We start from the raw sequence: 64,045 nt of genomic DNA, 5'->3' as shown, positions 1-64,045 counted from the left end.
ATAAAATCACCATATTAAAAACTATAATAAGGTGCACCTGGGTGGCTCAGTAGCAGAAAATGAAATTACGGTGTGCCTGGGTGGCTCTATTGGTTAAATGCCTGCCTTCAGCTCAGATCATCATCCCAGGGTCCTGGGATCAAGCCCCCTGCTCAATGGGGAGTCTGCTTGTCTCCCTCCCTCTGCCCCTCCCCCTGCTATGTGTACTCTCTCTCTCTCAAATAAATAAATAAAATATTTTTTTAAAAAAAAGAAAAAAAAAACTAAATTGCCATCTTTAAAAAGCCCTCCTTATCAGAAGGAAAAAAAAAAAAAACATTCTCAGCACCAGAGATTTGAGACTCTAAGCCAAAAGAAACCTATACAAACAGAGCTTATTAAAATAACTCATCTGTCTTTAGTTTCACCAAATATTTTAGTTACTTTTCTACAATTGTCACTCTTTCTTCAACCTAGTATATAAACACTTAGGCCTAGCCAATTCTTTGGGTCCATGTTCTTGGGAGGACTTCCACGTATGTGTAAAAAATGACAAAATAAAATCTATATGCTTTTGTCCTGTTAATCTCTTGTGTCAGTTTAAATCGCAGGCCTAAGTGGAAACATTAAGACATAAATGAGAATTTTTTTTCTTCCCTTCAATTTTATTGAAGTTTTATTTGTGATGGCCCCAAACCGGAAACAAATAAAATATTCATCCAATTGAGAATGGACTGTAGGGTATCCAAGGAAGTGAATGCCACTGGCAATGAAAAGTAATGACTTATTGGTACATCCCAAAATGGGGATAATCTCAAAATAATTCTGCTGAGTAAAGGACGTCAGAATAACAACAACAACAAAAGACTAAATAATTTATGATTACATTACAAAAAAATCTAAAAATTAAACATCACCTATAGTTAAACAAAGCCAACCAAATAGGACTTCCCAGAAAGTGCAAGAAAAGGACATAAGATATGTACAACTTGGGAAGAAAATAATGACACCACTCCTATATGCAAGTGATATGTCATCTAATAGAAAATTTCCACAAATCTGAAAAACGAAAGTGTAAATCAAAAATGTGAGTTTCACAAGGTAACATGATACATGATTAACAAAGAAATATCGTTCTATATGTACATATAGAAATGAAATTTTAAAAATTCATAATCCCCTACATATACTGAAATATGTAGGTAGAAGCAAGCAAATAATGTACAGGAACTGTAGGCAGAAAAGTAAAAAATAGTGATTGAAGAAATCAGAAAGGATCTGAACAAATTAATAAACATATTGAGTTCATTGAAAGATTCAATAACTCAGAATATCAATTCTTTACGAACTGATCCATAGATTTAGTGCAAACCCAGCAAATTTTTGTAAAGGCAACTTTATACTGAAATTTACATGAAAGTTCAAGAAACTAGTAGAGATAAAACACATTTTAAAGTGTAGCATAATGAGGAATGAAATGAAAAGTGATAGTAACTAACTTACTGAAGGAAAAGTAAAAACAATTTGAGCAACAAATCAAGGAAGTAGCACCTTGAATTTGCATAATGTAGTGTTATAATTCCCAAAAAAGTTTAAAATACTGTAATAGGACAGTGTTTAAACACTTCTACACTACACCATGCCTTTGAGAAGACCACTCTGGAAATGCAGATTCTTGATGAGTGTCCTATAGATAGGATATTTTAATCAAGAGCCCCTTGTGCTACAAGAGGAAAGTTAACCAAGAGAAAAAAAATAAGAAAAAAGGAAGGAAGGAAGGAAGGAAGGAAGGAAGGAAGGAAGGAAGAAAGGAAGGAAGAGAGGGGGTAAGGAAGAGAGGGAGAAAGAACAGAGGGAGGGAGAGGGGCAAGGAAGGAGGGAAGGAGGAATAGAGGAGGAGAGTAAGGATGGAAGTCAGGAAGGAATTCAGGAAGTCAAAAAGAAAAATGAAAGAAAAGACAGTAAATGCAATTTTCTCGGGCAATTATAGCACAACCTCCAGACATTTTGTTATGCTCCGAAATACTTTAGGGATAATCAGCAAATTGCTTGGAATCTCCTCAGGGAGAGTCTCAAAAGGTGAAAAGAAATCCATAAATTGTTCTCACTATGCCATGTAAGAAACACATGAGGGAGTCAAGACAGGCTTCATTACAGGTAAAATGATAGAATATTTCATGGGTGATCTTATGTTACAACACCAACAATGATCAAGTGACATAAGCAAAGTTCTGCTTTAATTCAATTGCAAACCTCTAGCAAAAAGTTGCCATTTATGATTTAGTTTTGGGGTATTTTTTTGTGTTTAGTGTTTGGTTTTGTTCCTTTTTATTACTCCATAATGTCTCAGCAGGAATAGAACACCTAACCTTTCCTATTCACATTATCCTTTGTTTTCTATTATTTTCATCTGGATCGACAGACTAAATATTCAAAAACATCTTTGAAGTATCATCATGTTATTGCTTGCAAGCTACTCATTTTATATAAATAATTTTATCTCTAATGCAGGCCAAAACTGAGAGCAAATGAAGCATAACTAAACAGATATTCATTTTTTAAAAATTGGCAAAATTAAGAAGCAGCCAGTATTCAGTCTTGCATTTTGATGTCCTTCCAAATTCTTAGTTATTTATTGGCTCCATGCTCTTTTTGTGTGACCTTCTCAATATAATTTAAGATTTAATGATTATTTAAATAAAAATATAGGTATGATTCTTTCCAGATCACTTGTTGAGACAAAAGGGGAATTCTACTTCACACTAGGATGTGAAAAGCATTATTTGGATATTAGCAGAATTTTAAGTACCCAGTTTTATGGTAATGGTACTATGTTCAGTATGTTCTTCAATTTTAGTTAGGATCTGATAAGAAGCAGATATAATTATCTAAAAGAATGTAGCTTTAAAAAATAACAATTGATTTTCAACAAAGATGTTAAACAGTGAAAAAGCAATTTGGTTCTTCCCTAGAACTCTAAAGCTCAGAGGAAAAAAGAAATAGATGTTTGCTTTTCCTTATCTAACGGGAAAAATTGGAACTTATCAGTATGATTTTTCGCAGCTTTTCATATTTGCAAAAAAAAAAACCCAAAAAACAGAAAACAAGGTTTATATACCACTTCTTGTTGCATTTGCTAAAGACAAGCTTTAAAAATATTTTATTTATTTATTCATGAGAGACACACAGAGAGAGAGAGAGGCAGAGACATAGGCAGAGGGAGAAGCAGGCTCCTCACAGGAAGCCTGGTGTGGGACTTGATCCCCTACCTGGGATCACATCCTGAGCTAAAGGCAGACGTTCAACGTGCTGAGCCACCCAGGCATCCCTGAAGATACTTTTCTAAAATTACTATCTACTGATACACTTTTCCATCTTTCTAATATAAGAAAGTTGCACGCATCAAGGCAGGGTAGGTGATCAGGAGGTCACAACATTAGAAGCAGTATTTTAAGTGAGTTAAATGAAAATTTTATGTAATCACTCTTATATTTAATATATTAAATTGTATATTTCTATTTTTTTGTGGCACGGAGACTGCTGTGACTATGTAATGTAAGTATATTATAATGTCCCTATTATCTCCTAACATAACCATGAGTTTTCATTGTAACCAGTATCACTTCTATTTCTTTTTTTCTTAAGGAAGGCTTCATGCTTGGATATTTTATATTTAATAATTCTCTTGCCTTAATCTGCCATCCACTTCTTAGTGGTATAATCTGTATATTATTAGGGATAGTCAGATATATTTTTATTTGATCATAATCTATATCTGCATTCTGTATTATATTATAATTTGGAGAAGTTCCTGTGGCCCTTAAGTATAGAAGAATTTAAAGTAATATCAAGAATCCATGAATATCTCATCTTTAGTGTATTTTATTTCACCTCTATGGTATTGTCTAATATAGTGACTTTAAATGGTTTTTAAAGTACAGTATCTCTTTACCCAAAGGAATTTTTAAATGAATCTTTATCATATTCATATACATACGAAAGCAATGCCAGTGACTGCTCATTCTCCCAATTTCTTAAAATATTTTATTTATTTATTTGAGAGAGAGAGAGAGCAGGAGCTAGGGGAGGTGCAGGGGGAAAAGGACAACCAGACTCCACATTAAGCCAGGAGCTGGACGGGGGGCTTGATCTCGGAACCCTCTAATCAAAACACTTAACCACTGGAGCCACCCTCATTCTCCCAATTTGTGTAGACTTCCTCATTCTCTCCTGGGTTATTGCATGATGAAGTATATTAGATTTGTCACGTACACATTAGTACATGTCAATTATAATGAAAATACCCCTAGGGAAAATTAATGTTCTAAGAAAAGTTATATACAAATAAACTTATAGTATTTTTTTAAAAAAATAGTTAAGAATATTAAAAGATAAATAATTAAAAGAATAGCACATTGATGGTTCAAGTTAGTTATGGAAAAGGGGTCAGGGGTAGCACCTGCATTAAGTTGCATTCCATCTTACTTGACCTATTCCTTACCTGTTCATCATCATAGCCTGAATAAAGAAGTTATGTCACAGTCCATAAGAATTTACATACAAATATGTAAATAAATCTGCATTGAGATAGATTACTATCATCATTAAAACAAAAAACAAAAACAAAAAACCCACTATATACATGATTTCCAGGCATGCTGAATCATTTGACCTTCATTCATCTCTCTTAATTGCCCTATGTGAGGAAGTATTGTTTTGTATATGAGAATAAAGAGATTCAGATAAGTAAATTATTGGCCCAAAGTGACCCTCATATATGCCATAAATAAAGGTATAACAAAGACTATATCTATATAAATATATCTTATATATTTACGCAATAAAGATGAATGATTCTCAACTGCAATCTGTGATAGTTTTCTTATTAATTCACTTGTGCAATATCTGTCAGGTGTGTCAACTGTTTCAGTCTATATCACCTGTGGGTGTAAAAGATTTTATAGGACTATGTGCTGAAGTAGTGTATATTTTTGGACTCTGTAGCTTTAATTTTTTTGTAATCATTACATAATTGTATAATATAATTTATTATATATTGAAATATGTATTAAGTCATATTATTAAATGCAATTTATAAGTGTCACTGTGTAATTGCAATTACACAAATGACTAATAGAAAACTTTAAGATATGACACAGTATAGTTTGTGTATTATACCCGAATTTTTAAGTGTTTTGATTTTTTAAAATTTTTCCTATATATATATTTATGTCTATATCTGTATCTTTATTTACATACATAGATGTGTCTACCTATGTATTCATTTCTCTCTCTTTCTCTTCATCTAGATTATTGATCTATCAATACCATCTTGGTTTCTCAAACTTGGCACGATTGATATTTTGGACTGAATATATTGGGTCTTGTAGGATGTTTAGAAACATAACTGACCTCTAACCATCATAAACCAGTAGAACCCGGCCTTCTGGTTGTAACAACTAAAATGTCTTCTAGACATTGATAAAGTGTTATTTGGTTAGTAAAATCACTTCCAGTTGAGAACCACTGACTATTTTTGTTTATGTATATTAGTCTTTGTGGGAGATGGGTTTATGTTCAAATATCTGAAATTGGAAAGTTTGGATGTATTTTACTTATACTAGGTTTGCATACTAAAAATCATTCAGGTGATAATACATGAAATCTGTTGACCATGTGGATGTCTTTATCCAGAATAGGTGTCCTGATAAACTTGCATGGAAACTCAAAATCTAACAGTGCTCAATGAGTTCATTCTCATGGGAATCACAGACAAACCTGAGCTGCAGGCTCCACTATTTGGGCTCTTCCTCATCATCTATTTGATCTCTGTGGTGGGCAACCTGGGCATGATCATCCTCACCAAGGTGGACACCAGACTACAAACACCCATGTACTTCTTCCTCAGACACCTGGCCTTCACTGATCTTGGTTATTCAACAACTGTGGGACCCAAAATGTTAGTAAATTTTATTGTGGATCAAAATACAATCTCCTATTATTTTTGTGCTGTACAACTAGCCTTCTTTCTTGTATTCATTGTTAGTGAACTTTTTATTCTAACAGCTATGTCCTATGACCGCTATGTGGCCATCTGCAACCCTCTGCTCTACCCCATCATCATGTCACAAAGGGTGTGTCAGGTGCTGGTGGCAATCCCCTATCTCTACAGCACATTTGTGTCTCTTATAGTCACCATAAAGATTTTTAATTTATCCTTCTGTGGCTACAATGTCATCAGTCATTTCTACTGTGACAGTCTCCCCTTATTGTCTTTGCTCTGCTCAAATACACATGAAACTGAAATGATTATTCTTATCTTAGCTGGTTTTGATTTGATTTCATCCCTTCTGGTAGTTCTTGTGTCTTACCTACTGATCCTAGTAGCCATCATCAAGATGAACTCAGCTGAGGGTAGGCTCAAGGCTTTTTCCACCTGTGGGTCCCACCTGACAGTGGCCACAGCGTTCTATGGGACTTTGATATTTATGTATGTGCAACCTGAGTCCAGTCATTCCTTTGACACTGATAAAGTGGCGTCCATATTTTACACCCTCGTTATCCCCATGCTGAATCCCTTGATCTATAGCTTGAGGAACAAAGATGTAAAATATGCAAGACAAAGAATGTGGAAAAAAATATGTAATATCTTTTCTTAAAATTCACTGTCTGAATATGATTCCTATAAACTAGGTTATGGACTTGAATAAACTAGGTTATGGCACTTGTTCCATGTGCCTTCAAGGAAAATAGCAAACACAAATGAGTTCAACACATATTTTATATTATAGATTGTCTTATGTATGCTAAGTACTTCTAACTGCTGTATATTGTTTTGTCAACAAAATAGCAAAAAGATGCCTTTCTATAAGAATTGCCTTTCTTCAGAGAGAAATATACATATATCAAGTGGAATACATAAATCAAGTAAATATTGTAATACAGTGGACTGTGTTAGATGGCTGTACACACACACACACACACACACACACACACACACACAAATCTGTCAAGGATTCTGGTGTTTTTCCTTACCTATTGGAATAAAATTGCAGTCTCCTTTTATGAGTGTGTGTGAATGTGTAAATCCTTTCCTTCTGTTTTAGCCTTCATACTCTTCCTGGTATGTCTTAGAAGTATAGTTCATACTGGTTGTTTCTGTGATACCTAATGATTAAAGTCATACTAGCTTGTTCAAACACCCTTATTATAAGCATTGAGATCATATTTTTTCCTCATCAATGTATGAGTCTACTGGCTGAACATACTTTGTAATCCAGCAATCTGACTGGCATCTGGTTTATCTCCAGAAAGTCCATTTTGTTGATATCAGATGATATTCAAATTAGGGTAATATTCTAAGGACTCCCCAGTTTGTGCTTTTTCCTCAACTAGTTGTTCTTTCTTTTTTTTAAAAAAAAAATATTTATTTATTTATTTGAAGGGCAGAGGAACAGAGGGAGAGAATCTTCAAGCAGACTCCCCACTAAGCATGGAAGCAGATGTGGGGCTTGATCTCATGACCCATGAGATCATGACATGAGCCAAAACAAAAAGTCATATGCTTAACCCATTGAGCCATCCAGGTAATCTCGTTCTTTTTTAATAACTGGCTCTTTGGTTTGGGATATTATAATATTTCCCTAGCTTTTTATTTTTTTTAATTTTTTTTTATTTATGACAGTCACAGAGAGAGAGAGAGAGAGAGAGAGAGAGGCAGAGACACAGGCAGAGGGAGAAGCAGGCTCCATGCACCAGGAGCCTGACGTGGGATTCGATCCCGGGTCTCCAGGATCACGCCCTGGGCCAAAGACCAGCGCTAAACCACTGCGCCACCCAGGGATCCCCCCTAGCTTTTTAAAATTGAGTAATTATCTGTGTTTAAAAATTATGTCCCAGTTTTTTTTTTGTATCCTTGGGTAAGAGGACTATTTTACAATGCATTAATTGCATTGCCTCTCTTTCCTCAGATTGATGTTTCCAAATATTTATCAATATTGATTGTATACTACATTTTAATTGACTGTCATCTTTTAATTGCATCAGTTGATTGTCCTTCTTATGAGAAGCCAAGGAAAATAATCCTGTTGTCTGCACTATGCCACATTTCTAAGGCAAATGAGGACTGATACGTGGTAAAGACATACTGATCTTGCCTTTTGTGCATAGGTGCTCTATGTCACTCCACATTTTCCCATGTACTTATTTTTATTTTTTGTTTCCCCTTTGCTTATTTTTATTCTTGATAGTTCTGGGATTTTACCAACATTATTTATAATTCATAATATTTGCTTTGTTGACCATCATGCAATAAAATTCTCTGTTTAGCCAATGAACATTTAGTAAAGGAAATCATTTGAATATAATTTTAAAAGTGCATGATGCAAAATAACCAAGATGCCCTCAGTTGGTGTATGGGTCAGTAAACTAGGAGACATCCAGACAATGAAATAGTATTCAGCAGTAAAAAGAAAGGAGCTACCAAGCCATGAAAAGATATGGTGCATACAGTATAATTCCAACTATGCTACACTCTGAAAAAGGAAAAACTATGGAGATAGTACAAAGACCAGTGGTTGGCAGCAGTTAGAGCAGAAGAGGGGATGAATGGAGGAATGAAGAAAATTTTTAGGGTATTAAAATGCTTTGTGTGAAATGAAAATGGTGGACACAAGTGATTATATATTTGTCCAAAGCAATAGGAAGTACAACCCCAAGGAGGAACACTGATGTAAATGATGGAGTTTCAGTGAAAATGATGTAACAGTGTAGGTTCATCGATTGTAACAAATCTACCACTCTAGTGGGGAATGTGAATAATGAAATGTGGGGACTATGCATTTGTTGGGGCAGAGAACACATGGAAAATCTCTGTACCTTCTTCTTAAATTTGCAGTGAACCTAAAACTTCCTAAAAAAATAAACTCTCAAAATAAGAAAAAATGATATAGTGTTGTGTAAGTATAAATATTATCAAACTGTTGATGTATTAAAAAGAATCTTTGTGATGGTCATAAAGACCACTAGGTAATAATATCTCATTTTTGGGTACCATATGACAGGCATCCTTCATGTCTGGATTAATCTTCCTCACAACAGCTATCTGAGATTTTAAAAATTTAAATTTAAATTTTAAAAAATTAAAAAATTTAATTTTTAATATAAAATGGTGATTCAGAAAGGTTAACTTGTCAGAGCACACACCAATGAATTAGGTATTAGAACTAGGTTTCAAAACCAGGTGATCTAGTTCATACTCGGGACCTCATGCCTTTAAGAAATACCCTATATTGTCTCTTAATGTCACTTTTATGCTGCACTGATGTCATCCCGGAGATGACAGAGAGTCAAATTTCACTTTGGCAGACGTCAGATTAGAAGAGGAGGAACAACAGATTCATAAAATAGTGAAAGCCGTGTATGTCTGCACCAAAAAAGAATTTGAGGAAGATAAAATTAGTTAATTAAAAATAAATAAATTGACTCACAGTAATGAACTAATCAGGCACTTTATATGAGTGATTTCACTCAAACAGAACACCATAACAAAGAGAATGCAGGACAAAGCCTGAATAAATCTGTAATAAATTGGAGGAGGGACAAGAAATATCATTAAGTTGTCAGAAACATCCAAAAAATAAACAAACAAGGTGGTTTCTATTTTAAGAAATGATTTCTGTTCTAAGATGTTTGGCTACCTTTGAGAAATGAAGGGTAAGGAGAAGCAGAATTCCCAAAAAATGCCAAAAATCTATTGCTAATGATTTGTAGTAAGAATTCTGCTGGGAACACCATAAGAGATAGATATTCTTTCCTCCCATCCCCAAAAACATAGACCTGTAAGGGGAATATTTATTCCCATCACCTTCTGCTCCTTAAACTTTGCAGAAATTTCTTCTGAGCTTCAGCAATTTGGGAAATTAACTTAAGAACGTAAGAATATATTTACTCTGATACTGTTGTGCTGTGGAGCTGGTGAAAGCCATGAAGCTCAACAGTCCATAACTTTAAAAAAAAAAAAAAAAACGAAGCCCTATTTGTTGAGCCAATATTTATTGAGTGACCCATTACATGCATGACACAGTGGCAAAAGGCAGAGCATCACATGCCATTATGAAGGTTGGCCACCATGTTATTTTAGAGTGTACAATTTATTTAGGCTAAGATGTGAAAAGCACCTCCCCAAAGAAGTGCAATATATTGAATATTGCCCTGATTCATGTAAGCCTCCAAAGGCTGCCCACCAGAGTGATTACACAACTAAAAAGAACAAGTTATAATTCTATCAACCTCATAAAAAACTTTATTAATCAACCTATAGGTTGTCATTGAAAGAAAGAGCTCCTGAAAATATGAGAGAGAATACAGATTGATAAGGTTAAGTATCAAAGTTAAGGTATTTATTTAGATAAATATTTATATATTTAGAGTAAGGAATGATCTGTGATTCATCAAATATTTAATAACCCACAATAATCGTAATATTCCCAGATGTCAAATTGCATCTGCTTATGATTTCTTAATTAGAGAAGGGCACCATTGGGAAAGAAGAAGGCTATGGGAAATGCTGGTACCACATGCATCTCAAAATTCCCTGGAGAAAAAGGAACTATTGGAGAGCTGAATAGAAATGCTGTGAGGTAGAGAAGTCCCAGAAGTCATGTTACAGGAGGAAGTCTATTCAAATTTCTAGGATGTGTGAGTGATACATCCTAGAACTATTAAGGCACGCCTTCCCATTCCTTACTGTGTCATATTTGAGCAGAAGTTATTGTTATATTTATAGTCTTTATTGTCTCCTTGATGATAAGGATTAAAATATTTTGTATGATCATCTCTAAATCCCCACAAACTTACATGACATAATTCATGAAAGAATAGCAAGACATATGGTCAGAGGGATCTGCCTATTTATATAATTCATAGCTCAATATATTGCTCTATAACTCAGAATAATAGAAATCAATTAACCATAGAGTAGAAAAAGGAAAAATTCAGTTTTTATTCTGCATAGAGAATATTGGTATTTTAAAAACTTACTTCTTCATAGAATTTTCCCTTGGCCGTCACAGTGCATGCACATTGATTCCATAGAAATTATAGACTTATTTCCAAAACAGTGATTTAGAAATAGAATAATACAAAGGCATCTTTCAGGGCTTTATTTTTTTCAGTCATTAAACTTCACATATTTTTGTCTAGCCATAAAGAACTTAATACCTATTAAATAAATGTGGTTTCTCTCTCTTGGAGGGTGAATTATATAGATTAACCTCCTGATTTCAGATCTACTAATAGTCACATAAGTTGACTTTTTTTTCCCGTTGCTGTTTATTTTTATAGCAGTTTTATTGAGATATAGTTTACAAGTGATATCATTCACCCATTATGAGTGTACAATTCAATGATTACAATATATTCATAGAATTGTACAACCAACACCACAATCAATTTTAGGAAATTTTCATTACCCCAAAAAGAGATCTTTTGTCTCCTAGTAGTTAGTCCTCACTTCCTGTCAACACCTCCAAACCCCAGCCTCATGCAACAACAATTTCTTTCCTACCTCTATGATTTCATCCATTGGGACATTTCATGGAAATGTACTTATACAATATTTGGACCTTCGTGTCTGGTGTCTTTTACAGATCTGAAACATGAACATTTTTATATTATAAGACATTGGATTTTATTTTATTTTTTAGAGAGACAGAAAGAGTGTGTGGAGGGAGAGAAGCAGAGGGAGAGAGAGAGAATCTTGAACATGGAGCCCGATGCAGGACCCTGAGATCAAGACCTGAGCCAAAACCAAGAGTCCAAGACAAATAAAAGGAACAAGGTATGACTCAGGAATGTCTACTAACCAAATGAAAAGACACTTCATGAATCAACCATTGAAAGAGCTACTGAAAACCAGAGGTGTCAACAGAAACCAAGTCGGGAATCTGGACTGCTTTCTCCATGTGGCAGTCATGAGGCAGTTCCCTCGTCCCCCCTGCTGGTACATTGTCAGAGAAAGCCAGTTAAACAGACAATATAAAATATAATCCAAGGGCTCCTGGATGGTTTAGTCAGTTAAGCCTTGAGCAAATGCTATTGGAATATTGGTGCTAATACACTTGCTTGATGCAGAGTTGCCACAAACTTTCCATTTGTAAAAAAACAACAAAAAACAAAAAACAACATCTGTGAAGTGCAATAAAGTAAAGCACAATAAAATGAGTTATGCATGTATTCTGTATATATATTGACATGCATTATTAATAATATAATTATGATAACTTATTTTATTGTTGGAAGTCATTTTATGGCATTAGCCATAAATATTTTAAATTGATTCCTATCCATATCATATATATTCCAAATCTATTTGTAAATACAGTCATTTTACAACTGTATTTTTATCACAAGAATGTCTAAAACTGCCTTTTCCTTTTCACATAGAGAAATTTTTGATCAATTGAATATGCTTGGCCTGTGCATTATAAACCAGCTACGGTAAAATCTTGAATATTTCTTCAACTGACTCACAGGATTTGAGAATCCCAGATTGTGTCTACTGACCTTAACAGTTCAAATATACAGAAAAAAATGTATTTAATTCAATTTAGTTTAATGTTAATGCAAATATGTTTCCCTCAAATTTATTTCTGTTTGCTAATGGTAAAGGTTGGCATTACTAAAAAAAGGAAAACTAATGAGTCACTGAGTACTTACAGAATTAAGGCAATAAGTTTGTGTTAGTTTACATAGTCTGATTTTTAAATGTATTCAATGGAATTTTTGTAAATGATAAGTTTTCAGTGTATGTTCTTGGCATTTTTTGTTTTAGATCTTGAACAAGAGGGACGCCTGAGTGGCTCAGTGGTTGAGTGTCTGCCTTTGGTTCAGGTTATGATCCTGATGTCCTGGGATCAAATTCTGCATCAAGCTCTCCATAAGGAGTCTGCTTTCCCTCTGCCTATGTCTCTGCCTCTCTTTCTGTGTCTCTCATGAAGAAATAAATAAATCCTTAAATAATAATAATAATAAATCTTGAACAGGAGACTTAAAAGGAAAGAAGGTCTTAAATTTTACTGCAAAATTACTCTTTAAGAAATTACTCTTTAAAACTAGAACTGAAACATTTGAAGTAGAAATCTTGAAGCTCCTGTTATAATCTCAAAAGTACTCAGAGGGCAACCATGCTCCCTCTTCAGAGATTAAGACCTAGAAAAGCAGGAAATACGGATCAAATAACAAGTGTTTGAAAAAGCTGAGGTGGAATGATTCTATATCCAAACTCCAGTGTGTGTGTGTGTGTGTGTGTGTGTGTGTGTGTGGTTTTCCCACATTTTTATCCACAGTTAAATCTTTATGTAATTTTCAGCCAGAACATTACATCTTAGTGGTCAGAACTGAAGGCTTCTGACATTGCCCAGGCAGCCTGAGAGATCTCCCTCTTCAGTCCAATTCTGTTGATGTTAGTGGTAAGAAATGTCCACTTACAATTCAACTCAACCCAAGACCAGGTTGTTATTTGTGCTTCTGACCAACTGAGTCCAAACTAGAGGTTTCAGTGACCCAATTCCTTGCCTTGATACATTTGCTATAGCAACTATCAGAACTCAGGTAACCAGTTTACTCACTAGATTACTGGTATATTACAAAGAATGTCAAAGGATACAAATCAACAGCGTGATAAAGAGCTACAAAGAGTAAGATCCAGAAGAATGGAGCTTCTGTCTTCATTGAATTTGAGGCCTGGCTGGGACAGTCACTTTGGAAGTGTTCTGGTTCACCAATCTTGAAGGTTTCTAAACCCATTCCTTTTGAGTATTTATGGAGGCTTCATTGCACAGCAAGATTACTTAAATCGCTGGCCATTGTTAATTGATTTGATCTCCAGCCCCTCTTCCATCCCCAGAAATCAGGTGGTAGAACTGAAATCTTCATCCATGTATTCAAGGTCAGTTCCTCGGGCAACAGCCCCCAACCTGAGGTACTTTCCAAAAGTTACCTCATCGACATCTTTTTTTCTCTTTACCACTTGCCAAATTCCAAGAATTTTTGAAGCTCTGTGCCAGATGTTGGATAAAGACCAAATATATATTTCTTATTACAAGTCAGAATATCACAATCCCTCTTTAGATTAAAATATAAGCCAACAAAGGCAAGATTCAGCTATACAATTATATCTATATTCTGGGAATTTTGAGAAAAAATTATTTTTAGTAACTACCCCATTTTTATGTTCTTAATTGCAAGTGTTATTATATAATTATTTTCTCTAAACCATGGAAAAATAGAAATATAATACTGTATTTTGCATTGATTCAATGATTTACATCCTAGAATAGAGGATTTATATGATAGGTTACTGTTTTTGTGATGCAACTATATGAATTAAATAACTTGCCTTTTCTGCTTACCTCCATATATGACAAATAAGTGTGTAGAATGAAAAGATCTGTACAATCTTTAAAAGCTTTAACATTCATGAAATTGTCAGAAGTAAGAACTGACTGGCAGACACTGTTGTAGGGTTATCAGGGACTTGAAATTAACAAGGGAAATGTGTCATTTCGATGGCCGTTTTCACAGCAGCCTTTACCTCTTTGTTCCTCAGACTGTAAATAAGTGGGTTTAACATGGGAATCACTAGTGTATAGAACATAGACACCACCTTCTCCTGCTCCACAGAATACTGGGAACTTGGCTGGATGTAGCTAAAGCTTAAAGTACCATAGAATATGGTCACAGCAGTCAGGTGGGAGGCACAGGTGGAGAAGGCTTCCTGTCTGCCTGCTGCTGAACGAATCCTCAGAGTAGCAACAGTAATAAACACGTAGGAAATGATCACAATCAAGAAGGTGGTCATGGCAATGACTCCAGAGAAAGTTAAGAGCAACAATTCATTCATGGTAGTATCAGAACATGATAGCTTTAGGAGTGAGGGAATCTCACAGAAGAAGTGGTTAACAACATTGGACCCACGGAAGGACAGTCTGCCTAAGCTTATTGTGTGTATTAATGAGTTAATTATTCCACATATCCAAGATCCAGTGACCAACCCTACACATGTTCTCTTAGACATGGCTACACTGTAAAGCAAAGGGTTGACAATGGCCACATAACGGTCGTATGCCATCACTGACAACAAGAAGCCTTCTGTGGTGACAAACACCCCAAAACACAAATGTTGTACCATACAAGCAGAGAAAGTAATGGTTCCCTTCACAACTAGGTTGACCAACATTTTTGGTGCAATTGCAGATGAATAGCAGGTATCTACAAATGAAAGGCAGCTGAGGAAAAGGTACATGGGTATGTGGAGCTTGGGAGTTATTTGGATTATGAAGATCATACCAATATTTGCCAATAAGGTAATGGTATAAATCACCAAGAATAACACAAAAAGTATAATTTTCAGGTCAGTGAGGTCCGTCAGTCCCAAAAGAATAAATTCAGTAACAGTTGTATAATTCTCTTCAGCCATTTGTTTGTTTCTTCTCATAAAAGCTACTGTAAAAAAGATACAGGAAGGGATCCCTGGGGGGCGCAGTGGTTTAGCGCCTGCCTTTGGCCCAGGGCGCGATCCTGGAGACCCGGGATCGAATCCCACATCAGGCTCCCGGTGCATGGAGCCTGCTTCTCCCTCTGTCTGTGTCTCTGCCTCTCTCTCTCTCTCTCTCTCTCTCTCTCTCTCTCTCTCTATCATAAATAAATAAAAAATTAAAAAAAATAAAAAAAAGATACAGGAATTACAGTTTATTAGGGAAATATAGATATAGCTATATATAAAGATCAAATTTGGACAATTAATTTGGATAAAATGTTTGGATAAATAATATCCCTTCCTTGAATCTGAACTTCCTCATCAATAAAATTAACAAGTGAACTAGACTGCCTTTAATTTTCTTTCCAGTGGTGTTGTTTCACATGCCTATATTTTAAAAATGGTTTAGCTGTCACAGCTTCAATCTGTCTCTAAAACATCTACCTCAGTAGCAAAGTTGTATTAGCACTAAGAAAACACTAACAGCACCTGAAATCAATAGTGTGCATAAGACAGACCATGAGTACAAGTATTATTCAATGAAATCCTCTTCTGATCTTTAGTGTGTTTTTGAGCAACATATTTATTTTGAAGTTATATATAGAATTGATCTATAGGTATAGACAGCAAAGTGGCTACTTTCATAAAGTAAGATGGCTCAATTATCTATAATAATGCCATTTAAAAATACCAAGAATTCTGGCTTCAGTGACCATGGGAGACATTCAGTGGCAACACTTAACTCTGAAATTCATGAAACTCATGAAATAAAAGCCTGTCACTTTCATGATACCTATTAAAAATAGCCAGGGTTCCTGCTTTGGAACGGTCTTCCTCATGACCATGGTAGAAGAGCAACTCAGGAAGGTCACTAACTTGAGATTGAGGACACTTGCATATGTGGACCAAATGGAGGCTTCCTCCTTTTTCTGAGATCTCAAATAGAAATTTCAAAACACTAATTCAGAATATGAACATATATAATAATATACATGTGAATATATATATTCATATATATATATTATACATATATATACCTCTCCATACTCTGGTGAGTATCACCAAATGCTCTGCGATACCTCTCCATGTCCTTCATTCTGTTATAAATAATTTAAACTATTTAAAGCTTTCTAAAAATACAAATTTCATTGGATGATTGAACATACACAATGATGTACATTTAGTATACAATATCTTTTGGTTCCTGGTGATCTCTGTTAAACTTTGTGACTTTGTAAACATTATTAAACTTCATAAACACTGTAATTCTATAGTTCTATTTTGAAACATGTCTGCAATGCTTAAGTGGTAATGATATTTATTTATTTTATAATAATAAGTGAACTCGGGTTATTGTTTATAAACTAGTCTTGTTAAGTGTGAGATTTTTTTAAACTATATTTTTTCATGATCTCTGACATGCTTTTTAAAGATTACCATCACATTTGACAGTATGGAAGAGCAGGTACAACAAATGATGTTTGAGTATTTCAAAACTGCATTTTCATAGATCTTATACCTCTCCTTTCTCCTGCTACTCTTAGAGTATTAACTGAAATTATTTTGCTAATAAAGGAAGATCACTTACAAATATGAATTTTATTATAAACTATAATTTGGGAAAAGCATATTTAAAAGGAATCAGAAATTAAATTAATGACCCAAATATAAAACTATATCTTTAATAGCAAAAGGTGATAGATATCAAATCTGTAAATTGAGTTATATAAAATGATATACATGTTGACGTACATGAACATTAAGAATCAAAACATTGATAATATTCTGTCACAATTAAAATTTTGAATGATCTGCAGAAATAATGGTAAATAGTAAAAAATGTTTAAAAAGAAAGATATTAAAATAATTGAATTTATCTTACCAAGATGAGAAAAGGTTTAGGATATTAGTTTATTTAGAATGTTCAGATATATCTCCATTGATTCTTACTCTCTTCTTAGAAATCAAATCAGTTAACATTTTCTCTGTGATTCAGAATGATCAATATTATAATGATAGATAACTGAAGATAATTCTAGGTTAAAAAAATATATCAAGTAATGCATTACAAAACAAACATAATAGAAAAAAGAAATTGGTCTTTATCTTTAATTCCCTCATAGAGGACATATTTGAAAGAAGGGACAAGTATATGTGCAAATAAATAGTATTTTCTTGTCCTAATTAGGACAGAATCCCTATAGTTCAGATACTGATTACACTGAAACAACAATAACAAATTATACTTTTGATTGCATTCTTGTTTCTCAGGGGATTCTCTCAAGATATCCCAATGGGATTAGTTTCTCTAAGATGTCTAAAGTGAAAAATGTTACAAAGAGTGGAAAGGAACAGAGAACCAAGGACAAGAAAATAGAAATATTGATTATAAATAATTTGCATCTGCTGGATAACATTTCATTAAGATATGGACTGGGCCAATCCTTAGCAAGGAAAAATTGCATCAGTAGAATCCAGCTGACTGGCTATTGTATCTAAAACGTTAAGAAGCAGTATCGACACACTTCTGTTCAGAGTTTAATTCTTCATTTTATATAATGACTGGTAGATGGCCATGTCTTACTCCTATAATACGTTATATTCAGCTTCAACAATATTTTCATTCATTTAACAAATATTTCTTTTTAAATATATTTTTTATTTTTTTATTTTGAGACAGAGGCAGCAAGAGAGCAGGAAGGGAGGGTAGAGGAAGAAGGAGAAAGAGAATCCCAAGCAGACACCCTGCTGAGCATGGAGTCCAATGTGATGCTAGATCTTAGGACTCTGAGATCAAGACCTGAGCCATAATCAAGAGTTGGACTTAACCAACTGAGCCACCCAGCCACCCAATTTAACAAGTATCTCCTGAAGACCAAAGAAAGCTAGACATTGTGTTAGTCACCAGAAAGATAGAAATTGCCAAAAACAAATAAGCAAACATGGTTGGACTTCTGCTTCTAGCAAATGGAAAACTAGATATAACTCTACTTTTCTCAAAAAATACTTTCAAAGAGAATATATTGAAATGCTGCATAAAAAGTAAAACATACCATAACATTTGTAGATAACACATAAATAAATAAATGGAATTGTTATAGGCTCAAAAGGAAGAAAAAGAAAAAAAATCAAAAGTAAACATAAACACCAATACCATGCCTCTTTTGGGGACATTTGCAAAACTTTAAAACTTTATAAGTGAGATTCAATCTGTTTAAAAAGATTCTAAGCCTTTGGGTCCATGAACAATAGAGGACTCCACTAAAACCCAAATATATACCCACCATCCTTGAAAGATCGGCATTTCATTCAAATCCTAAGTAAATCAATCTGCTTATCAGCACAAATTATAAATAAACTTGCCCATCATGACCTGGCATCTTGTTAGGAAAAAATGTCTCATCTGAGACTCTGTAACCACAGCCTTTTCTCACATAGGTGGAAGTTTGAATTTTATTATCTGCCTAAGTGAGGAAACTTTTAGCTGAGAAATTAAATACAGTGGTCTGAGTGATACCACTTGGGAGCACTAATGGAATTGGCCTCCAGGGTTATCACAGCAAAGATCCTATTAAATACAAACTCACCATTCAGTTGCAAAACACGATGACAAAGAATGTCTCTTAAATGAAGTGTCTGGAAGACAATAAATATATTTAAATGTTTGTTGTTGTTGTTGTTTTAAATAAAGGTTGTCAAATGGTTAAAAGGAAGAAGGAAAAAGGAAAAGAAAAGACACCTTCTCAAAAGACCAGGGTTGTAAGTTGACTGCCTGGCAATGTACTAAGCAAGAGATCAGGAAGAAAGAATAAATGAGCAACACCTGTCAGAAAATCTAGCTAGACAAAAGGAATTTGTGTCTTGCTGTGGGAAATACATGCTAACCCACTGTTGTGAGAGGGATTAGACCACAGTAAGGAACTATTTTGAGGAAGAGATTTAAGTTGTTCATTTTCTCCCCTCAAAAATGTCCTGGCAGAATTATGATTCACTTACTAATACTGATTCTGATATGAGGCAAGGCCAATCCAGTTTGGCCCTTGGGGTCCGTAGTAAACTTTAGGTTGTGTATTAAAAGCATGACATATAAGGCTCAGTTGACGAGCACTGCATATTCCCTCTTTCTGATACTCCTTTCTCTCTTCTCATTAACCTTTAGGACTATAAGCTTTTTAAAAGTGTAGTGGGAAAAGTTAAAAAGGGTCTTTTTTTGTGGGAGACATTCAGTGCAACAAGATGGATAGCATCATGGAAGGGATGTTAAATGACAGCTGGGGTTCTCTTGCCTTGAGGAAGACCTTTCCCTTCATAACACATCAAGCTGAGGTATGGACTTGAGTCCCTATGTCCAAGATAAAGATGGTGGCTCTAGGGAAAGCATTCTCTGGGAGAATGCAACTAGATATCTAAAAAGGGTAATTTTCTGGGGTGCCTGGGTGGCTCAGTAAGTTAAAATTCTGACTCTTGGTTTCAGCTCAGGTCATGATCTCAGGGTCATGGAGATCAGGCCCTACATGGGGCTCCATGCTCAGCAGGGAGTCTGTTTCTCCCCCTCTCCTTCTGCACCTCTCCCTGCTTGTGCTCTCTCTCTCAAATAAATAATAAGTAAATCTTTAAAGAATAAAAAATAAAAAGGTAACTTTCTAACTCTACTTCCTCTAATAGAAAAAGAAAAACACTGACATAATGAGAGAAACAAATCAGGAGTTTAAAATGTTTAATATGCACTTTTAAAAATACAGAGGGGAATGTTGGTAACATGTAGAAAGACTTACCCTTCTAAGTGAACACTGGATAAGATCTCCAAAATGGTACCCTTGTTACAGTATAACTGCATCCTGGATGAACCATAGATTTCAAAATATTGCTACACTAAATGAAAGCCAAAGACCCTCAAAGGCTGATGAAGAAAGAGAATAAAGTAAACAAAACATTTTGAGCCGAAAAGGGCAGTTATGATTCTTAAGCCATGACAATAAAACAAGATTCACCATGGAAATGAGAATATGTCTAACAGAGTTGGTCTGGAGACTCCAGGATAAACATAGGAATACTTCTGGCACACAGCAGAAGCAAATTTATAATTCTTAAAAAATTAAACCAATTAAATTGGTGACTACAAAGACCCTAGGATTGAATTTTAGGGAAAAAATGTACTTACATGAATATTATTAACTAGACATCAAAGCAAGCATTCATATGTCTGAAGAAAACAAATAATAAATGGATTTAAGTCAATGACAATTTCAGATATTTGAATAAGCATATATGTATGATAAAATATACATGAATAAATACAAAAATTTAAATTTAATGACATGAAAATTTGAAAGATAAAGAATAAAGAAATGTAAGGTAAGAAATACTGAACCAAGAAAAATACCTAACCTGTTCACATCAAAGAGAGCTCAAGGAAAATGGTAAGAGATAATTGCAATATAATAACTAAAAGTTCAAAACATTAAAATTCTAAATTTTAATGCATCTGAACTCATTAGTATTAGGGATCTATAACTTTCCCTTTTCAGGAATATACTAAAAATAATGACTGTGCCAGATTTCTTTGTAAACAAAAATGAGGATTGAGGTTATCTAAAGAGAGCACAGGAAGGGGACTCGGGGTGGCTTAGTTGGTTGAGCTTCCAACTCCTGGTTTCAGGTCAGGTCATGATCCCAGGGTCCTGAGACAAGCCCCATGTCACGCTCTGTGCTGACTGTGGAAGCTGCTTAAGATTCTCTCCTTCCCTCTCCCTCTGCAACCACCCCTGCTCACATGCTCTCTATCCCTCTCTCCCTCTCTTTTGCTCTCACTCTTAAATAAATAAATAATTCCTTAAAGATAAAAAGAGTATCGAAAAATTTATTTTTTTCCACTGATCTTTGTTATTCTTTATATTAATTCTTTATAGTTTATAAAGATTATATATGGAGATCTGTATGCATATATAAGTTTGCTTGTCCCAGAAATCAGAGTGTTACCTCAATTAAACACACACTATTCTGAGTGCCTGGATGCCTCAGTTGGGGTTAAGTGTCTGCCTTTGGCTCAGGTCATGATCCCTGAGTCCTGAAAGGCCAACATCAGGCTCCCTGCTCAGCGGGGAGTCTGCTTCTCCCTCTTTCTCTGCCCCTCCCCTACCTTCCCCACTTGTGCATGCTCTCTCAAAGACAAAAACATTATACTAGCAAATCTCATTAGCATTACAATGATGAAGATCGTTTTTCTATTTGAGACAACACCTTCATGGAATGTGACTTATATCCCAAGTGAATGAACAACACATTTCCTTGAAATTAACCTACTTTCCTGCCCCATGTCTTACAAAACAAATATGCAAAAATAACTACTTTTACAATAGCTTTGCTGCTGCCATTGTTCATAGGAAAGACAAAAATCACTTTTCCTTTTTTAAATCTTGTCACGCTTTTAGCATATTGACTGTTGTCACCATCAAGTATGAATTTACAGATGTGAAACTGTTTAGCTACTTTAAAACGTTTTCATTAGTTTTAAACACCTCAGGTTGTCTCCTCTGATATCCATAGTTAATAGGCACTTGAACATAATAGAAATGCTTTTTATTTTTAAAATGTATTATAATATTATTTACAGCATTTTTGGTAACAGATTAGCATTTCTTTTTTTTAAGATTTTATTCATTTATTCATGAGAGACACAGAGAGAGAGAGAGAGAGAGAGGCAGAGATGCAGGCAGAGAGAGAAGCAGGCAGGGAGAGAAGCAGGCTCCATGCAGGGAGCCCAACATGGGACTTGATCCCGGGACTCCAGGATCACAACCTGAGCAGAAGGCAGACACCAAACCACTGAGCCACCCAGGGATCCCCCAGATTAGCATTTCTAAAATGGTGGGAAGTAATGAAGTTTCACAATCAAGTAATCCATCCACTAAACCTCTAGGCAGATATTAATATCCATCATGTGATTTTTAGAATGATGCACGTTTTTTTAATCATGAAAGAACATGGACTAGAATCTTGAAGGGAGATATATATGACAAGAATGTTGAATTTTTCCTACTTTAAAATGTAGTCATTTTATACATATATCTATTTAGATAGATTTTTGGGGGGAGGGTCAAGCTCCTTATTGCAAGCTGAGGATTTTAATAGTATCATTGTCTTGCAACGGATCTTTGTTGCCAAGGTCATTGATATCTAAGAAGAAGAGTTGACAAATAGATACTAGTTGGAAAATACCATTTGGAATAACACACTTATTTTTAGTTAACATGGAGATTTACCAATATTTAAAATTTAATGCAAATCTTAAAAGTAAAGGAAAAATGTATACAATTATCTTAACTTTCTGAGCAAATGATTTTTAAGTATCTTAGAAAAATCCCTAATTCTTTATATCTCCGAAAGTTTATGCATATATTTTCTTTCAGTTTTCCAACTATCAGAAAATTTATAATTCTACATAGATTGAAAAAATAAATTTTATTGAACTTATTTTATTAAAATTGATGCACATATCAATAGTCAAGTGAGCTGAGATTTAAATTATCTGTTCTCAAATAAAGTTATGAATTAAACCACTTCTACTTCATACCCTTGATTCTTCATGTGAAAATGAGCATGCAGAATAAAATGGTTTGTACTATCCTTAGAAACTAAAGCTAATTGAATTCATGTGAATGTTAGTATGTAGAAAACTGACTGGTGGACTGTTGTAGGGTTAGCAGGGACTTGAAATTAACAAGTGAAATGTGTCATTTTGATGGCCCTTTTCACAGCAGCCTTTACCTCTTTGTTCCTCAGACTGTAAATAAGTGGGTTTAACATGGGAATCACTAGTGTATAGAACACAGACACCACCTTCTCCTGCTCCACAGAATACTGGGAACTTGGCTGGATGTAGCTAAAGCTTAAAGTACTATAGAATATGGTCACAGCAGTCAGGTGGGAGGCACAGGTGGAGAAGGCTTTCTGTCTGCCTGCTGCTGAGCGGATCCTCAGAATAGCAACAGTAATAAACAGGTAGGAAATGATCACAATCAAGAAGGTGGCCATGGCAATGACTCCAGAGAAAGTTAAGAGCAACAATTCATTCATGGTAGTATCAGAGCATGACAGTTTTAACAGTGGGGGAACATCACAAAAGAAGTGGCTGACAACATTGGACCCACAGAAGGACAATCTGCCTAAACTTACTGTGTGTGTCAATGAGTTAATCAGTCCACCTATGAATGACCCAATGACCAACCCTACACATGTTCTCTTAGACATGGCTACATTGTAAAGCAAAGGGTTGACAATGGCCACATAACGGTCATATGCCATCACTGACAACAAGAAGCCTTCTGTGGTGATAAACACCCCAAAAAACAAATGTTGCACAATGCAGGCAGAGAATGAGATGGTTTCCTTCACAACCAAGAAGCTGATCAGCATTTTCGGTGCAATAACAGATGAATAGCAGGCATCCACAAATGAAAGGCAGCTGAGGAAAAAGTACATGGGTGTGTGGAGCTTGGGAGTTATTTGGATTATGAAGATCATACCCAGATTCCCCAGCAAGGTAATGGCATAAATCACCAAGAACAACACAAAAAGTATAATTTTCAGGTCAGGGTGGTCTGTCAGTCCCAAAAGAATAAATTCAGTAACAGCTGTGAAATTCTCTTTGGCCATTTGGTAATTCCTTGTCTTGAAATCTGAGATGGAAAAATAAGGAGATTAGAAGGGACAGGACAATCTGGTATTTATTAAAGACAAATACAAACATGTATAGAGTTGTGTCATTGAATAAATCATTATTTTGCTGAACCTAAGTCACCTCATTTATTTATTTATTTTTAAATATTTTATTTATTTGAGAGAGAGTGAGCATGAGCAGGGGCAAGGGTCAGAGGGAAAGGGACAAGCAGACTTCCCGCTAAGCAGGGAGCCTGATGTGGGGTTCTATCCCAGAACCCAGATATCATGACCTGAGCCCAAGGCAGATGCTTAACCAACTGAGCCACCCATGCACCTCAAAGTCTCCTCATTTATAATAGTAGAAGCTTGATTAGATTCTTGACTTTATTTCAGGGCTACATATGATTCTATCCCACAAGGAAATATGTGAAAAAGCACCGATGCTCTCAAAAGTTTCAGTTGTCTTCATCATACCTCTATAGGAAGTTGATACCAGCATGAGGAACGATAATGCCAAGTGAAAGGAATTTGCAAAGTTCAATTTAAGCTCTGTTTTCAATTCTTCATTTTTAGATATAAAAGGAGTAAATTACAAGAAGTTCTAAAATCAGTTGTCCTGTTAACTATTTAGTTAACCCACACCAGCACTATGATATAACCAGAGAACTGGCAAAGATTATAAGGCAGGGGTTTACCTTCAAGATGATGCCATGCTCTTGACCTTCAAGATGATGCTCTTAAATTGCATCTCTGGATCTCCTAAATGGGATCTCTGGTCTATTCTGATGCCTCTTGATGAGCAGCACGGAACACCCTTAGTGGAATCATCTTCTCTGAGATCCAGAGCACTGAAAACTGCATCTTGCCTAAATAGAACAGTTAGAAGATTTCATAAGTTCTCTGAGGCCCAAATGAATAAATTATGTTATTTCTGTTATTAACTTGTCATTATACAAATGCTTACCTACAGATAATGTGTGTAATATTCAATTACTTAATTACTTGGTATATACATGTATATATAAATATATGTCTAATTTTATATAAGTTCTCATACACAATATATAGAGAAAGGATAAAATGTAAAATGTTTGTAGCCATGATCATCTATCACTCTCTGGAGCACTTTTTTCATTTCCTCTATATAATGATAAATGTATATGAACATTATGGTTTTCTAAATCCAATTTCCATTAGTTTGGTTATATATACATTTTATTCAGCTTGTATTGTGCTTCTGTAAGAATTAATATATCTGTAATAGAATAGAACTCTCTCCCATATTCTACATTTAATCGTTAAGAGTGTGGGATGCCTGGTTGGCTCAGCGTTGAGTGTTTGCCTTCAGTCCAGGACGTGATCCTGGTCCTGGGATCCAGTCCCACATCAGGCTCCTTGTGAGGAGCCTGCTTCTCTCTCAGCCTGTGTCTTTGCCTCTCTCTCTGTGTCTCACAAATAAATAAATAAAATCTTAAAAAAAAAAAAGACTTAAGAGTGTATTTTTAGAAGTAAAATAATAAAATTTGGCTTATCTATATTCTATTGACTTATTTTAATTAATATATTTTAGGTAGTACAAAAGAGAAGTGGTTAACATTAACCCAATGATTTAAATATGTTGCTATCACATACTGACTTACTGACTTGGGCAAACTCATTTATCTTCTTTCAGACTGTATACAATTACACCTATATCACATGATTACTGAAAAAAATAAGAGATATTACATGCAAAATGCTAAATATTTTAGGCGTATAAGTACTCAAATTATAGATAAGATAGTAAGATATAATAGAAAGATAGATGATAGAGATAGATGAATGGATAGGTAATAGGTGATAGATAAGTAAGTAGATAAGAAATATATTGATAGGCAATCGCTATGTGAGATTTTTTAAAGGAAGATGTGGATGAATATAAATCATGAAAAAAGTACTCTAGTCAATCAATTTACCTTTCCCCAATTTTAAATCTCTTGTTTATTTTATTTAAAATGGTATTTAAATGTAAATGCAATTGAATGGTTTAACTTTTCCTTTGATAAATTACCCCATAAATTTTCATGATTTCTCATATGCTAATTAGAAACTACCAAAACACTTACCAAATACATGCAAATAATGTTAACCCCAGACTTTTCAAAACTGAATATAACATTTGTCCATCATATTCTGAACTATCTTATGCAGTAGCTATTCATGTGACTATTTGTATAGAAACTGAAATTGAACAAAATTTCAATTCTGTAATCTATTCCCCATTCAAATGCTCAATATCTATATGTGACTAGTAATCATTATCCTGGACAGAACAAATTATAGAAATGTCCATCACTGCAGAAAGTTGTATTGGTTAGAGTTCTCATGTAACTATCTGACTCATCTTTTCAGAACACCAGTTGAAAAACATTTCCTCAAGGAAGGATTATGTATTGTACACAGGTTTTGTTGTAAACATAGAAATGGCATTTCCAAATGGAATTTAGAAATTCAATTATATCATGTTTTCAGGGATGCCATCCTCTGCAAAATTTAAGGTGATATTAAAGTAGAATGGGATGATAGGATGTGCAGTTAGATGAAATGAACTCTAACATTTTTAACACTCATATGATTCTATTAGATTTAAGACAAATTTTCTGACTAATCAGCTCAATATGAGGAAATTTAAATAAAAAAGAAAAAAATTACAAAATAAATTCAACTTACCAAAAAAATATTTTAAACCTTTAGCTTTAAAATTTCATTCCCTTTCCCTGGCTTTCCACTCTTTCTTTAGTCAAAAACAAATTAAGTTAATGATTATATGATATACAGAGCTATTACATTAATAGTATGTATCTGAAGATAACCCCAAGTAAAGTAATTGAAATCAAATCTTATCTATTAATGAACAACAAACAGAATAACAAACTAATAAATAGTTTTAACATATTTCATTCTTTTCCTCTAAGAGGACAACTTTGGATACAGGTGTGAATATATGTATATATACACTTTACATGGGCCTCTAAGGAGCTCTAGTATTGCTTTCACATTATAGCACAACTGATGAAACCTTAGGAAACACGGTTTCTCAAGGGACTTTACATTTTCCCATGATTCATATATCTCCCTAACGTGCATAATTAACTAAAATGTTATAAAGAACTTAAGGAAATATCAAACAAAAGATGGGGAGATTTTTGAAAATCAGTAAAATATAATAGGAACAATAATGAATATAAACTGTTCAATAGAAAAGTGAATTAACTAAATGATAAATAGATGTTTCTAGACTTGTTACAAACTTTATAAATACAAACTGTATTTAAGATGAGGCAACTGACAAATGTTACTACTTTAAAAGCAACACATACACACACTAAACAAACAAATTCTGATGGTGATAGAACACCTATCTCTATTTTCAGTTTAACATGCAGAATGGGTTGGGAAAAATCTTGCTAGAAATCCAGTTTAGAGTTAGTGCTTGTGATGTAGGGAGGATGTTGGTGATCAGAGCCAACAGTTAAGAAATAATTCTTAAGATGTTTTTGGTGCAAAGAGATGGTTTTATTAAAACAGGACCCTTGGACAGGAAGAGCTGTACTGAGATCATGAGGAGTGGCTGATTATATTTTCTAGTTGGGATGGGGTTAAGGACAGGTGTTTTGGAAACAATGTTTTCAGGACCTTGAGAGGGCTAGCTGTTGTTAGGAAAAGATCATTTATTACCGGTTAGTAAAAACTCAGTCCTGAGACTTTTCAGAGGTAGATCAGTTGGTTATATCCTTAGAAGATCATTGCTAACATATATCTTGGGGGAGTAGAGATAAAGGAAGTTTCCAGAGAAATCTTTTTATGTTAAAGTAGACTTATGGGATCATGGGGCATTGGGATAATAAACTAAGACTACCTTTTGCCCTTAGCAAAGTATTAACATCAAGGCAGCTGAGCTCCCAGAGGAAGGTTACTCTATTTGTTTCAAGAGTTTGTCAATGAACTATAGGTAGTAAGGAAATTTTGTTTCTTTTGCCTTTGCTTCCCACATCACTTACACTCATCAAACTAATATTTACTGTTGGATGATATATTCTAGGCATTACATTACACAGTAGAAATAAGGGGTTATAAAAAATAATGGAATACTAATTTTTAGAAAGTTTGGAGAATAAATACCATCCCAAAGACACTTGCATCAGAATATATAGAAATCTGGAAAATCTGGGAAAAAAAGTGGATAATGATCATGGAGGATAATGAGAAGGATGTTAAAAATCAGATTGATAAGGGATAATTGCTAGCATGTGTTTCCTGAGGGCTGTTGTCAATCTGTGTAACTGGAATCTTGGATTTTAATAACTCTGCTCCTGAAAACAACTGGCAAATAGGACAACACATGTGTAACAAATGTTTTCAGATATTTGACGAATGGCAGTTCAGGACTATGATCTGAGACAGAAAGGGCAAGTTTACTAATTTCTGACATGGGGCAGTGATTGGGGCACATGGACATTAGTCAAGTTGAAGTGAAAGCACAAAATCAGATCAGGAAGGGCTGAGGTGCCCAGAATGTGCAAGCTGAGTACTGAGGCTCAGTACTGAGTGCGAAGACCTAGGAAAAGTGATTAAGATGTTAGCATGGAATTTGAGACTTTGAATGACTCTAAAGTATACATATTAAGGTGAGACCCCATAAGCCCAGATCAGGAGCAACTACCAGGGATCTGTATGATGAAAACTAGTGATTCACCCAGGGTGGGATACATTCAAATTCTGTCAAGCCTTTTGAGGAAGCTGAATATCTCAGGCTTCCAGTGGAGACAGCAAAAGAGAGAACTTGCCCCAGAGGAAAGGATTCCCTATACTTCTAACAGAGCTCAATATTAAGTCTCAAAACGATTAAGTAGATTTGCAAGTAAATAAAAGTAAATAAACTCCCAGCCAAAATAAAACAACACTGTTTAAAGAAAGATTTAAAAATTTCCCACTCAACTGTAGAATGTTTGTTGTTTAGCATCCAAAGTTCTATTTCTCAGCAGGTTGAAGAAGTAGGAAAATGGTATTCATAATCCCAAGAAAAACAAATCATCAGTACTAGACCTAGGAATAACAGATATAGTAGAATTAGCAGAAAAGGACTTTAAAACAGTTGCAAATACTTGCAAGAATTTAAACGCAAATATGTACATTAAAAAGAGAAACAGGAATTATGATAGAGAGCCTGAATGAGTTTCTATGGGCCGGAGGTACCATTAGACATGAATATTTTGTGTTCACTTTTTTAACAGCAGACTAGACACTGCAGTAAAAGAACTAGTGCATTTGAAAACAGGACAATAGATTTAACTCTTAATGAGGTTGCACTAAACATCTAAGATTGGTGGAAATATCCAAGGTTGATTGGATCTGAGCTCAGGAAACACTGTAGTTGAGCCAATCATTATAGTAACTCATTGCATTACAATAATTGTTACAGATTTGCCATATGAAAGGACAAGGCATGTATATCAGTCATTTAAAGATGAGGGTTTTAATATCAAATCTTCTACTTGTCAACTGTGCGACTTTGAGCAAATCATCTAAGCTTGGTGTCCTCTGAATACAATAATAGTAATACCTAACTTACTTAAGTTAAATGATATATTTTAACCCAGTGGCCACTAATATATTTGTATGTGAATAATAAATTCAAAGAAAAATCCTTTCTGACTATGATACTATTTTCAAATTTATCCATGATTTTTGGAACTATTCCAATTTTACTGGGATAAAGCCATGTCAAAATATTTTCCATTGTTACTGTAATCATTGTGTGAATGAGTGCATTTATATCACATAAGTCTCTGTGGAACTGTACAGAGCATTTATGTTGTTTTGTTCCTTTCCTTAAATCATCCCTTACAGTTTTTCACTAGGGAATATGTAGGATGTCCTGGATAATTAGTAGGAAACACAAAGCAATTTTTAAAAACTCTCTCAGATGATTTGGGCATCATCATCTGAATGAATTTACATATGGCTTTCTCAGGGAGCATCATAAGGAGAAGAGAAGCATAAATTCTCCCAACCCAAAGAAAAAAATAAAAGTAATCTAGAAGAAGAAAACCCAATTGTTGAACGGTGAGTGGATAAGACTTGTTCATTTTGATTATCACCTGGGTGTTGGTAATTTCCCATGATTCCTGCTTCTGACAATGGATGCTATTATTGTCTGTGACAGCTGATTCTTCTCACTACACCACAAAAATTCATTATATTTTTTTAATTGGAGTTTTCCTGGAATGGAATGGTCTTTTGGGGGCTCTAAATTTTATGAATTGGAACACCTGGGTGGCTCAGAGATTGAGCATCTGCCTTTGGCTCAGGTCATGATTCTGAGGTCCTGGGATCAAGTGTTACATCAGGCTCCCCGCAGGGAACCTGCTTCTCCCTCTGCCTATGTCTCTGCCTCTCTCTGTATCTCTCATGAATAAATAAACAAAATCTTTTTTAAAAAATTATATGAATTGACTAGATGTCATAGATCCATTTGCTTTGTGAGAATCAACAGTGGAATTTGGATATTAGAAGTGAGGAGGACATTATCTGAAAAAAAGCATCACTGGTCTCATCAATTAGAAACTATTAAGGTTAGGATTTCTAAGTAAAATACAGAATGCCAAGTTACAAATGACTTTCAGATAAACAACAAATAATTTTTAGTATATGTCTTATGTGATGTTTAATAATATTCTTTCAGATAAATATATCTAGTGAAATATTTGAAAAAGAATATTCTAAGATATATATTTCCCATGCAGTATTTTATAAACTACATATAATTTTAATATAAGGACTCACAGTCATGAGCTTGTAGATATTTTAAGTTGTTCATTTGTTTTCTCAACTAGATGCTTACTACTTGTTCATTTGTGCAGAATGGGCTTTACAAACTGATTGAGTAGCCTGGCAAAATATAGAATGACTTCTAAGAGTTATGGAGAAAGCTCAGAACCTAATATAACTCCTTACTAATATTACCATGTCTAAAGATTGAAAAGTCATCCCTTTGCATACATTTTATATACTGCCTTCTCTAATGGAAGTATTTAAAACATTTACATCATGATGTTCAAAACTCGTCAGAAATCCATTTCAAAATAAGAAGAATGGACAGGGTATTAATATCTATTTAAAATCTTGATAGTAATTCTTTTGATAAATACTCAGAAGTAGGGTTCCTAGATCACATGGGGAATTACTAATCAACAGGCATAAAGTTCCAGTTAACACAAGATGAATAAGATGTAGAGATGTGTTATACAACATTGTGCCTATAGTTAGCAATACTCTATTGTACATTTAAACACCTTTTAATGAGATAGATCTCTTGTGAAATATTCTTACCATAATAAAATAAAAATTAATATGAAAAAAAAGAGTAGGCAGGGTAAAAGAATCCAGAAGTCTTCAGAGGGAGGTAATAACTGATACCGAAAAGGGAAATGAAATCAACAAACACTAGAATAATTATTAGCAATACATTAAAGACTTCAAAGTGTTAGGACAAGTACTGGGATTCTGAATCCCTTTGTTAGCTCAGTGCATTTTTCATTCTGCAGGAATATCCATCCTAGCATCTCCTGCAAAACTTGGTGCTTATTTGTGAAAAACGAAATGCCCTGAAAGGAGGGTGGGACCCAATGGAAAAACAGCAGACAGTATCTGTCAAAATGGGGTAGAAGCGGCTCACCAATCTCCAGTATTCCCTCACTCCTCCATCCCCATTCCTGGGATCAAATTGGCTCACTTGACACTAAAAACTAGCAGATTCTGAGAGTTCTGACAACTGCCACCAAGTAGCTTCAAGCTCTAGCTGACCTTGTGGTAGGCTCCCGGAGTTCCCTTTGATTGGCAGAAGTGTGTACATTGACTCATTCGGACAGACCGTTGTGCAGGCTAAAGCTAGACATCTCGTTACATTATAGTAATTCTATTCTTTTTATCTGTTCAACTCCAATTATTTCTCTAGTGGAAAGTCATGCTTACAGAGTTCCATGTGTTCACTGAGAAACTGAGTGTGAAAGGAAGGAATCCAGATGGGTTAAGCTAAAGCAGTTTCACTGTCTTCAATCACTTTGTTTTATTGACTTCCTGTGTAAATTTTATGAAATGATAAAGGAAAGACTTATCACTGAAAGTTTTGCAAATCACAGTGCTATACTCACACTGTACCATTTTACAGTTCAAGAAATAAGCTAATATAATAAGTGCTCAAATAAATATGTTAAATGCTTCATCATATCCACAGTGGAAGGATTAATCTATGCATATAAATAATTATAGTAGAGGAAATATAGTATATAAAATTCAATATTCAAAATTCCTGAATATTGATATAAACTGTATATTTTAGCAGGAAGGGATCCCAGTCTGTTTTGTTTGTTTGTTTGTTTGTTTGTTTTTAAAGATTTATTTATTGGAGTGCCTGGGTGGCTCAGGCAGTTAAATGTTTGCCTTTGGCTCAGGTCATCATCCCAATCATGATCCCATGGTCCTGGGATGGAGCCCCACCGCCTGGCTCCTTGCTCAGAGGGGAGCATGCTTCTCTCTCTTCCTCTGCCCCTTGCCCCACTCATGCACATATGTGTGTTCACTCTATCTCAGTCAAATAAATAGATAAAATAATTTTAAAAAACCACCTTATTTGGGATGCCTGGGTGGCTCAGTGGTTGAGTGCCTGCCTTCAGCTCAGGGCGTGATCCCAGAGTTGTGGGATGGAGTTCCACATTGGGTCCCTGCATGGAGCCTGCTTCTCCTTCTGCCTATGTCTCTGCCTCTCTGTGTCTCTCATGAATAAATAAACAAATAAATCTTTAAAAAATAAAAAAAGAATAAAGTTAAAAAGACTTATTTATTTATTTGACGAGGGGGGATGAGCAGAGGAAGAAGGAGAGAGAGTCTTAAGCAGACCCCTGCTGAGCCCAGAGCCTGACACTGGGCCAGATTTCATGACCCCAAGATGACAACCTAAACCAAAACTGAGAGTCAGATGCTTAATCAAATTCACCACCGGGCACCCCAGGAATGGATCCAAATCTTGTGCATTTTGAAGCTTATAGTAATTTGAGAGTTTATTTTTTTTAAAAAAGGAAATAAAAATGATACATGTAAGTTGTAATATAAATGTAAATATTTACTTAGAGTGGAAAAGTAATCTTAAAAGTTTAGTTGTAAACAAATTAATAGTCAAAAGCATCATCAAATCTATCAATATGCTTTTATTAATGAAATTCTATATATATCTCAGTCTTTTGGGTGGTAGAGGTGTTCTTAGAAGCTGTTCTTACACCAGAATGGATAACACTATTCTGTGATAAATATCATTGATTTTTGAAACATATAGATATACTCACTAACCATCAAATAAAGTATTATTTACTCAATCTCCCCTTAAATGGATCCCACAAATTCCTGCAGACATGCCAATGCAACTTGATATTAGCTGAAGTCTGATGTAGCAGAGGTTGGAATGGAGAGAGAAAGTGGGCTTAATTGACCAAGGTGAAAATATTTTACATTTTTAACTTTTATAAAGGTAAATCACTTTATTAGTCATTGTTAAGTCCCCACCCAGGGGAAAATGCTAATGAGGAAACTTAAATCTCAAACTTCATTAGCTCCATATTACTTCTGCTTCTTTCTTTAAGAATATCAAAATGTCACTGGAATTCTCATACAAAATTGGAAGTGTACTAAAGAAAAATTGTGATATAATTGTGTGGATGAAATAGTCAAATAAATCTATATCAATGTTATTTTAAAATCGGTGGGTATAAAAATAAATAAATAAATAAATGAATGAATAATAAATAAATAAATAAATAAATAAATAAATAAAATAAAATCGGTGGGTATGCTGACTCTATTTAGAGTTTAATCATCCATATCAGTGCATGGGTTTCATATGGATCCTTCCTGCTGAGAAGTAAAAGATTCTATCATTTATTTTAGTTCGAAATCAGATGTGGGATTTATTTTTCTATCCCTATTACAAAGAAAAATCTACATTCTGTCTACAAATATTATAATTTGTTTAAATGATACTACATGAAAGCTGATAGCAACCTCTTTCTTCCCAGAATAGCTAACTGGACTCAATGGGTCAACAGAACCTAACGTCAGTGACTGAGTTCATTCTGATGGGAGTCACACGGCAGCCTGAGCTTCAAGTTCCCCTTTTTGGGGTCTTCCTCATCATCTACATGATCACAGTGGTGGGAAATTTGGGCATGATCACCTTGATCCAGGTGGACTCCCACCTCCATACACCTATGTATTTTTTTATCAAACACCTGGCTTTCATTGACCTTGGTAATTCTACTGTCATCTGTCCCAAGATGCTGGTAAATTTTGTTGTGGACCAAAATATCATTTCTTATAATGCATGTGCCACACAGTTGGCTTTCTTCCTTATGTTCATTATCAGTGAATTTTTCATCTTGTCAGCTATGGCCTATGACCGCTATTTGGCCATCTGTAACCCTTTGCTCTATAACGTTATTATGTCCCAGAGACTTTGCCACATGCTGGTGGGCATTCCATACCTCTACAGTACCTTTCAGGCTCTAATGTTCACTATTAAGATTTTCACACTGACCTTCTGTGGATCTAATGTTATCAATCATTTCTATTGTGATGATGTTCCCTTGTTACTTATACTCTGCTCAAATGCACAAGAAATAGGATTGTTGATCATACTATTTTCAGCATTGAATTTGATCTCTTCCCTGCTGGTAGTCCTAGTGTCCTACATACTAATTCTGACATGCATATTTCAAATCCATTCTACAGAGAGCAGGAAAAAAGCTTTCTCCACATGTGGTTCTCATCTGACAGTGGTAGTTGTATTCTATGGGTCTCTGCTATTTATGTACATGCAGCCCAAATCTGCCCATTCTTTTGAAACTGACAAAATGGCCTCCGTATTTTACACTTTAGTGATTCCCATGCTTAACCCCTTAATCTACAGCCTAAGGAACAAAGAGGTAAAAAATGCTTTCCGCAGGTTCTTTAATAATCAATGCAAACTTCGTATCTAAAATTCTATGGAATATTGTTCTAATAAACTATGATAAAGGCAAATGTCACTTAATAATCTATCTAATGAATATAATTACATACTTTGTGGCTCCAGAACAAAGACAATGCACAAATTGTTTCTCTTAGATTTAGCCAATATATTTATATATATTTAGTTTGGATCTTAACTAAATGAACTTACCCAAAACATTCCTTGCCTTTGGTTCAAAGTTTCTTTTAGTTATCCCATTGGACCTCACATTTGTCCCACTGAAAATCTTTATTAAATACAGCATCAGTAAACCAAGTGTGTATTTGTTTCTGTCAGTTTTGTTGTTGTTGTATTTATTTTTATTTTTTGGTTGGGGGGATGTAGGTATCTTCTGAATCTTGTTTTCACTGCATTTTCTGAACCCACAACGAGCTATAAACAAAGTGAGTCTCCTGCAGATAATGTATAGTGGTATCATAATATTTTAATTCATTCTGTCAATCCCTACCTTTGGATAATTTAACTTATTTACATTTAAAGTAATTACATTACAAAGTCTTCTTGAGTTTGTGGCTCAACACTAACTTGGGCATGCCTACAGTGAAAAACCAAAGGTGGTTAAAAGAAGAAGCATGGAATTGTAAACTGAACAATTCCAGAGTTCACACAGGGCACAAAGACATGAGAAAACTAGAGTGTAGAGCCCATGTTCAACACGCAAGCATCCAATAGAAGTCTCAGAGGTAAAAGCTGCTTTAGATTCCTATTCGGATAGTTTGAAAATAAGTCTCAAAAAAAGTCAGGTAATCCTTGTTTATAACATTATTAACATTGTTTAACATGGTTTATAACTTAATATCTTAGGAAGACAAAAAAATTATACTACTCATTAATATAAAATTCACAATATTCAGTATCCAATCACAAATACTGCACATATATGAAGGCAGAAACAAATGACCTCACCAGGAGATGATTTAAATAGGTCCTGAAATGACAGTGATGATAGAATTATTAGGCAAGGATTTAAAACATATTATAAATATGTCCAATATACTGAATGATTGAATAAGAGCACTCACATTTTGAGGACACAAATAAAAATTTTTTAAATGGCCAAATGGAACTTCTATAAATAAAAATACAATATTAGATGCAAACAAATATATATTGGATGAGAGTAACAGGAGCTGAAAAAAATGACAACTACGCTTTTTTTTTTACTTTAATAATATATTTTATTTAACCCTATATATCCAAAATACAATTTCAATATATAATTGAATGGAAAATGTTAACGAAATAGTTTCCATTTTCTTTCTTTTTGTGCTGTCTTCAAAATTGAATACTTTACACTTAGAGAACATTCCAGTTTTCACAGGAACATTTAGTTTTCAGGGGAAATCCTTAATCTGTATTTTGATCTTATAAAATTTATAATTGAGGAGCACCTGGGTGGCTCAGTTTGTTAAGTGTCCAATTCTTGATTTTGACTCAGGTTGTGATCTCAGGATCATGAGTTCAAGCCCCACTTTGGGCTCTGCACTCAGCAGGGAGTCTGTTCGAGATTCTCTCTCTCTCCCTCCCTTCTGCACTTCCCCCACTCACATGCCTGCTCTTTCTCTCCCAAATAAATAAATAAATCTTTAAAAATAAATAAATAACAAAATTTATAGTTGAAAAGGAGATTCACATACCTAAGATGCTTCAAACATACTAAAATTTTTCTCAATTACTGAGGAAATTATTACTTTTTAAGTTTAAAGTAATTAAAAGAAAATAAAATATCAGCTCCTCAGAAGCACTAGTTACATATGGCTAATAGCTACTATACTGAAAAGAGCCTCTTTCTAGATTAGCATTCTGTGAGTGGAAATTCTATATGTATTAAAATGAAGAGAATGAATACAAACATTTCAGGTGAACCTACCTAGTAAGAGTGGAATTAAATGATTTATTGAGAATGACAGATCACAATTAAGGTAATGGGGGCAGAGGAGGGTCAGTGCCAGTCCAGCCTCCAACTCTAGTAGGAGCCTGATGGGTTTACCCTCATATCAAGGGACAGGGAGCTCCCTCACTCCAACATGGTATCTCACCATTACATGGACTGTGGTTGAAGTGTATGATGACTGGCTCCAGTTGTCCCATTGATTGTGTCTTCTCTTAACTCTGTCATCCTAACTTCTATTCCCAGTTCCCCAACAAATCTGAGTGTAGAGAGCAAAATGGACTCTCTCATGTCAAGCAGGAGCCTTTGTCAAGCAAGGGCCTGTGTCAAGCAATGATGCAAGCAGTTAAGGTACTGCACCTAGGAGATATCACCAGGACCAGCATCAGCTGACACCCCAGTGGTTAAGCGACAACTACACTTAAATATATCGCAATAGAGGCTATCCCAATGAAGCCATAGAGAAAACAAAAGTTGGATAAATACTATGAAAATAGTCAAAGTGATCTGTAGAACAGTAACAAGCTGCACACTATATATTTAAATGTAGGTCCAAGTAGGAAAAAAAAAAAAGAGTATGTGAAGCAGAAACCCCACTGCAAGAAATGTTGGCTGCAATTTTTTTTTCCAAATTAATTTAAAACAACAATGATATGTATATATTTATATATAAGTATGTGTATATATATATGTATGTATACACACATATATGATATAAAAAGTTAAAATTATTCTAAGCAGGGTAAACAGGAAATTATACCAACATCACATTCAAATTTGATAGAGAAATCCTTAAACCAATGATAGAGAAATCCTTAAAAAGAGATAGAGAGGAGATCCCTGGGTGGCACAGCGGTTTGGTGCCTGCCTTTGGCCTGGGGCGCGATCCTGGAGACCCGGGATCAAATCCCATGTCGGGCTCCCGGTGCATGGAGCCTGCTTCTCCCTCTGCCTGTGTCTCTGCCTCTCTGTGTGTGTGTGTGTGAATATCACAAAAAAAAATTAAAAAGAGATAGAGATTGTCAGCCCCGGCAGCTCAGAGGTTTAGCTCTGCCTTCGGCCCAGGGCGTGATCCTGGGGTCCTGTGATTGAGTCCTGGGCGGGCTTCCTGCATGGAGCCTGCTTCTCCCTCCGCCTGTGTTTCTGCCTCTCTCTCTGTCTCTCTCTCTCTGTCTCTCATGAATTAATTAATGGATAAAATCTTTTAAAAAAAGAGAGAGAGATGAAAGATATTTTGTGAACAGATAAAGAAAAGATTTACCACTGATACATTGTCAGCAACAATACAAATCATAAAACATTGCCTTATATCAATTTATTGTCCAGTAAAAGTATCTTTGGATAATGGATGCTGTATAACCAAAATTGCATAATCTTTTTCTAGAAAGTCATTCTTTCATTTACTCATGGATTTTGTGTGTGTGTGTGTGTGTGTGTGTGTTTGCATATGTGAGAGAAATATACCCAATATGTGCATGATATTGTATAACTAAGATGCTAACCAAAGCATATTTATGATTTCCAGGGTCTAGTGATACTGTACAATTTATTTATTCAATTAGACACAGGTACAAAATACTTTTTAATTTTTCTCAATGGGACCTTCTAAGAATTAACAGACTCATGATACTGTCCCTCAAGTAATTACATGCATTTTTTTTATTCTGGGGTCAGACTAAAATTTTAACAAAATGAGTCTCAAGGGGGTAGGAAAGTGTTTAAATACACCCTGCAGCAACCAGTGAGGATTAAAACAAAAGTCATAGTAGATTCTCTAGTAAGGTAAGTAGAAAACACTGGCCTTTGAAAATGTCAGTATATAGCTTAAGCTGGTTATCGTCAAAGTCTCGATGGGCACTATGCTCTGCAAAACTTTCTTCCTTTGCAATAGACTTTTCTGTCAGTAATAGGATTCATGTATAGGAGAGACCTGTTCTGTACTCTCTGGTACTCTGAGCTGTGCTTCTTAGACCACCTTTGTTTTTATATAATTTACTGCCTCTGTTCTCTATTTTAACAGGAATCTTTGTGTATCCTTATTTACCTTATTGTTTTTCTTGTTCCACTTTTCATTTCCTATTGACTCAGGGTGACCTTAATAGAGAGAGACTGTTATTATCTATATGAGAATATATTCTGAAGACAGAATAACTTTTTTGAATTTTGACTCCACTACTTACTGAGTAACCTTGGTTAAGTCAATTTTTTTTTTTTACTTTCAAATGGATATGGTCATACTCTATACTTCCTAGAGGTATTGTGTGCATCATATGAGTTAATATATGCAAATTGCTCAGACAGGTGCCCAGCACATAGTGAATTCTCTATCAACACTTCATATTTATCCAAATTCTTCTTCTTGCTAAGCCTCTTTAGATTAATTTCCATGGAGAATTAATAAAAAATTGGAATGGCCAAATCCTTTTAGTACAAGAGCAATGTATGTTTGGAAGATCATTAGAAAAAGTGATTCAGGGGCATCTGAGTGGCTCAGTTGGTTAACTGTCTGCCTTTGGCTCAGGTCATGATCTTAGGGGTCCTAGGATTGAGCCCTGTATTGGGCTTCCTGCTGAGCAGGAAACCTGCATCTCCCTCTCCTGCTGCTCCTGCTCTCTGTCAGTATCTCTGTCTCTGTCTCTCTCAAATAAATAAATAAAATCTTTAAAAATAAAATAAAATGTGATTCAATAGGCAAAAATACCAATATGGCAAATGTGTACAAAATATTAATAACAAATTTCTGAGATTAACAAGTCACACCACTAGTTTTTTTACTGGGTAAATGAACTGAGCAACATTACGGTGAGAATATTGAAATATATATTTAAAGTCAGAGTTTTCCTGAATACCACCTTATGCATCACTCCACCAACCATTAGAAAGGTTTTTTTTTTATATCTTCCCACATTAAACAGGTATGATCATTGTCAATAAGGTAAGGTTTATGGTTTCAGTGTAGATATTCGTTCTTTTTGCTTCAAAATTTTAAAAAGCTGACCTATAATACATCTTTTGATATACTTAAAACATCTGTGGGTCCAAAAAACAGGTCACTGAATCAAAACAATCACTTAAAAGTATTTTTCCACTTTGAAGAATACTTGAGCAAAGTTTCCATCACTGCATGCTGTGTGTAGGTCTCATTCTATCACAGGGGTGTCATCAGCTAGGAATGTCAGTGGGCCCATGCTACTCTTGGTCTCAGAGGGCTTGGAGGACCTGGATTTCTGCCTATATTGGGGTCAAGGGTGAAAGGTCTAGAGTTTTGTTAGTTTGCTCTTTATTGGTGCATTTTAAAATAGGAGCAGGAATTAAAGCTTGGGAAGAGAAATGCAGGGTCTCTCCAATAGTCAGCCCTCTAGGTCACCCAGGGCTTTCCAAAATATACAGAGACCTCATGGGCAGGGAGGCCTGACTCTTCACCTAATTGTGTAGCTAGCAATATGCTTATTTGAGATGGATGTTTTTGAAATTGATGCATTGGCAATGAAAAGCTTAATCTCAGGGATTTATATTACAATCAAAAAAGCTGATTGTCAGGCATTAACACTAAAATGTGAGTGTAGATGTTTGTAGTTCGAGCCTAATGGTAAGAGGAGTCTCCATTTACATTTTATGATAAAGTATATCTGTATCTGGGTGCCAGGGTGGCTCAGTCAGCTAAGTGTCTGATGCTTAATTTTGGCTCAAATCATGATCTCAGGGTCTTGGGATTGAGCCCAGCATGGGGATCCACATTCAGTGCACAAAGTCTGCTTTAGATTCTCTCTCTCTCTCTCTCTCTCTCTCTCTCTCTCTTCTTCTCCTCCCTTAAAAAATAAATAAATAAATAAATAAAAATCTAAAAAACGCATATTTGTATTTCATGCATAATATTTTAAATTATCTTAGAAGATAGCATCCCCAATATAATATAGTGCTTTTATACCTTACACAGCTTGCCAAGATGAACCATATGGATAAACAGAATTATACTGCAGTGAGTGAGGTGACTGAATTTATTCTCATGGGAATCACCAAAAACCCTCAATTTCAAGCACCCCTCTTTGGAATCTTCTTCATCATATACTTGGTCACAGTGACAGGCAATCTGGGCATAATTATCTTGACCCATTTGGACTCCAGGCTACATACTCCAATGTACTTTTTCCTTAGACATTTGTCAATTACTGATCTTGGTTACTCCACTGTCATTGGCCCCAAAATGATGGTAAATTTTGTGGTGCACAAAAATACAATCTCCTACCATTGGTGTGCCACCCAGCTGGCAGTCTTTGAGATTTTCATCATCACTGAACTGTTTATTCTTTCAGCAATGGCCTATGATCGCTATGTAGCCATCTGCAAACCTCTCTTGTATGTGGTCATCATGGCAGAGAAGGTACGTTGGGCGCTGGTCCTTGTTCCCTATCTCTACAGCACATTTGTGTCTCTTTTTCTCACAATTAAGTTATTTAAACTGTCCTTCTGTGGATCTAACATTATCAGTTATTTTTACTGTGACTGCCTTCCTCTCATATCCCTGCTCTGTTCTGACACACATGAGTTAGAATTGATCATTTTAATTTTTTCAGGCTGTAATTTGCTCTCTTCTCTCTTGATTGTTCTTGTATCCTATATGTTTATTCTTGTGGCCATTCTCAGAATGAACTCAACTGAAGGGAGATACAAAGCCTTCTCCACCTGTAGCTCCCATCTGACAGTGGTGACTGTGTTCTATGGGACATTACTCTTTATTTACCTGCAACCCAAATCCAGCCATACTTTTGATATTGATAAAATGGCTTCTGTGTTTTATACTCTGGTGATCCCTATGCTGAATCCATTGATCTACAGCTTAAGGAACAAAGAAGTAAAAGGTGCTCTGAAGAGAACTTTAACCAATGGGTGCAAAATCCCCACTTAGTCTTTAACTTTTCAGTTGCAAAGTTAGGTCCAAAAATATTTCTTTAATACTCCATTAGTCCAACTATAGCATCAAAAGGTAGCAATGTTTTACCTGAGTGTTTCCTTCATTTTCTGGATAAAATAGTTCCTCTTGTATCTCCCTGTACTCTTCTCCACTTCAGTTGAATAAATGAATAAATATTGTAGACAGATAGTTTAACCCTCAAGTGATATTAAAGGTCATATTGGAGCCTATAAGCAAATCATATTGAATTTGGGATTGTAGAGGTTAAAAAGAAAAAAACCTTAGTCAAAATTGAATAGAATTAATCAGAGTAATGTATATTTTATAGCAGTCACTTCATATTAACAATAAATAAGATTGTATCATGAAGAATGTGTAGGCTAGCCAGGAGGCAAGTAAGTAAGTAAATGTGTGATTATAACAGAACTTGAACAAATTGTTTCAAGAATCTAGGCTAAATGGGAAATAAAGTATATTACCTCAGAATGAAATGTTCAATTGGATTGAGTTTATATTTTCTACCTCAAGGATACAGTGGTCATTTGGGAAGATTTTTTCATTAAGAGTATGAGAAAAATATTGACTGATTATGCATCCCTCTGGACAGATCCTCAAACTATATAGCTAACTTTGATTTATGACAGCCTGATGATAAGCTGATTTAGGATTGCCAAACTCAAGATAAAGGAATTATTGGTCATCTATCAGAATGACATCAACATTTTGAAAAATCTATAGCTGTAATAGCAGAGATTAAAGATAAATGAGACATTAATGTCTATTTCTTCTCCTCCATCAGACTGTATATACAGTGACAATATTTTGCATGGACTATTGCTAACACAAGGCTTCATTCACATTGTGCACTCACTCAGCAAATGAATGGATTCTTAATATCTTAGTCTTCTCCTTGTTGTTTAATGGGCATTTTTTAGATTTTAAAAATATATACACTACCTCAATAGTGTATGTTTCAATTTCCTTAGAAATTCAAAGTTGAAACTGGGGAATTAAGTCAAATATAAACTGTGGCCTCCATGTCCCAAATTCATGTATATTACTTATTTTTTCCCTTCTTGTATTGTAGTATATTAACAGAGTTGATCTTAAGTGTTCTCACCACAAATAGAAAAATTAACTATGTAAGGTGATAGATATGTTAATTGCCCTGATTGTAGTAATCATTTCATAATGATAATTTTGTAGCATACACATATATCATTGTTGTACACCTTAATTATATCCATTTTTATTTAGCAATTGTAACCTCAATAAAGTTTTTTTTATCTTTAAAAGTCAAAATTAAACATGACTACAATAAAACATAAATGAAACACAATAAAAGAAATAGAAAGTTGTATTCTGTGATCATATCAATTTTGTTTACCATGTTGGTTTTGGATCCTGTCCTAAGCGTATGTTATTATGAATAAATTTTATTTTCTAGAATAACCTTTTATATTATACTACACAGTCCTTTTTAGTCATATATGTTTTTCTTTCCCAAATTCTATTATTTCCATTGCTATCCACAAACCAAAAGTAAAGTCAAATAATATTAATAGCATTCTTCTATATCATCCATTATAAAAGGGCTTTACAGAAATAATAATGCACCATACCCCTGCAACTTATTTTTCTTACTTGAGAATTTATCATTATCATCATTCTTGGTCAATAAACATTAGATATCATTTTTAACATAAGCCTACAAATATGTGGTATCCATCAATCACTATGTTTGCCATCCCTTGATTGATAGACACTTAATTGTTTGCCTCTTTTTATTTCTGTGGGGTATCCATCAATCACTCTGTATGTGCCATCCCTTGATTAATGGGCACTTGATTGCTTACAGCTTTTTATTTCTTTCACCATTATTAAAACAAGAACATAATAAAAAGCTTTATACTTATGACATACATACTCTTGCTTTTTATTTCTAAAATAAATGTAAGAGTTCTTTCACATTCCAATGATATATTGAGTAGATGTTTTATAAACATGCATAAATATTTGAAATAAAAAAGAAAATACAGAAGAAAAGTGTTATGTATTGTAATTTTTTCCCAAGTAGTATTTTTATTCTATTATTTCTTAAGAAGGGACATTAAATTAATATTTAGTGACATATCATTTCCATTGTGCAATTGTATAAAGTTGCAAAATGTCAACAATAGATGATTATAGGCATCAGCTGATAATCAGGTGATTATTATAAGCAGAAGATCATATCATGAGCTATTTGAAAGTTTAGATGCAACATGAATGGTTCTAAAATATTACCGTCTTTTCTACAGGAAACTTATCATGTTCTTGACTTCATTGGATAAAGCCATTGTTCTTAATCACCATGAAGTACATATTCTCATCATAATTATAATGATAAATAGTTTAGAAATAATGCTATCAACCTACATTAAAATCCTTTAGTATTTGTATACCCTCAAACCTTTTCCCAGAGTTAGAACTTTTAGTTTTCCTCAATGTATTTTTAGTGCATATCTAATTAATGGTGTCATGCATTCAAGATTTTAGCTTGGAAATTGGGATATATTTAAATCAATTATTAAATGACAATAATTACAAGACCCTAATGAATCAATTGAAAAACTCACCCTCCAATTATTTTGAAAAGTCCTTGAGATTGATTTCCTACATGGACTGTGCATTGATTTCTTGAATTCCTTTCCTATTACTTTTGTTTTCAAAAAACAGCACAATATACCATTTCTTGAAGGGATTTTCTCAAACACTTCAAATTTCTTAGTGGAACAGAAAGCCATTAATTCTAGCTTTAACAAGCTGGAGAGAGTTGATGGAAAAAGAAGAATGTGGGGCACCTAGGTGGCTCATAAGTTACGTGCCTGAATCTTGATTTCAGCTGAGGTTGTGATTCAGGGTAATGAGATCAAGTCCCGCATTAGGCTCTGTATTAAGTGTGGAGCCTACCTAAGATTCTCTCTCTCTCTCCCTCTGTCCCTCTCTCTATGCTCTCTCTCTCCTTCTTTCTCTTAAAAAAAAAATACCTCTCTTAATATGTCATCCTAAGCATCCCATTGGTTCATCTTTTAACTTACCATCATAGGGTTGAGACCAAAGTACAGCTTCTAACAGGACTCAGTGTTAAGGTAGGGATCAGATTTTAATATGAAAATAGTTTAATAACTGCTACCAAATGTGACTCTTTTCAGAGTAGAAAGTTCTAAGCCTAACCTCATGATATACAAATTAGGTACCTCATGTCTGGCTTTAAGTCTGTTTCTATACAGCACAGAATAGATCCAGAATAGCTAAAACAATTTTTAAAAAGGAACAAATTGGGAACATACAATATTGACTGAATGACCAACTATAGGGGCACCTGGGTGACTCAGTGGTTGAGCGTTTGGCTCAGGTTGTGATCTGAGGAGAGACTGGGGAGACTGCCTCTCACCCCGCCTATGTCTCTGCCTCTCTGTGTGTGTTTCTTGTGAATAAATAAAATCTTTAAAAAAAAAAGAAAAGACAACTATAAACCTAAATCTAGAGAATAGAGAACCCCAAACACATAATTTAATAAGATTTATATATATCTTCCACAAATTAATAACAAGAGTCAAATAGCCTAATAAAAATGGAGAAAAGGATCAGGAAAGACAGTGTGCAGAAGATGTTGAAAGGTCAATACACATGTCAAAAGACTAACATCGTTAGTCACCCAGGAAATGAAATTAAATAACTATGAGCCACCACTTGTCACCCATTAGCATGGATAAAATTTAAAATACTAGATTGCCAAGGGCAAAGAATCATATCATCTGCTATGTTCAGTTCCTGAAATCATCACACATTGCTGATTGGAGTGTACAGAGGAACTTCACTTTGGAAAACAGTCTGGCAGTTTTAAGTAAAGTTTAAATATGTCACTACCATATGTCCCAAGAATTGCCCTCCTGAATGCTTACCCAAGAGGAATGAAAAGATGTCCAGAAAAATATATGTGTGTATATTAATGCCACGGATTACTTTAGTAATGACAGCACAAAATGGAAATGTTTCAGCTGTCCATCAATAAATAAAAAAACAATTGTAGTAAATACATAGAATGGGGTCTGACTCACCAGTAAAATGGACTAAGTTGTCCATGAATTCAACAGAGTGAATAAATTTCAGTAGCATTAAATTCAACAAAATAAACCAGACACATACTATCTTATTCCATTTACATGAAGTTCCAAAACAAGAAAAATGAATCTATGAAAAATCATAACAATTGTGGTTTAATATATAGAATGAGACAATTTGCTGCAAAGACACACAGAACATTTTACAGTAATGAAATATATTCTTATTGGTAGTAACTCTGGAGATGTTATTTTTCACATGTTGCCCGTACATACTTGGCATTTTATTTTATCCGAGTTACAATTTAAAAATATATATTTTTTGAGATTTTATTTATTTATTCATGAGAGACACACAGAGAGAGGCAGAGACACAGGCAAAGGGAGAAGCAGGCTCCTGGAAGGGAGCCCCATGCGGAACTCGATCCCAGGATCCTAGGATCATGCCCTGAGCCAAAGGCTATGCTCAACCACTGAGCCACCCAGGCATCCCTTAATTCATTTATATTTATATTTTATTTAAAAAAATATTGTTTAAAAAAGCAGTTGTAATATGGCCTTTTTTCTTTTTTTAAAGTTTTTATTTAAATTCCACTCAGTTAACTGCAATGTAGTATTAGCTTCAGGTATAAATTTTCATGATTCATCATTTACATATGACATACAGTGCCTGTCTCAGCAAGTGCCCTCCTTAATTCCCATCACCTATTTAACTTGTCTCCCCAATATCTACCCTCTGGTAACTATCAGTATGTTCTCTATAGTTAAGAATGTGTTTCTTGGGCAGCCCGGGTGGCTCAGCAGTTTAGCGCTGCCTTCAGCCCAGGGCGTGATGCCAGAGACCTGGATCGAGTCCCGCGCTGGGCTCCCTGCATGGAGCCTGCTTCTCCCTCTGCCTGAGTCTGCCTCTCTCTCTTTCTCTCTCTCTCTCTGTATCTCTCATGAATAAGTAAATAAATTCTTTAAAAGAAATGTGTTTATTGGGTTGTCTCTCTCATTTCTCCCCATATTCTTTGTTTTAATTCTTAAATTCCACATACAAGTGAAATTATATGGTATTTATCTTTCTCTGACTGACTTATTTCATTTAGTTCAATAACGTCTAGTTCCATCCATGTTGTTACAAATGGCAAAATTTCATCTTTTTTTTTAATTTTATAAATTAATTTTTATTGGTGTTCAACTTACCAACATACAGAATAACACCCAGTGCTCATCCCGTCAAGTGTCCCCCTCAGTGCCCGTCACCCATTCACCCCCACCCCCTGCCCTCCTCCCCCTCCACCACCCCTAGTTCATTTCCCAGAGTTAGGAGTCTTTATGTTTTGTCTCCCTTTCTGATATTTCTCACACATTTCTTCTCCCTTCCCTTATATTCCCTTTCACTATTATTCATATTCCCCAAATGAATGAGAACATACACTGTTTGTCCTTCTCCGGTTACTGTGGCCAAGTTCAAAAAGGGTGTTGCCTGAGTTCTCCTCTGGGATTTTGATGGAATCTTGTCTCACATTTAGATCTTTCATCTATTTTGAGTTTATCTTTGTGTATGGTGCAAGAGAGTGGTCCAGTTTCATTCTTCTGCATGTGGATGTCCAATTTTCCCAGCACCATTTATTGAAGAGACTGTCTTTCTTCCAGTGGATCATCTTTCCTCCTTTATCGTATATTAGTTGACCATAAAGTTCAGGGTCCACTTCTGGGTTCTCTGTTCTGTTCCATTGATCTATATGTCTGTTTTTGTGCCAGTACCACACTGTCTTGATGAACACAGCTTTGTAGTACAACCTGAGATCTGACATTGTGATGCCCCCAGATATGGTTTTCTTTTTTAAAATTCCCCTGGCTGTTTGGGGTCTTTTCTGATTCCACACAAATCTTAAAATAATTTGTTCTAAGTCTCTGAAGAAAGTCCATGGTATTTTGATAGGGATTGCATTATACGTGTAAATTGCCCTGGGTAACATTGACATTTTCACAATATTAATTCTGCCAATCCATGAGCATGGAATATTTTTCCATCTCTTTGTGTCTTCCTCAATTTCTTTCAGAAGTGTTCTATAGTTTTTAGGGTATATTTTGAGAACCATTTGAATGGTAAATGGTTCTCCAACCTTTTATTTTCAGGTTGTAGGTGTCCTTCTGTCTAAAATGAGTCTCTTGTAGACAGCAAATAGATGGGTCCTGCTTTTTTATCCAGTCTGAAACCCTGCGCCTTTTGATGGGGTCATTAAGGCCATTCACGTTCAGAGTTACTATTGACAGATATGAGTTTAGTGTCACCACGATATCCAGTCCTTGTTTTTGTGGATTGTTCCACTGAACTTCTTCTTAAAGGGGAATTTTAAGAGTCCCCCTTAAAATTTCTTGCAGAGCTGGTTTGGAGGTCACATATTCTTTCAGTTCCTGCCTGTCTTGGAAGCTCTTTATCTCTCCTTCCATTCTGAATGAGAGCCTTGCTGGATAAAGTATTCTTGGTTGCATGTTCTTCTCATTTAGGACCCTGAATATATCCTGCCAGCCCTTTCTGGCCTGCCACGTCTCTGTGGAGAGGTCTGCTGTTACCCTAATATTCCTCCCCATGAAAGTCAGGGACTTCTTGTCTCTTGCTGCTTTAAGGATCTTCTCTTTATCTTTGGAATTTGCAAGCTTCACTATTAGATGTCGAGGTGTTGAACGGTTTTTATTGATTTTAGGGGGGGGGGGATCTCTCTATTTCCTGGATCTGAATGCCTGTTTCCCTTCCCAGATTGGGAAAGTTTTCAGCTAGGATTTGTTCAAAAACATATTCTGGCCCTCTGTCCCTTTCGGCGCCCTCGGGAACCCCAATTAAGCATAGGTTTTTCTTCCTTAGGTTGTCATTTATTTCCCTTAATCTGTCTTCATGGTCCCTTAATTGATTGTCTCTTTTTTCCTCAGTTTCCCTCTTTGCCATTAACTTGTCTTCTATGTCACTCACTCGTTCTTCCACCTCGTTAACCCTCGTCGTTAGGACTTCTAGTTTGGATTGCATCTCATTCAATTGATTTTTAATTTCTGCCTGATTGGATCTAAATTCTGCAGTCATGAAGTCTCGTGAGTCCTTAATGCTTTTTTCTAGAGCCACCAGTAGCTGTAGAATAGTGCTTCTGAATTGGCTTTCTGACATTGAAGTGTAATCCAGATTTTGTAACTCTGTGGGAGAGAGGGCTGTTTCTGATTCTTTCTTTTGAGGTGAGGTTTTCCTTCTAGTCGTTTTGCTCAGTGCAGAGTGGCCAAAAACAAGTTGTATTGGAACACGGGGGAGTATCACTGGTCCGTCCAGCTGGTCTTCTGGGGGAGGGGCCTGCTCTGCTGATTCTCAGGTGTTAGCACTTGGGGGAGCTGCTCTGCCCCTGCCTGCCGCAGGGCTCAGCGGGGGTTGTTTACCCCGTGGGGCCCCAGGAGGATCAGCCGCAGTTGCTATGGCAGCTCTGGAGCCCTGGATTCAGCCTCCGCAGGAACTACGGGGCTCGGGGCTCTCGGTTCTCCGTCCGCAGGGCCTGGAGGCTCCGGGGCGGGGCCGCTGATCTGCTCAGCTCGGGGCAGGAGCGTCCTTGCTGTCCTGGGCCCTCCCGGCCTCTGCCTGTCCCGGGGGAGGCCGGATCCTGGGCTGTGTCCCGGCGCCCTGTGCTCCGGGGCCTGCGCTGCTGGATTCGCGCTCCCGCCCCGCAGCCCCCTCCGCGGAGCCGCCGCCCGAGCCCCTCCGTGCTGCTCTGGCCCCGCCGTGCGCGCTGCAGCCCTTAGGGAGCTCGGCGCATCTCCCGGGGCGCAGGTGTCTGTTAGTGTCCCCGGGAGCCCGAGGGCATCCCCGCCCTCCTGGGTCCTGCTCCACCTCCCTGCGAGCCCCTTTCCCCCGGGAAGGTTGGTGCAGCTCCTGCTTCTCCGGGACGGGGCTCTCCTGTCCTGGGGACACTCGCCCCGGCCTCAGCCCGGCTCCTCGCGGGGCCCCTCCCCCTCGGAGGCCTTTTGTTTCTTTATTTCTTTTTCCCCCATCTTCGTACCTGATAGAAGCGCGGACTCTTCTCACTGTAGCGTTCCAGCTGGTCTCTCTTTACATCTCAGGCCGAATTCGTAGATTTTCAGGATGATCTGAAGGTTATCTAGGTAATTTGGTGGGGACAGGTGACTTGGGGACCCTGCTCTTCCGCCATCTTGCCCCTCCCCCGTCTCATCTTTTTTTTTAATTTCATCTTTTTTGATGGCTGAGTAATATCCTATTATATAGGAGAATTTGGGTGGCTCAGTCAGTTAAGCATCTGTCTTAGCTCAGGTCATAATCCCAGGGTCCTGGGATCAAGCCCCATGCTGATCAGGGAGTCTGCTTCTCCCTCCCTCTCCCTCTACCCCTCCCCTCCACTTATGCTCTTTCACACACACACACACACACGCACACACACACTCTCTCTCTCTCTCTCTCTCTCTCTCTCAACTAAATCAGTAAAATCTTAAAAAAAATATTCAATTATATATACCATACCTTCTTTATCCATTCATCAGTCAGTGAACATTTAGGCTCTTTCTATAAATTGGCTATTATTGATAATACTGCTATAAACGTTAGGGTACATATCTGCCTTCAAATTAGTATTTTTGCATCCTTTTTTTAAGATTTTATTTATTCATTCATGAGAGACATATAGAGAGAGGCAGAGACATAGGCAGAGAGACACAGGCAGAGAGACAAGCCGGCTCCATGCAGGGAGCCTGATGTGGGACTCGATCCCTGGACTCCAAGATCATGCTCTGGGCCAAAGGCAGGCGCTAAACTGCTGAGCCACCCAGGGATCCCCCTGTATCCTTTAAGTAAATACTTAGTAGTGCAATTGCTGGATCATAGGTTAGTTCTATTTTTAACTTTTGAGATACCTCTATTCTGCTCTATGATGGCCTAAAAAAAAAAAAAAAAGATTTCTTTATTTATTTGAGAGACTGTAGGTGAGGAAGGGGGTAAGAGAAAGAGAATTCCAAGGAGACTTTCCTCTGAATGCACAGCTCAACGCAGGGCTTGATCCCACAACCCAAAGATCATGGCCTGAGCTGAAATCATGAGTCAGAGCTTTACCAACTGAGCCACCCAGGCAACCCTGATATGGCTTTTTAAATATTATTTTTTATTTGTTTCTCAGCAGTTTTTGAATTTCTATACAACCTATATAAAGTTTTAAAGACTATATGTAATAAAAAGACTGTATGTAAAATTATATAATACATTTTATTACATTAAAATTACATCATAAGTATGTATTTTTATAATATATTTAATAAGTTTTCAAACTGTTTAGTTTCTAGTATTTCATCATACTAATAACATACTCATGAAGATTTTTATATATTTTAATAACTTGAATTACTTTTGTAGAACAGGTTTTTAGATGGAAGTTTTCTACCTACTGAAGTTTTACATGTTTGCAACTTTTTTGGACCTAAGACAAGAAGTTTAGAATAATTAAGTTCCTCAGTTCATGATACTTTATCATCATTGGGCAAGGCAAAGACTTACACTTTTCTTAAGTGAATTTTTCATTTTTCATTCCAATTTTTTATGAGATGAATTGTGTCACACCAAAATTCATATGTTGAAGGCTTAATGCTCAGTATATCAGAATATGACTGTATTTGGAGATAGAACCTTTAAGAGGTAATTCAGTTAAAACGGCTTATTAAGATGGGCCCTGATCCAATATAACTGGTGTCCTTATAAGAAGAGGATATTAGGACACCCAGAGAACCAGGCATGTATCTAGACCCAACAACTACCATGTGAAGACATAGCAAGAAGGTGGCCATCCCCAAGCCAGGAGAATCCTCAGAAGAAACTAAACCTGCCCACTCAGTGATCTTGGGCATTTAGGCTCCAGAATTGAGAAGATATATTTCTATTGTTTAAGCCACCTGGTCTGTGGTATTTTGTTATGCAGCTCTAGCAAACTCTACATTGTTCATCTTTATTTCTTTATTCAGTTCCCTCTACCACCACCAAGTAGTCATCCTGATGTATTTAATGTGAGTCTGTTTTTCTTTTGTTCTCGCAGGACAGTTTCCTTTCTATACAATCCTGTTAGTCATTAGTCATTGAATATTTTGTGTATATATATATATAAATATATATATGTATAGATATACATATATATACACACACACTAAATATAGATATTTAAACACTAAATATTATATATATATTTATATTATACACATTTATATTATAAATATGTTTATACATTATATATACACATATGTATATAAAATATTCAGTATTTAAAATATTTATGGGGGCAACAGGAAACTTATGGACATGACTCAGGGGCTTCCTTTTAAATACTATGTTTGACTCTTCTCTAGTAGTTTTATTCTACCTTTCTCACCTAAAATACAATTAAGAAAAGATTAAAATAATAATCTTATTAAAAAATAATAATCTTGTTGCCTGGGGATTGTTTTTGGAGAACACATCCACTTCACCCTATTCCCTGAAATAATGATTATGCTAATTGTATTCTTTGAAGTAAAAGCAAAGGAAAAAGAAAAACGATGGCATAATAAAAATACCATTTCTAGATAGAGTTTGTTTTAACTTCACTGCTAGACCATTGGTTTCTACCTCTTTAATATTGCATTTTTGCAATAATGAATTCCTAAATGCAGATGAGTTACTTTTGCAGATATATCTTAATCACCATGTCCCTAAGAGGTCAGGGAATTGGACTTGCTTCAATTCAAAAAGGACTCAAGAGGCATCTTGTTGAATTCCTAGGCGGAGATCCTGATAATGAGCCATTCCCAAATGGTATCTTCTCCAAGGATGCCAAAGGCAATTTGTCAATCCTAGAATCACCTGTGCTTCAGAGTTGGGTATTTTATTGAGCCCCATTTACAGATTCTCACTAAAAGCCTGAAGCAGATTCTGCATTAGAGGTGGGTGGAAAATATTCATCTTATTTTTGAGTAATGGCCTTTGAAAGATCAAAGATAATTCCTCAAACTGAGATGTTTCATTTTTATTTTAGAAGGCACTCCACACTACATATAATCAAATAGTACAATACTTAATCTTTTTCCAAGATTTGTAACTTTGGGAAGGAATATGTGCTGTTAAATATAATCCAGCTATTTGTGTTTCCAAATCAGAACTGGAATCATTATGACTTATGTACTTAAATTATATCACTACCAAAACAATGAATTTTTGCTGTTTATTTACATCAGTTTTTATTTCTGCAATATTAACTAAAGTGAAAACTGTATGTTTCATAGGACGATCTGTGAAAAAAAAAAAAAGACTAGATACACAACTACCCAAACTCCAAATGGTGTTCCTTTTTGAGGATATAACAAATTTTCTCAAGAAAATTTCCATTAAATCTGATAATACAAAGGCAAAAATACATATAGAAGCATAATATGTAATCAGTGTAATAATAGAACATATTTAGATAAGCCATTTATCTTACAGTAAAATAAATCTGCCAACATATTAGCTGAGAAGATCTCAAAAAAAAAATTCCTATTTGAATAAAGATGCTGCATAACAAGGAGCCAGACGCTAAGAAACTGCAAACCCAACTTTCCTGGTTTAATAGGGCAGAAGAACCTCTATAGCATTCTCAAGGAGAAAATAAAACACAGGAAGAAAATGTTCATTTGCTGAGTAGCCCTTAGTTCACATGACCCAAAATAAGACATTCTAAAATAAATTTACTTTTTTTAAAGATTTATTTATTATGAGAGAGAGAGAGCAGAGGTGGAGGCAAAGGGAAAACATCCCAAGCAGACACCCCACTGAGTGTTCTTGCTGGACCTGGGGCTCCATCTCATGACCCTGAGATTATGATCTGTGCTAAAATCAAGTTGGACAATTAACCAACTGAACCACACAGGTGCCTCCAAAATAAATTTACTTTTTAAAAAATTCTGCGTTATAATTTTTTAATACAAGAAAATTCAAAATACATGGAAACTATTACCATGTATACATAAAGACTGTTATTATTACTCATTAGCCATTATAAATTGGTACTCATTTAAATGGAAATCAATTTGAACCTATTTTTTACCCTCCCGGTTATTCTTTAGTATTCAACAGAAGATTTAAAATGTCTAGGGTATGATCAGGAATGACATTCTTAAATATTCTAAAATTCAAGTTTGTTAGCTTCATTTGACACTGTATTCATTTTTACTTTCTGATCACATGGGGCCCATGCTACAAAGGATGAGCAAACTTCATTCAGATAACATGTCACCTCTCACATGCAAAGAATGGAGTAATCTCAGAGGAATCAACATGAGTAAGGACACAGAGGACCAGAGATGAAAATTTTATGTTCAGTGTGTGCCGATAGGATAGTATGACCAGAAAGTTGGTATGGGCCTAATTGTGGAATGCACTGAAAATAAGGCTAAAGCATCTTTGAATTATTACTTTAAAAAATAACTCAGATTACATACCTTAATAACTAAAAAGCTTTAATGACCACCATTTGTCTACCAGATAATCTGAGAGAATTATGATATGGAAAGCAAGAAGGATGCAAGAGTCAATGTTGATGTTGATGAAAGCTTGACCTCAGCAGCCCCAGTGGCTCAGTGGTTAAGCGCCGCCTTCAGCCCAGGGAGCAATCCTGGAGACCCAGGATCAAGTACCAACATTAGGCTCCCTGCATGGAGCCTGCTTCTCCCTCTGCCTGTATCTCTGCCTCTCTCTCTCTCTCTCTCTCTCTTTCTCTTTCTCTCTCTCTGTCTCTCATGAATAAATAAATAAAACCTTAAAAAAAAAAAAAAAGCTTGACCTAAGGAAGTAGAAGAGAAGAATGTTTAGGCTGGGAAAGTATGTATGGAAATTGGCCAATAATGCATATGGAATTTTGAATTGAAAGAGAAAATTAGAAGATGAATGGGATGTTTGTCTTTTAAAATCTTTTTTAAAAAGATTTTATTTATTTATACATAAAAAACACACAGAGAAAGGCAGAGACATAGGCAGTGGGAGAAGCAGGCTCCCTGCAAGGAGCCTGATACAGAACTTAATCCTGGGACTCTGGGATCACGTCCTGAGCCAAAGGCAGACACTCAGGTGCCCCTAAAATGGTTGCTTTTTTAGCATTTATTATTGCCCTTTGATATATAGCATATAACCAGCAACACATCAAATTTTAGCAGAAATAGAGGAGCTGATATAATTTAGAAGCATTCTTTCTTGCTTATAGTTGATGAGTGTGCAAGGAAGACAATGGAGAGCCTGAAAGATGCAGACAAAATATTAAAAGTTGCAAACAGAGAAGATAAGATCAGAAAGAGACATGGGGATAGGGGAACACAGAAGCAATATCCTACAGGGTGTGTAGGCAGTGTTTGGCAATAAAAGGAAAGCTAAAATTGTGAAACAGAGTGTTGTCCCCCAGTAGAAAGGGGTGAAGATTAAGGAACATATTAGAAGTTTCTGTTACAAATTTTTTTAAAAATCTTGAAATGGATGAAAAAAAAATGCTATCATTTGGGTTGACATTTCTGTAAAACTAACCAGACCAGTGTGCTCCAGACTTAAACGTTAGATCATTTAAATTTCTGAAAAGCACCTAAAGCTCACTATGTTCAAAATACCACTCTAGGGATCCCTGGGTGGCTCAGTGGTTTAGTGTATGCCTTTGGCCCAGGGTGTATCCTGGAGTCCTGGGATAGAGTCCCATGTCGGGCTCCCTGCATGGAGCCTGCTTCTCCCTCTGCCTGTGTCTCTGCCTCTCTCTCTCTCTCTCTCTCTCTCTCTCTCTCTGTGTGTGTGTCTCATGAATACAAATAAAATCTTTAAAAAATATATCACTCTAATCACTCTGTCTTAATATTAATGTCTATTGTCTAATCACATTTTCTAATATTCAAAAATGTCATGGCTATCGATCTGATTGCAAAAAAAAATCACAGAAGTTTTTTAAATATTTTATTTACTTGAGAGAAAGAGAACAAGCTTGAAAAAGGGCAAGTGGCAGAGGGAGGAGGATCAGCAGATTCCCCACTGAGCAGGGAGCTCAATGTGGAGCTTATCCCAGGACCCTGGGATCATGACCTCAGTCAAAGGCAGACACTTAACTGACTCAGCCACCCAGGTGCCCTGACAAAATGTTTCTTGATCTGGCCCCATCTGTCATTCCTTTATATTTCTCTCATACAATACGTAATATGAATTATGTTAAAGATACCATCTTGTTTCTGCTCCCAACTTAAATTTACTTCCTTCCTTCTAACTCCAGCTTCTCCCCTTGAACTCAAGTCAACATTATTTTTCTTCCTCAGGAATCCTATAACAATGGCTTCACTCATTAAAAAACAAAAACAAAAACAAAACAAAAAACAAAAACAAAAAAACCCAAAAAACTTCTATTCATGTCTAACTCACTTCCTATCTGTAACTCATTATCTTCACAATACTAAGGGTTCTTATTTTCAGATTTAAAGTTGATCATCTCATTCACCTACCTTAAAACTTCCCAATGATTTACATTTCACTTAGAATAAATCCCAAATATTTATTGTAACCTATACAATCTGATTCTACTACCTCTCCACTTTCTCATTACCATTAGTCACCCCGGCCTCTGTTAAGTTCCCCTTTAAAAACAAATAAAAAACTAAAGTCTTTTCTTTCCCTGAGCAACACCTTCAAGAAATACATTCCCACCTGGAATCTAGGAACATTTTTCCTGTGATTTATGAAATAATTAGCTCATTCTCATGCTTTAGGTTTGAATTCAAATGTGACCCTCTCAGAAAGGCCTTCCCCTAACATCTCATGTGACATAATTATCCCAGTTTATCCTAATGTATCTTTTTCATTCAATTTATTTATTGTTCTCATTACAACCTGCAATCATCTCATCTGTAAGTTCCATTACCAGTCTTCTCTCTTTTCCTTATTATTGGAATAAAAAGCTCATAAGCTGAGGGGCAAATAATTTATCTGAAGCTTGAACATATTCTCTGGCACAAGTAGAAAATCAGCAAATACTTGGTAAATAAATAAGTAAGAAGATAGACTCAAAAAAAAAAAAAAGAAGAAGAAGAAGAAGAAGAAGACTCAAACCAAGATAGGAATGATGATGTAGTAAATTCTCAGCATAGTTAGAAGTTGTTTCAGTTTTGCTCCTTTAATTCTTTCTCTATTGTTGCTTCACTCTTTTTCCTCAGTGCAGAATAGATTTTTTTTCTATTCCATCCTATTTTAGGAAAGAAAATGTCAATAGCTTAAGCTTTAACAGTTCAGGCATTTATGATCTATAGTCTTTATTTTTTTTTTATTTTTTTTTTTCATTTTTTTTTTATAAATTAATTTTTATTGGTGTTCAATTTACCAACATACAGAATAACACCCAGTGCTCATCCCGCCAAGTGTCCCCCTTCATGCCCGTCACCCATTCACCCCCACCCCCCGCCCTCCTCCCCTTCCACCACCCCTAGTTCATTTCCCAGAGTTAGAAGTCTTTATGTTCTGTGTCCCTTTCTGATATCTCCCACACATTTCTTCTCCCTTCCCTTATATTCCCCTTCACTATTATTCATATTCCCCAAATGAGTGAGAACATACACTGTTTGTCCTTCTCCGATTGACTTACTTCACTCAGCATAATACCCTCCAGTTCCATCCACGTTGAAGCAAATGGTGGGTATTTGTTGTTTCTAATGGCTGAGTAATATTCCATTGTATACATAAACCACATCTTCTTTATCCATTCATCTTTCGATGGGCACCGAGGCTCCTTCCACAGTTTGGCTATTGTGGACATGGCTGCTAGAAACATCGGGGTGCAGGTGCCCCGGCGTTTCATTGCATCTGAATCTTCGGGGTAAATCCCTAACAGTGCAATTGCTGGGTCGTAGGGCAGGTCTATTTTTAATTCTTTGAGGAACCTCCACACAGTTTTCCAGAGTGGCTGCACCAGTTCACATTCCCACCAACAGTGTAAGAGGGTTCCCTTTTCTCCGCATCCTCTCCAACATTTGTTGTTTCCTGCCTTATTAATTTTCCCCATTCTCACTGGTGTGAGGTGGTATCTCATTGTGGTTTTGATTTGTATTTCCCTGATGGCAAGTGATGCAGAGCATTTTCTCATGTGCATGTTGGCCATGTCTATGTCTTCCTCTGTGAGATTTCTCTTCATGTCTTTTGCCCATTTCATGATTGGATTGTTTGTTTCTTTGGTGTTGAGTTTAATAAGTTCTTTATAGATTTTGGAAACTAGCCCTTTATCTGATATGTTATTTGCAAATATCTTCTCCCATTCTGTGGGTTGTCTTTGAGTTTTGTTGACTGTATCCTTTGCTGTGCAAAAGCTTCTTATCTTGATGAAGTCCCAATAGTTCATTTTTGCTTTTGTTTCTATTCCATCCTATTTTAGGAAAGAAAATGTCAATAGCTTAAGCTTTAACAGTTCAGGCATTTATGATCTATAGTCTTTAAAAAAAAACACTTACTTGAGGTATGGTTGACATACAAAAAGCTGTATACGTGTTTGATGGGTACAATTTGATGAGTTTGGAGATACATCAGTGAAATCATCACCACAACGTATTATAAATATATCCATCATCTCCATATGTTTCCTCCTACCCACTTTTATGATGTTGATTATGATGATGATGATAATGATGATGATGATGTGTATATACTTAAAGTTTGCTAAAGGGTAGATGTTATGTTAAATGATATAGTCTTAATGCTCTAGAATTTAATTCCAGGTCTTTAGATAAGAGATCATCATAGGAAAAAAAAAAAAGAGATCATCATAGGACTTCTTTGGGCCAGGTACCCACCACTGGAACTATCAGTTGTGATTAGGAAGGGATTCTAATTGGACTTAGTTAAGAACATATGACCATCCTTGAAACAAACATATCCAGGAGAATATTCAGTCATGTTATAACAGCATGCTGATTCTTTGACAAATATATGCAATGAAATTATCACAGAAGCTCTATAGTGTAAGGAAGTTTATCATTACAGTAGTGAAAAATATCAAAATGGGGAAAATATACCAAGTAAAAGATCAACTAAAAATGAAGGCCAGATATATTAACATTTAATAACTAGTTATACAATTTTATAATTTTTAAAAATATTCCACTTATTTATTCATGAGAGACACACACACACAGAGATAGAGAGAGAGAGGCAGAGACACAGGCAGAGGAAGAAGCAGGCCCCATGCAGGGAGCCTGATGTGGGACTTGATCCCGGGTCTCCAGGATCACACCCTGGGCTGAAGGTGAGGCTAAACTGCTGAGCCACCCAGAGATCCCCCAAATTTTATAAATTTAAAGTGACTTTTAAAAATAAACATAGTGGGATGGCTGGGTGACTCAGCAATTGAGCATCTGCCTTTGGCTCAGGACTTGATCCCAGGGCCACCACCTCGGGCTCCCTGCAGGGATTCTGCTTCTCCCTATGCTTATGTCCCTCCCTGCCTCTCCATATGTATGTCTTTCATGAATAAGTGAATAACATCTTTTAAAAAGAATAAAAATAAACATAGTAGAAAGAATAGTAGGAATCTTGTAACTTGTGGGACAATAAGGAAAAGTTATGATAGGGAAGATAAGAAAGTGGTATCCAATAAGGCATGGTGGGTTGTTTTACAAAAGTTTGTAAATTTCACAGATCTCATTTTTCTGAAAGCTGGAAAGAAAATTAGTCATCCGGAAAAATAAAAGACATATCTCCATGTATTTTTGTCTGGGTTAATAAAATGGAAAATGAGAAAAAGCAGGTAACAGATATGAATGGTAGAAATTATTAATTCAATTTCCATCAAATAAAAGTTATAGAAAGATAGGATAAAGAAAATGGGGCAGGATAAAGAATAGAATCATCTAATCTTCAGAAAAAAAGCAACAAGTCCCAGGTTAGGAAATCACAAGGAGACAATTGGATTATTTGGAGCCAAACAATTCCTCAAGCTTTTCTCACACTCAAGAGACATGATATGAATATATGAATCATGGCTTCAAATTTTTGCAAACTAATAAGATTCTCACAATTTTAAAAAGACTGTGAGGAAGTAAATCCTCAAATAATGCATGATGCTGGATCATCTATTTATTTTGCTATACTTGCCTTTTCTCTCTTCCAAATGATCACAAAGTTTAATTTGCTAGTCCTCATGCCTCGATTTTAATAACTGAGTTGGATTAATACATGATTCCAGGAAATCTCACCTAAAGAATATGCCTTCTAATGACCTTCCCAGAAAATAATTCCTCAAAGTTTGTAACCACTTCTCCTTTTCCTCTCCAAACAGATGACTATTCAAACCCTTAGATGGCTCCTGGAAATTTCACACAGATCACTGCGTTTGTTCTCGTGGGAGTCTCAGACCGCCCAGACCTCCAGATGCCACTCTTCTTTGTTTTCCTGGTGATCTATGGGCTGACTGTGGCAGGAAACCTGGGCATCATCACCCTCACCAGTGTTGACTCGCAGCTTCAAACGCCCATGTACTTCTTCCTCAGGCACTTGGCTATCATCAATCTTGGCGATTCTACTGTCATTTCCCCTAAGATGCTCTTCAATTTTTTAGTAAAAGAGAAAACCACTTTGTACTATGAATGTGCCACCCAACTGGGAGGATTCTTGGTTTTCATTGTAGCTGAGGTATTCACCTTAGCTGTGATGGCCTATGACCGCTATGTGGCCATTTGCAACCCCCTGCTCTACATGGTGGTGGTATCTCCACAGATTTGCCTTTTCTTGGTGTCCCTCACATACCTCTACAGTTTTTCCACAGCACTTGTAGTTTCATCTTGTATATTTTCTCTGTCTTTTTGCTCTTCCAATGTAATCAATCATTTTTTCTGTGATATTGTCCCTCTGTTAACATTGTCCTGCTCAGATACTTACCTTCCAGAGACAATAGTATTTATATCTGCAGCTACAAATTTGGTTTTATCCTTGATTATAGTTCTAGTATCCTATTTCAACATTGTTTTGTCCATTCTAAGGATGCATTCATCAGAAGGAAGGAAAAAAGCCTTTTCCACATGTGCTTCACATATGATGGCAGTCACAGTTTTCTACGGAACACTACTATTCATGTATTTGCAGCCTCAAACTAACTACTCATTGGATACTGATAAAATTGCTTCTGTATTTTATACCCTGGTGATCCCCATGTTGAATCCCATGATCTACAGCCTGCGGAATAAGGATGTGAAGGCTGCCTTACAGAGATTTCTGAAAAACTCATGCTGATCTTCTAAATCAATGTAATTTTAGAGCTCCATAGGTAAATGATTAGATGGTTAAGTTAGGGTACCATATTTCAGAGAAGGCAAACATTAGGTAGCAAACTTATAGGTGTACAAGTAATTCTAGGAATTAAAAGGAGCTAGAATTTGGGAAGCATAGAATTAAAAGGTAAACTGAAGTTCTTGGAAATAAAGGTTAATGCAGAAACAAGCATTATTCACTAACTTTGTACATAGATACTCAATTTGGAAGAAATATTTCCATTGGTTGGAAGATGTGTAAGTTAAAAAATTAAATAAGTTTGAACAGAGCAATAAAATATGGCTGAGAGAAATAAGTTGATCCTTCTTATCATTAGGCTTCTTTTTCACTTTCTGACTCGTTATGTTGAGGTATAGTGGATCACTACATCTTGAGGAACTGTAATTACGGATTGCTAAATTCCTCTTCACAGCCAAGTTAGTAAAATTAAACTGAAAGTTATATTTAAAATAAAACTCCCTAATTCTTTCTTAATCATTGATATTTTCATGTTGATTCATAAATATACTGGGTTCTGTAAGATTTCTCTTTCTCTTTACTCTAAATAACAGCCTTTTTTATTGTGTGTAATATATGTACTGTCTTAGGATATCATTAGACATTCCAGGAATCATGTTTGTGAGGATTCCTATGTCATTAGAGGGAAATGTTAATTGTATTTATAAATATTTTTGTTATGTCTTCTGATAGTTCTTGATCAGTGAGTGTACACCAAAAACTGTTGTACAATTTTGGGGAATGGAGGTAACCAGACTATATCTCAGTCCTATTCAGCATCACCAGATAAAGGTCAATAAGTCCACCATATTTTAATTAGCTCTATGGGTGATTCTGACATTTGGCCTTATGAATGAGTCTTGACAAATAATCAAAGAACTACATTGGAAGAGATAAGAGAATACCTCAATTCACTGTACTTTTGCTTTATTACATTTTGCAGACATTGCAGTTTTTAGAAAGTTTGTGGCAACGCTGCATTGAGCAAGTCTATTGGCACCCTTTTTCCAATGGCATTTGCTCATTTTGTGTCTCTGGAACATTTTGGTCATTCTCACAATATTTCAAACTTTCCTTCCTTTCAAGATTTTGTTTGAACTCTAGTTAATTAACATATATTGTGGTATTAGTTTCAGCGGTAGAATTTACTAATTCATCACTTGCATATAACACCCAGTACCCATTACATCAAGTGCCCTTCTTAATGCCTATCACCCATTTACCACATCCTTCCAGCAACCCTCAGTTTGTTCCCTATAGTTGAGTCTCTTACTCTTTGCCTTCCTCTCTGTTTTTGCTTACTTTATTTTTCCTTCCCTTCCCCTATTTTCATCTGTCAAACTTTTTTGATGGTGAACTGTGATCAGTGATAATGACCATCTGAAAGCTCAGTTGATGGTTAACATATTTTAGCAATAAGGTTGTCATTTAAAAAATTAAGGTATGTATATTTTTAGACATTCTACTATTGCACTCTTAGTAGATTACAGTATAGTGTAAACATAACATTTATATGACTTAGGAAACCAAAAAAAAAAATTCAGTTGATTTGCTTTATTGTGAAACTTTTTTTTATTACAGTCGTCTGGAACCTAAGTCCCAATATCTTGGAGATATGCCTGAATATGGAAAATCAAATTAACATTCTATGGGTATCTTCACTTTAATTATAAATGAATTTCAGTGTTGAAGAGATCCTTCAAGTATAGTCACTAAACTTTTAGTCATAATAATTATGATATAAGAAAAAATATAATACTACAAAATTAGATTCATAGACATGAAAACATTGCAATTGAATTATTCCCCAAAATCGGGCAGCCCCGGTGGCGCAGCGGTTTAGTGCCACCTGCAGCCCAGGGTGTGATCCCGGTAGACCCGGGATCGAGTCCCATGTCAGGCTTTCTGTGTGGTGCCTGCTTCTCCCTCTGCCTGTGTCGCTGCCTCTCTCTGTCTCTATGAATAAATAAAATAAAATCTTTAAAAAAAATTATTCCCAAAAATCCTTTTTAAAATAACCCCTACTAATTTCCCTACTAATTAAGTTAAATTAATTCTAAAATCCCCTATTTAGGGACAAGAAATATGAGACATCCCAGAGAAATGTTTTCTTTTATCAGTTGCACTAATATTGTGACAAAGCTGTTAGTTGATACTTTGCATTGTCTTTTCTTCTCTTTTCTTTTTTTTTTTAGTTTATTATAAAATTCTTGACTAATGGTCATAGTTTTAGAATGGACTGCTAGAGCAGATGTCTCTATACATATTACATATATATATGTAAGCAAGGAGTCCACATAGTCCTTTGGAATCTTCTTATTACCCTGAACTTAGGTATGAGAACTTAAAGATCCACTAAATAATAAGAAAGAACAAAATTATGTAGTCTTTTAGTACACAACCATGGCTAATCAATGTTAAAATATTGATATATTGATCTAATGTTACAAGACAGAAATCCTTAATGTACTACATTTATTTGTCTGAGCAGCCAAGTTCTGCTCACTGGGCATGATCTTTATTACACATGTATTCATAGACACTATGCTCTATAAATCATGTTTGTGATGA

The 64,045-nt window shown here is 35.6% G+C and overlaps 6 protein-coding genes across 6 annotated transcripts; 4 read left to right on the top strand and 2 right to left on the bottom strand.

Moving 5' to 3' along the window:
• Window positions 1–5,696: 5,696 nt before the first annotated feature.
• Window positions 5,697–6,638, top strand: LOC129514928 (olfactory receptor 8K3-like). Its single transcript, XM_055333619.1, has one exon. The coding sequence runs from the start codon at window positions 5,697–5,699 to the stop codon at window positions 6,636–6,638; it is 942 nt and encodes a 313-aa protein (XP_055189594.1).
• Window positions 6,639–14,521: 7,883 nt separating this feature from the next.
• Window positions 14,522–15,457, bottom strand: LOC129514886 (olfactory receptor 5J2-like). Its single transcript, XM_055333579.1, has one exon. It carries the CDS (start codon window positions 15,455–15,457, stop codon window positions 14,522–14,524), a length of 936 nt encoding a protein of 311 aa, XP_055189554.1.
• A 7,776-nt stretch (window positions 15,458–23,233) lies between these two features.
• LOC129514880 (olfactory receptor 1052-like) lies at window positions 23,234–24,172 on the bottom strand. The gene has a single exon (XM_055333573.1). The coding sequence runs from the start codon at window positions 24,170–24,172 to the stop codon at window positions 23,234–23,236; it is 939 nt and encodes a 312-aa protein (XP_055189548.1).
• Window positions 24,173–34,302: 10,130 nt separating this feature from the next.
• LOC129514925 (olfactory receptor 8K5) lies at window positions 34,303–35,244 on the top strand. The gene has a single exon (XM_055333615.1). It carries the CDS (start codon window positions 34,303–34,305, stop codon window positions 35,242–35,244), a length of 942 nt encoding a protein of 313 aa, XP_055189590.1.
• Window positions 35,245–41,113: 5,869 nt separating this feature from the next.
• On the top strand, window positions 41,114–42,073 carry LOC129514924 (olfactory receptor 8K1). Its single transcript, XM_055333614.1, has one exon. It carries the CDS (start codon window positions 41,114–41,116, stop codon window positions 42,071–42,073), a length of 960 nt encoding a protein of 319 aa, XP_055189589.1.
• Window positions 42,074–60,508: 18,435 nt separating this feature from the next.
• LOC129514932 (olfactory receptor 8J3-like) lies at window positions 60,509–61,438 on the top strand. The gene has a single exon (XM_055333623.1). It carries the CDS (start codon window positions 60,509–60,511, stop codon window positions 61,436–61,438), a length of 930 nt encoding a protein of 309 aa, XP_055189598.1.
• The last annotated feature ends 2,607 nt before the right edge of the window (window positions 61,439–64,045 follow it).

This window comes from Nyctereutes procyonoides, unplaced genomic scaffold, assembly GCF_905146905.1.
Source record: "Nyctereutes procyonoides isolate TBG_1078 unplaced genomic scaffold, NYPRO_anot_genome, whole genome shotgun sequence".
Lineage (NCBI taxonomy): Eukaryota > Metazoa > Chordata > Mammalia > Carnivora > Canidae > Nyctereutes > Nyctereutes procyonoides.
The sequence above is the reverse complement of the archived record's forward strand: the minus strand, read 5'-3'. Positions and strand labels throughout refer to the sequence as shown.

Excerpts from the sequence above, each read along its gene's own strand:
- LOC129514928 (XM_055333619.1), top strand. The coding sequence starts at position 5,697 with ATGGAAACTCAAAATCTAACAGTGCTCAATGAGTTCATTCTCATGGGA.
- LOC129514886 (XM_055333579.1), bottom strand. The coding sequence starts at position 15,457 with ATGGCTGAAGAGAATTATACAACTGTTACTGAATTTATTCTTTTGGGA.
- LOC129514880 (XM_055333573.1), bottom strand. The coding sequence starts at position 24,172 with ATGGCCAAAGAGAATTTCACAGCTGTTACTGAATTTATTCTTTTGGGA.
- LOC129514925 (XM_055333615.1), top strand. The coding sequence starts at position 34,303 with ATGGGTCAACAGAACCTAACGTCAGTGACTGAGTTCATTCTGATGGGA.
- LOC129514924 (XM_055333614.1), top strand. The coding sequence starts at position 41,114 with ATGAACCATATGGATAAACAGAATTATACTGCAGTGAGTGAGGTGACT.
- LOC129514932 (XM_055333623.1), top strand. The coding sequence starts at position 60,509 with ATGGCTCCTGGAAATTTCACACAGATCACTGCGTTTGTTCTCGTGGGA.